This window comes from Hetaerina americana, unplaced genomic scaffold, assembly GCF_022747635.1.
Source record: "Hetaerina americana unplaced genomic scaffold, ioHetAmer1.1.p SCAF_59, whole genome shotgun sequence".
NCBI lineage: Eukaryota > Metazoa > Arthropoda > Insecta > Odonata > Calopterygidae > Hetaerina > Hetaerina americana.
Window position 1 is genome coordinate 1,418,648 of NW_027287194.1, and position 72,089 is coordinate 1,490,736.

At 38.7% G+C, this 72,089-nt stretch overlaps 2 protein-coding genes across 2 annotated transcripts; one reads left to right on the top strand and one right to left on the bottom strand.

Moving 5' to 3' along the window:
- The first annotated feature begins 15,249 nt into the window (after positions 1 to 15,249).
- Positions 15,250 to 51,664, top strand: LOC139694888 (transcription initiation factor TFIID subunit 5-like). Its single transcript, XM_071593387.1, is given in 13 exon segments — positions 15,250 to 15,432; positions 15,525 to 15,713; positions 22,118 to 22,320; positions 22,453 to 22,652; positions 23,805 to 23,887; positions 23,889 to 24,025; positions 25,143 to 25,262; positions 25,543 to 25,688; positions 27,853 to 28,036; positions 33,522 to 33,669; positions 34,823 to 34,936; positions 39,172 to 39,349; positions 49,281 to 51,664. Coding segments are annotated over 13 exon segments (2,181 nt in total). The 5' UTR covers positions 15,250 to 15,252; the 3' UTR covers positions 49,580 to 51,664.
- A 121-nt stretch (positions 51,665 to 51,785) lies between these two features.
- On the bottom strand, positions 51,786 to 53,402 carry LOC139694889 (protein C10). Its single transcript, XM_071593388.1, has 3 exons — positions 53,119 to 53,402; positions 52,869 to 53,045; positions 51,786 to 52,740 (listed from the first exon to the last, which is right to left on the bottom strand). Exons 1-3 carry the CDS (start codon positions 53,153 to 53,155, stop codon positions 52,616 to 52,618), a joined length of 339 nt encoding a protein of 112 aa, XP_071449489.1. The 5' UTR covers positions 53,156 to 53,402; the 3' UTR covers positions 51,786 to 52,615.
- Between the last annotated feature and the right edge of the window lie 18,687 nt (positions 53,403 to 72,089).

A 72,089-nucleotide genomic window follows, 5' to 3' on the forward strand; every position in this document is an offset into this window, starting at 1 on the left:
AAGGATACAGAGTAGGGCAAAATATTACTTAGGGGATAATCAGTTTGAGTTGAGGAAGGGGAGAGGTACCCGTGATGCCATTGCAATAATGGAATTATTAATCGAGAGGAATATAGAATACAACCAAGAGTTATTTGCCAGTTTCGTAGATTTCGAAAAAGCATTTGATAGAGTTAATTGGGAAAAACTAAGAGTATATTGCAAAAAATAGGAATAGATTGGAGGGAAAGGAGGCTAACCTGCAACCTGTACATGTTTCAGACTGCTCAGGAGCGAGTGCGGAACGGAGAGTCCGGCTGGGCAGTGTTAGGGAGAGGTGTAAGGCAGGGTTGCCAATTATCACCACTGCTGTTCAACCTGTATGCAGAGGAAATGATTAAAGAGGCATGGGAAGAACTGGAGGTAGAAATGAAAGTGGGCGGGGAATTCGTAAAATCAGTTAGGTTTGCTGATGACCAAGCTTTAGTTTGACAGTCAGCCAAGGGGTTGCAAGCATTACTGAGTGAATTGGAAATTCAGTGCGACAGGTATGGGATGAGAATCAATATTAATAAAACAAAGGTTATGCGATTTTCTAGAAAGAAAAAGGCCAAGCTTAACACTTAAGTAGGAGGGCAAATACTAGAGCAGGTAAAACAGTTTACGTATCTCGGTAGTGTTTTGGACCAACACGGTCAAAGTAGTAGGGACGTAAGGAGAAGAATTGCGCTAGGCAAAGAGGCTTTCACAAGGAGGAGGGAGTTGATGACAGGGACGTTGAGTAAGGATGTTAAGAAAAGACTCGTAAAAACTTTGATATGGAGCGTAGCTATGTGCGGCGCGGAAACGTGGTCATTGAAGCAGGAGGATAGACGTAGATTGGAGGCTTTTGAAATGTTGGTGTGGAGAAGAATGGAGAAGGTGAAATGGACAGAGAAAAAACAAACGAGGAAGTACTTGGTATGGTGGGCAAAGAGAGGGGTTTGTTGGGAGCAATCCTATTGAAGCAGGAAAAGTGGCTGAAGGGAGTATTGACCAGCAGCGGGATGTTGAAGGCTGTAATTGAGGGGAGAATGTTGGGCAAACGAGGAAAGGGAAGGAACAGGATAAGGATGTTTGACGGGATGAAGGGAGGAAGAAAGTACTCAGAGATGAAGAGGGACCTGATATAGAGTAGGATGATGGATTTTGTGTTTTGTTAGGAGTAATAAAATATTTGTTTTGTAGTTGTGTCCATCCAAAAACCTACCTTATCCGGTAGATTACCTTAAACAAATATTTTATTGGTATATATATTATATATGGTAATCACCGGTGGTTAAGGTAGGTTTTAGGATGGACACAGCTACTAAATAAATATTTTGTGATTCCAAGCAAAACACAAAATCCAGCATCCTACTGTACATCAGGTCCCTTTTCAGCTCTGAGTACTACCTTCCTCCCTTCATCCCGTCCAACATCCGTATCCTGTTCCTGCCCTTTCCTCGGTTGCCTAAGATTGTCCCATCTATTACAGTCTTCAACATTCCACTGCCGGTAAATACCCCCTTCATCCACTTTTCCTGCCTCCATAGGATTGCTCCCAACAAACCCCTCTCTTCGCCCACCATAACAAGTATTACTTGATTTGTTTTTTCTCTGTCCATTTCACCTTCTCCATTCTTCTCCACACCCAAATTTCAAAAGCCTCCAATCTACGTCTATCCTCCTGCTTCAATGACCACGTTTCCGCGCCGCACATAGCTACGCTCCATATCAAAGTTTTTACGAGACTTTTCTTAATATCCTTACTCAACGTCACTGTCATCAACTCCTTCATCCTTGTGAAAGCCACTTTGCCCAATTCAATTCTTCTCCTTACATCCCTATTTCTTTGACCGTGTTGATCCAAAACACTACCGAGATACGTAAACTGTTTTACCTGCTCTAGTATTTGCCCTCCTACTTAAGTGTTAAGCTTGGCCTTTTTCTTTCTAGAAAATCGCATAACCTTTGTTTTATTAATATTGATTCTCATCCCATACCTGTCTCACTGAATTTCCAATTCAATCAGCAATGCTTGCCACCCTTGGCTGACTGACAAACTAAAGCTTGGTCATCAATACACCCAACTGATTTTACGAATTCTCCACCCACTTTCATTCCTACCTCCAGCTCTTCCCATGCCTCTTTAATCATTTCCTCTGCATGCAGGTTGAACAGCAGTGGTGATAATTGGCAACCCTGTCTTACGCCTCATCCTAACACTGCCCAGCCGGACTCTCCGTTCCCCACTCGCTCCTGAGCAGTCTGAAAAATGTACAGGTTGCAGGTTAGCCTCCTTTCCCTCCAATCTATTCCTATTTCCTGCAATATACTCATTAGTTTTTCCCAATTAACTCTATCAAATGCTTTTTTGAAATCTACAAAACAGGCAAATACCTCCTGGTTGTACTCTATATTCCTCTCGATTAATAATTCCATTATTGCAATGGCATCACGGGTACCTCTCCCCTTCCTCAACCCAAACTGATTATCCCCCAAGTAATATTTTGCCCTATTCTCTAACCTTTTGTTTATGATCCTGAGAACAACTTTAGCTGCGTGGGATATCAAACTAATTGACCTGTAGTCCTCACAACATCTAGCCATTACCTTTTTCGGAACAGGAACTAAAACTGATCCCACAAAGTCTTCGGGCCAGATTTCTTGCTCATATATACTACGAATCAGCCCATATTCCTCCCACATTTTCCTAAACATTTCAATGGTTCCCCGGGAATGTTATCCACCCCAAAGGCCTTATTTAGTTTCATCTCCCTTAATACCCTTTCTATCTCATTGTCAAGTATGCCTGGACCTAAGCTATCTTCCTCAACGTCATGTTCCTTTTCCATGTCTAACTTTGTTGGTCGAGGTTCTTTACTATACAGTTCTTTTATATACTCCTTCCATCTCTCTTGGATCTTACCTGTGTCAACTATTATATTACCTACCTTATCACTAACTGTTAGCATAGGTCTCCCTTTCTTACTTCCTGATAAAGATTTAACTTTGCTATACAGCGCACCAATTTCACCCTTCCTCTGCAGACTTTCCATATCCTCGCACTGCATCTTCCACCATGCTTCTTTTGCTTTATTTGTTGGCCGCCTCAATTTATTGTTTAATTTTTTGTACTTCATTTTGCCTAACTCTGTATTTACATTCTTCCATTTTCTCCTCACATCCATCTTTGTAATCATCTCATCTGTGATCCATGGTTTCCTAGTCCTTTTAGCGTTAACGGTTCCAATATTGTCTTTTGAGGCTTACGATAACCCTTTCTTGATCCTTACCCATTTTTCTTCGATAGTACTTAGCTCTTTATTATCCTCCATCATGATTCCCTCTACCGCCTGTTAGTACTCCTTCCTTATCAAACCATTTAATGCTTCTACATTCCATTTCCTAACCCGCCGCCCGTGCCTTATCTTTTTAAACGGATCTACATTTCATAACAACTAAATTGTGGTCAGATTTCGCATCCGCTCCCGGGAAGCTGTGCAAATTTATCGCGTCATTCCTAAACCTGTGTCTAACCAGGATATAATCTAGCTGATACCTTTCTGGGTCACCTGGGATTTTCCATGAATACCTGCGTCTTTTGTGGTGTCTAAGCCAATTTTTGGTGATGGCTAACCCCTGTGTCCTGCAGAACTCAATTGCTTTCTCCTCATGGTCATTCCTCATGCCTATGCTGTAATCCCCAAGCTCAATACCATCTCTTTCTTCCCCTACCATCACATTCCAATCCCACATCACTATCAAATGTTTTCCTGCGGGAATACACGCGATTATGTCCTCTAACTGATCATATATCCTATTGACCTCTTCCTTTTGGTTGTTCGGTGGCATGTATACCTGAATAATAACCAAGTTCGTCGGTTTTGCTTTTATCTCTAGTATTGATAATCTATCCATCACCTACTCTATATTTACTACGCTTCTTCCTACCTTGTTATTTAATACTATGGCAATCCCTCGTTGGCTCTCGTCCCCGCCGCAGTATATTATTCTACGCTATCACATCAGTAATCCCCGCTATCCTTCCATTTCACCTTGCATAGACCTAAAATATCTATTTTTGCCCTTTCCATTTCTCGCTTTATATTCTCCAATTTCCCTGTCCTTATCACTATCCTAACATTTTACGTTCTTATTCTAACTAATTTAGTCTTCTTCTCCTGGGTCTTCTGTCCTGCTGCTACTGGTTTTCCCTTGCAAGGGTTTTGTGGGATGACAACCGTGAGAGCCTTGCCTCCCCCACTCCCAGGCACGACACACGGCCGATTGTGCCTAGCCCCATAGTTGCCAGGACTCAAAATCTCCGTAGTTTCCATCATTTAAATCTTGGGAATGACAATTGAGGTGGTTTCTCATTTCCTTCCTCAATAGTGTTTTTAACGTGACACCATCACTTACCGGCCACCCCACTGGGGTCAGATGCCATTGCAGCCGCCTCACTGAGGAACAGACACTGCGTGGACTACCTTTTTTCTGGCTCCTAACCTTTGACCTATTTGGCATGGGTGACCCTACCAGGAGCAATTATTATTGCTCCCGCTAGCACAGCTCTAGGGGTCATCGGAACGCACAAGCCCTTCCACTACGTCAAGGTTGTAATCCGGTGAGGGATATATATATATATATATATATATATATATATATATATATATATATATATATATATATATATATATATATATATACATTTTAATCAAATCTGTATATGAATGATCTGATTATCTATTCTTTTATGATGTGTCCTATATTGTTGTTGTACACCAATCCTTGGGCAAACACAATTATTATTATTATTACCTTCCTACCCCTACACGAATTGCTCACCGATTGCAAAGGGTACAAATTACCTCAGCTTTAACTTGCTTCCCTTAATAACTAGTACTATGACTCATATTTCAAATAAGATGTTCTTGACAAAGCTCATTGTATTCAACAACACTCAACCCCAACAACACTTTAAGTCTGTAAAACTAGATTACAGCATTTAGATAAAATTTAAGCTTATCTTGGCCAAGCTATTGCTTGAAGATTCAGCCATGAATACCGGCCTATGAGATCACCTTCAATATTCCCACCATGATATACAAGAGGGGGTCAATGAAGGGTCTTGAATAATTATCACATGGAGAGATGAGAGATGGAAATAGAATGCAATTACAAAATAAAATTGAATTTTAAATTTTGGTGAATAATATGCTCACTTTAAAATGATAAACACATCTACCTCAGGTTTCCAGTATCAGTACCCTGAACTCCTCAACAGCTGGAAACATGTAAGTAACATTAAAAGAAACTCAATTTAAGAATTATGACAGGGGAATACGGGAAAGCGATTGACAATTCAGCCATGACCTTCAATTAATTGCAATGAAAAGTGTTTTCAATTCAACTCAAAGCTTACGGGAATTAAAATAATGCCAGGTTTGATTTTGACAAGGATGCACACATTTTTCATGGAGTAAATTTAGAAGGCCTGTGCAGCAATAACTCTGCTGTGCCAATTCATGCACAGAATATTCAACCATTTGATGAATGAAAAATAGATTAAATCTATCCTGAAAAGTGAGCTAAAAAAATTAATTATTTGCAATTCTGAGTTATAGGACAATTCGCTGAGTTATTGCTTGCTGACATATTGGGGTCAAATTCATACATAACACATCAAACAAGGTTAATCACCTCACAGCAGAAATAACTGCGCTGTTCACCCATTTGCTATCCTTCATGTTACTCAATATACAGATTATCCAAAACTCCTCCCAATGGGCTATTCTGTCTGGTTGCCAACCATTCCCTACATTCATTGTGGTGTTTCACCTGCCAATAGGAAATAAAAATCAGGCACTTTCGTGGCCTATGCAAACATTTTGGGGATGATCCTAGGGAAAGTCTATTTAGAACATCTGTTACGATGTACTAAAGAAACAAGGGTTCAGGTTATAAATACAGGGAAGATACTCGGGAATGTATCTTTTGACATATTAAGACCTCATTTTGAATATTCCCTGAGGGTTGAAGACCATGTAGCAGAAGGACCTGATTCCAGAAATGAACTGGAGAAGGAAGAATATATTTAAGAAAGTGAGATGGAGGTAACCACCTCACAATGTTGCCTACAAACTGCATCACAAATGAATCATTCAAAGGTTCTCACAAGTATTAAAGAGTAAGTAGCACTGCCATATTAGGGTTTTCTTCTCGTATTCAAATGGACATCACTTGGAAAATGAAGGTTGAAATTAACAGAGGAGGAACAGAATGGAAAATCCTTCCACCTAAGAGGGATCCAAGTGGATAGAGGTATTATTTCTGTGGGTACGTGGGACATCAATGACCAAAGTATCAGTTCTGGTTATATAGGGGTGACATGAACCAAAGAGAGGTGGCCAATTAAGGTAGGGAGAGGAAAGGCATAATTATGTCCTGAAGGAAACTATGTCATGTCTGAAGTGAGGCAAAGTAGAATAATTTGAAAATGTGACTGAATTCATTACTAGGAGTCATTCACAGGAGAATGAGTGCCCATCACTTTTAACCATAAACCATGCTGATCAAGAGATGAAGGACTCTGGCTGTCCAGAATTAGGTGTCCCGTAGTAGCAGGAGTAATTCCAATGGACAAAAAAAATCAGGTTTTCTCAGGGTCTGCAAGGAGTTTTTCAATTCCCGGACAACATTATCATCACCATTACAAGGAATGAGGAGGACCATGCTGCAAATGCAAAAAAACAGTAATAAGAAGGATTGCATAGGTTGTGGTTTAACCCTTAAGTTGCAGGAAACGTACTGGTATATATGATAGGGTTAAGGTGGGAGAAGCATTTCTGTACATACCTCTGTCTTTTGGTCCAAGGACCCAGTGCCCCTTATTATCTTTATGACCTTAACTCTTTCTCATCAAGATGAGGTCAAACTCCCTCCTCTCCCCAAATTTGTTCTTCCCTCACTCATTAAGGGCTTGCATTCCCTCATTGTGAGCTGTGACCACTCTTTTCAACTGCTTACTACTTTAAGTAATAAAATGTTGCATGGCTGAAAACCAAAGGATTTACAAGCATTAAGGTGTAAGATCAATCAGACTATCAAAAGGTAGATATAAAAATCTTATTCAATTTCTAGAAATTCTAAAAATTAAAAACAAAATAAATGTTTGGAATTTTAAGCTCCACCAATGAACTGTGCTCTTCAGAGGCTATCCATAAGGATGCAAGGAAAGAGAGGGTACTCATGGGATTATAAAGGCTCTCTACTTACTCTTCTTTCTCATATTGGCTGCATGCATCCAGGGGAAGTGTGGGAGGTATGGTGGGATCCTCCTCCATCCACCTTGTGTGTTTGCCATGACTTACACCAGATTTAACTCCATAATATGAACTACTCAGGAAAGATGATAATGTTCAGAGGGAAAGTGACTCAGGCTTTCAAGACTTTAAAAGAGTCCAATAATAGTTATTATTTTAACCAATTACATTTACCCATGGACCATTGTCAACTGCATGTTGCATTCATAAAGAAAAATAGATATTACGGCAAAAGAGTAATATGCAGTCATATTGAAGATGAATCATACTAAGAATTGCATTTACATATTCACTTAATTAATTCCCTGTACAGCCATCAAAGAGTCACAAAAAAGGTCAGGGAAGAAAAATAAATCACACCACTTACCTGATTTGCCTTGTCTGTTTGACTTAAGTGATCACCAACCAACCATCATCTCCTCCTGTGCTGAATTAATTTCTGCATTGCCATTAAAACAATGGGGAGATAAGTACAGCATAAAATTAAAACTTAGAGGCTTTAAAACAGTTTTTGGGATATGCTCTTATTCAAAATAAAGCCACTAAGCCAAGATACACAACTAAAAACCCCTCTGTTATCAAAAAGGACTTGAATAAATGGAAACGTGTATGTTAAGTAGGTATTTATCATCCATTTCATTATAAAAATTCATAAAACAAAAAGCTCTAGTTGCAATGAGGTAATACCATCAGAATGGCAATATTTCTTCAAAATCAAAAAATATAAAATCTATCATTGAATCACATGGGTGTACATAAGAGTAAAATACTGAGAGGCATGCCCCTCTATGCATTTCTATATCATCAAGGACTGCATCAATTTCAAACATTACACTTACGCGATGGAAGAAAGAGAGATATACTCCATAATGTTATAAGTGGATGCCTAAGTGGTACTTGATTTTTCTATCCATCTCATGACTTGCAATTGACAGTAAGTACACCATTGGTCATCATTATTTTCAGGTAATTCTATTTGGCAATTTGGGTTGTCAACCTTCTCAAACTTAAAAAAACTTCATGCATTAAAAAATGAAAAATATTTGTTAAAAAAATATTAGAGCAACTTAGGTCAATTGGCAGGGCATTTCCTCATGGAAAATGAATGAATGGAACAATTTCAGAGTGTAAAAATCATTCGCCTTGACTGGGATCCCAGTCAAGGCGAATGATTTTTACACTCTGAAATTGTTGCATTGAAATGCACATTAGCGGATGACTTCGTTAAAAGTTACTGTTGCGGCATCTCCCGCAGTTTCTTTGGAATTTGGAAATGAATGAATGGGTTAAACATTTAATTTCAAGGTAATGCAAAGCAAATCCCAATGAAACAAGCTAATGAATTTTGCACTGTCGGTTTTATAACTAATCTCTCAACAACTACAGAGTCCTCTCAAAACTGCAAAACACTGTTTGCTCCAAGACTCTTTTTCACCCACCCTTCTGGTATAAAGTGTGTACTTATCATCCTTTAGGTAACTATTTCTAAGGTATATCAGCACTTTCTCTTGAAACATATAGAAGAAGTGTATTCTGAAAAATCAAGGGTAACATCGGGAGTCCGACAAGGAAGCGTACTTGGCCCGCTCTTGTTTTTAATCTATATAAATGATCTCCCAGTAAATATTAATTCTCAGATAAGACTTTTTGCAGACGACTGTATTATCAACAGGAAAGTCGCAAATGACAGAGACCGCGACATACTTCAAAGGGACATTAATAAAATGGCGGATTGGGTGACAAAAAATGGGATGGAAATTAATGTTAGCAAATCCATCACTTTTAGTAACAAGGTAAATGGGAACAATAGGGAATATAAATTCTCAAAAAATGTAATTCCTAGATGTGATACTTGCAAATACTTAGGTGTATATTTAACTAAGGACTTAGGGTGGGGGCTAAATGTGGAGTACATCTATAAGAAAGCTTTCAAAACTCTTCATTGGGTAATGAGAAACCTCAAAGGGAGCGCTAGAGCAACCAAGGAGTAGGCTTATCAGACCCTGGTAAGACCAATTTTAGAGTACGCTTCTCTTGTATGGGACCCTCATGAAGAAGGACAAATCAAAAAACTGGAAAAGATGCAAAGAAAGGCTGCCCGATATGTACTGGGGAAGCATAGGAGGATGGAGAGTGTGTCTGACATGCTAGAAACGCTGGGCTGGGAACCTCTACAAACTAGAAGGAAAGTAAGTAGACTTTGTGGAATGTTCCGCATTCTGAAGGGGGAGAAAGCTTGGGCAGATCTTGGGAAAGAGGCGGGGAATCCAAATTTTATCGGGAGAAATGATCACAAATTTAAGGTAAAATGCCGGGCACAGAGAACAAATAAAAAAAAATTTTCTTTTCTAAATAGAACAATTTTTGAGTGGAACACCTTACCTGCAAAAATATTCGAGCCCTTTCCTATCAGAGTGTATACTTTTAAGAATAGATACAAGGTATATATGTAATAATTTGATTGATGTGTGGTGTATGGTATTATATGTAATAGCTTAACTTTTTTAATTTATCTTTTTTTCTTGCTGATTAATGGTTGTAAATGGGATGGGGATTCGCTTGTTTTGTTAAAGAGATTTGTGTTTTGAAGTCTGGTTTTATGTATTATCTTTTGCGATTATTTGGGACTTGTGTGCCACCTGACACTGTCTATCAGCACATCTATATATTTTTAATAATAATAATATAATATTGTTATGTACTTACTATCATCTGTCTTAGCTTCCATGACTTATTCAACTTACGATCAAAGTTGAGAAATTCTGTAAATATCTCAAAATGGTGGTATAATAATAACAATATACTTTATTCCTCTCATGATCATATTCACATAAGGTAGATGTTGTCATTTTTCACATTTGTACAGTTTGTTACATATATTGTGACTTTTTATATGAACATACAGTTGTTCATAGATAATATACTATACAGCACAATATACAATCACATAAAATATTTGTATTAAAAATATTTGTATACATAGACCTAATATTCTACTCATGCTAGACCTTGTAGTTTTAGGCTAGTAAAGTCGAGCTCATAATACTCCTCTATTGAGTATAAAGGATTGGAGGTAAGCCAATCAGGCAGCACCCTGCGGAACACCACATTGAGGGCTGACTTTACAGATTTAGGAAGCATGTTAAACAATTTGATAGGTAGGCCTTCAACTTTGTAAGTCCTGTCTAGCCTACAGTATGGAAAATCCATATTAGACTTTGCTCTGGTGTTATGGCTGTGAACGTCAGCCCTAGTGGAGTACATACTCATATTTTCTTTTACATGAACTAATGAATAGAATATATATAAATTGTAGGCAATCATAATTTTTAAATTTAAAAAGAGAGGTCTACAGTGTTTAAGTGGACACGAATTAGATAAGGTACCGACTGCCTTTTTCTACATCACAAAGTTTAGCTTAATATCAATGCATGCCCCCAAAGTCTAATGCCATAAGTGATATGTGAGTGAAAGAATTCATAGTAGGCATTAATTAAGTATATATATATATACAATTTTTATTGCTCTGGGAGCAAAGTCCCTTGGAGCAGAATACAGGTTACATTAGGTTTCGAAACCTATGGAGTGAAAATGGTTCTAAACTAGTGAAACAAGACATAATTTAACATCAGTTGAATGAAACATATAGTACAATACATGCATACAAATACAAAGAACAATAGTTAAATATTTAGCCTGATAGAACAGTAATAAGGTCATTTTGGTAGTGTGGTAGACAGATATTCAAACATTTTCCTGTTGAATTGGGATGTGTTCCTGGATAATTTTACATTATTAGGCAAAGAGTTCCATAGTTTACTGGATGAAATACTGAATGACTTTTCATATATAGCCGTGCGGTATTTGGGAAGATGGAATGTTTTTGTGATGCGGGTTGATCTCTTTGTCGTAAGTGAATTGAATATAAAATTTTCATATAAATAAGAAGGGGTTTTTGAATTCAGAACTTTAAATAATTGTGAGGCCTTTTGAAGCATTCTCTTCTGATCGAGTTTTAGCCAATTCAACATTTTATAGTAAGGAGTTACACGTTCATTAAAACGCATATTAAAGATGAATCGTAGACAAGAATTTTGGAGCCTTTGTAATTTGGTACTTAGCTCCTTATTCATATCAGCGTAGACAACTGAGCAATAGTCGAGATGTGGTAATACTAACGTTTGAATAAGCTTCTGGCGTAACGTTATAGGGATTAGGTGTCTGAAATGCTTCATTGTGTAAAGAGTTTTGTGACCTTTATTAGAAATGGCATTTACTTGCTCGCGCCAGGTTAAGGTGCTGCTTAGATAAACTCCTAAGCTTTTCACTGTATTTGAGTAGTCAATTTGAATATTTAAAACACTTATTTTAGGGAGATCACTTGCGAGCAGCATATGTACATTGGCGGTGCTTCCAAAGATTATCGACTTGGTCTTTTTGGGATTTAGATTTAGCCGATTTTCAGTCAGCCATTCACAGATGAGTTGGATATCCTTGTTGACCAAGTCAATGGTATGGTTAAATTCAGAGGGGTAGGACTCAAGATATATCTGTAGATCGTCAGCATTAGAGTGATGTTTACAATGAGTTATTATGGTAGCTAGTTCTTTTATAAAAATAGTAAATAATAAAGGTCCGAGAATTGACCCCTGTGGAACTCCACATAGGACAGGTTGGAAAACAGATACATTCCCGTCTTCATCTTTAACACCTTGCTGATGATTAGAGCGATAGGAGCGAAACCAGCAAAGGACAGAGTAAGAGAACTTGAGTTTGCTCATACGTTCCAGTAGTATGCCGTGGTCTACTGAATCAAAAGCCTTGCTCAAATCGAATTGGACTAAAACTGTTACCTTTTTTGCGTCTATGGATCTGCGTATATCATCAGTTACCTTTATCAAAGCCGACTGAGTGCTATAGAGCTTACGAAAGCCCGACTGATACTCATCAAAGAAATTGTGCCGCATAAGATGCTCCACTGTAACCGTATGAACGATTCGCTCGAGAGGTTTGGAAATAGAGCAAAGAAGTGCAATAGGTCGGTAGTCAGACATTTCTTTCGGAGTTGTTATTTTCATTATTGGCTGAACTAGGACAGATTTCCACAGGGTAGGGAATATAGAGTAATTGAGTGAACAGTTATAGATGTTTAGTATCATTGGCATTACTACTGGGAGAATAGCGTTTAGCATTCTTGCACTGATTCCATCGACACCTGTTGAATTTGATTTTAAACTTTTCACTTGTATTATCAGCATTTCAGGTGTATAGTGGGGGAAATAAAGCCTTCCATCGTCAAAGTCAGAGAATAATGCATGATCTAATGAAGTGAGATTATTTTGGGTTTGAGTAGAATGGTTACCATCCTCGACATCATTTTCATCCTTGAAAGCAGACGTGAGAAAGTAGCTATTTAAATCATCCAAGGGGAAGTTCATTTTGAATGGGGGACGTCTAGGCTTTCCAAGTCCGAGGCGCCTCAGCTCCTGCCAAGTGGACTTTATGTCCCATTTATCGGAAAAGCACGAAACATAGTATTTTTGCTTAGCGGTACGGATTCGGTGCTGCACTTGATTGCGAGCTACTTTGTATTGTTCGTGAAGGTTCGGGAGTTGAGTTCTTCTGAAATTACGGCGAAGACGATCCCTAACGGCCATGAGGTTCCTAATTTCGGAGGTTAACCATGGAGCTGGATGATGTTTTGGCTGAATAACTTTTTTTGGCGCATGTGTATCAAAGAGTTGCATGAGTATTGTATTGAAGATATTAATTTTTTTATCCACCAGGTGGGTGTTGAAAAGTTCACTTAGGTTAGTTTCAAGTGAGTCTGCTGCAAATTTGTACAAATCAAAATTCTTGAAATCACGAAAACACATATAATTAGGTTTATAAGTTGGCAGTTAAAATCTATATTTAATGAAAACTAGGTCGTGTTCAGACAAAAAAGAGACAGGGAGCTGTCCATACTCTTCAACCTTGGACATGTCGTCGACAATAAAGAGGTCTAGGAGGGTACTGCTATTCACAAGATTATGGGTGGGCTGGTAGGGAATGAGGAATAGGTTACAACTAAATAATAGGTCACTGAGATAGGTGCTATTGTGCGTTTTCTTCATGATGTCAATGTTAAAGTCACCACACAGTAAAGTACCACAGTCACCACAAAGTAGTCCTTACTCACATATAATTTCAATTTCCTGAGCAGAAATAAGGCTCCTGCAAGTTTCTTCCTAATATGTAGAATATGAGCACTCCATGATCAGAAAGTCCTATCTCTTAGTCATCTCTATGCTGGTGATTGTATTTTGAGAAAGGTAAATCCATTTTTATATTCACTTCCAACTCATCAATAGTTCTCTGCTGGTACTTAATTGATTTTAATATTTTCGCAAGCAAATGATCAGCTGAAAAATCGATGTGGTATCAAGCTACTTTAAAATGGAACAAGACCATTTAGAAAGAAATACAAAGAATTTTCAAGAATGAGTGTGATATAACTTAAAGTGAAGTGGCCTTTCCAGTAAAGATAAAGACATGCTAGAAATTAAATCATTAACTGCAGGGATAGAGCTCCATCAACAGATTGGATGGGATTCATCATATGATCTTCATAAGTTTGGTGCCCAGAGTAGCAGGATACACATGACAGGTGCTGCAATTATCATTAAAAGAATACAAAACTAAATTAAGGTATACAGGCCACTATGATGGCCACTATTTGCGACGTTAAAATGTATGCAGGTATATACAATGGCTATCTTAGTCAATGCTATGCATTTAGAGGACAATACTTTAAATTGTCATTTCATCATTTTAATTGAACAAAATATTCGTATGAGCGGGTAATTTGTTACAATGACCACTTACTTAAAGGAAACGCATTTGAATCAGATGGTGAATGGTAAAATGCTGAATTGGCAGGCAACTATAAGGTTGAAGTTTGGATAAATATGCGAGCGTGGCACTTCAAAGTACTAAGATATCAAATGATAACTTTCGATTGCATCTGCATGTCTCCAGCAGACATCTTTGTTGTTATAATACACAATTCTGTTATTGAGGCTTGTACAATTGTCTATTATGTGTCCATTCAAAATCTACCTTAATCAGTAGAATACTAGTAATTTTGTTGTACGTATATCATAAAAAGTTTGTAAAATTGTTTCAATTTAATGTATTAGTCAGAAAAAGGCACTATTTAAACAACATGAAAAGGAGTCAGCCTTCAATTTTATTGAAAAACTGGTATTACCATCTTAGAAATCGAGAACTTTGATTTAATGTATTATGTGCGTCAACCAAGGCAAACAAAGGTTGTGGAATTAACGGTGACAAAAATACGCCAAAATATTTTTAATATGGCAGTCAGAAATTCATCTTAGTTGCAAATTGGTTGGGTATAAATCAATGGTTGTTAAAGTTTCAAAGCACACGTTACTCTTTGCTAGCCACAATTCGGATTGCTTGTAAAATGGTTAACGTATTACATTATAAATGGTTTAACTATTGGCAATGCCATTTTCTTATAAAATTAAATGAAGTACATTAAGGATATAAACTCTTAAAAAATAAACATTTAAAGTTAAATTGCTCAGTATTATTCAGTAACTTCACTACGATAGAGATGAGTATGTTTAAGTACCTAATGTTTTATTCTTTTACAACGGTACAGTTTGTCTTATTCCGTTAATCTTCCTCGGAGTGACTACTTAAATTCAGCCGATAGTAAAATCGAATATGAATTGGGCCATTAGATATTTTTTCAATAATGAATCACAATTTAAATGATAAAATCGAGAAAATTTCAAACAACTGCATCCGCACATACGCGCGTTTGTTTTAATTCAGACGAAATTCTCGTAAATTGAAAAATAAAGAAAACAGCTGAGAGCGATTATCCGTAATGTTTGGTAAACAAAAGTAAAACATGGCGGAAAGGCAAGTAAACGCTCCGGCTACCACTGTGACAAATAATGCTACTCCTGTTCCCTCTACGTTACCTTTACAAAATAATACTTCGCTAACAGATAAAGTTGTTCCTAAAGACATTTCTGATAAAAGTACCCTCGTGGCAGTCCTTCAACTCTTACGAAAATATAACCTCAAAGTAAGGCTATTTGCGGTAGTTCAGGAATTTATTAAGTTCATCCGTGAAAGGGTCATTCTTTCTAAAACTTGTTACCTCTACCTTTTTTATAGACCACAGAGGAAATTCTAAAGAAAGAGGCAAACCTAAGTGATATTCCTGACTCGGCTGATGGTGTCCAAACCGATTCCGAAGTTAGCAGTGTTCTTTCTGCCTACAAAAGTGAAGGAGATCCGGAAATATATGAAGCTGCGTACATGGATTTGAAGAAATTTGTTGAAGGTGCCCTTGATATGTATAAAGTAAGTGAATGACTAATTTTTCTGGTTTGAAGTAATTATAATTCATCATTTCACCACACTTAAGTGACCAGGTAAATCATTTAAAAATAATCAATATGGTCTTAATATTTTCCAAAAATAATACAATAATATAATTACATTGAAATTTATATGCGTTTCTATTGCTGTTTGCAGAATTTAAGAGGCAAATTACCGGCGGATAGATAAGTTGTTCTCAGAGTTATGCTCTTATCTCATATGGTTTGAGGACCATTATTTATTCTGTCCAGAGGGTATATTCGTTTGTAGTTATACATTGGGATAATAAAAGTAAGAATGTCAAATCTTAAAACAATGTATTGAGTGTAAAGGCAGTGATTCGTTCGCAAGCGCGGGTTTGTTTACTAATTGTTTATTTGTTTCAAAGTTTTCCTCAAAGTCAGAGGAAAACCTTTAGCAATTGAGAAAATACATATGATAGCTAATAAAATTATAAAGCAAAAGAAGAAAACCATCATTCAAAATACAAGTATCCAAAGTTTCAATTAAAATAAAGATTAAAATATTAAGCAAACAAATATTTAATATTTTCATGACTAAAAGCTGCGATTTGACTAAACGTTTTTGATATCCCTAATTGTAAAGCACAAGTTTTTTTTATTTTGATTTGGTTATATAATGAGTACCCATTTTGAAACTCTAGTAATCATCAATCAAATGTTAGCCACAGAACTTGGTATTTTAGTAGTGAACCATTGAAGCTGAAGCTCCAAATATGTAACCTTTTGATGCTGGAGTTTGACTTGTGACAATGCTCTTCAATGTTTAAAACAATAAAATAATTTAGCCACTCAACTAAAATATATTTTCAAAGATCTTAGAGAATATGACACTTGGAACTGATATGGTTCTGTAATTAGAAACATTACTTTTGCCACCACATATAAAGTTTAGACATACTTAAGACGTCTAAGTAGAAGTTCAGGTTTTCATTGATTGATTAAAAATCAAGTGCAGTGGCTCAAGTTGTATGCCACGACATGCCTTAACAGTATATTGTGGAATATTTTTGGGTCCCATCTCTCATCTCGGTCGTGAGTTTCTGGACTTCCAAGGAAATATATTATAATATTAATTACTTAAGTTTTCGTTATTAGTTGCAATAGTTTCATCCCATGAAATGATATCCCTTCTTGGAGAAAAGCTTATTGAAAATAATTATGAAATTCAGAAGCAATACTTTTGGTGGGTTGTTGAAGTTAAATCCGTTGAAGTTGACTGATTTGGGTCGTAATAATGATAGCACATTATATTTGTCCAGTGATCAAGTTGTTACAACTGTTACACTTGATATAAGATACGTCAGGGGAAAGGAACAAAATACATACAATGGATACAAGACACATTATTACACCAGGCATTATTAAGAAATTCAGCAATTGAATAAAACATTTTCAATTTCAAGAACCTAAGTAGATTAACTTTAAATGCAGCCACACTTTTTCGGGCCTTAATCTCAGCTGGGATTTTATTATAAAGTCGAAGGCCCTTCAAACTTGGATCAGTACCTGCATTTTTGTACGCACATATAAAACGTGCAGCTGCTCATTCTGCCTTGTAGAATACTTATGGATATTGCAATTTTTCACATACTCAGATTTCTTTTTGTATGTACTACTACATGAAAAATATAAATGCATGGCACTGGCAAAATTTTTAAACAGGGGACGGCAAGGGGCATTGTGTTTTGCAAAACTCATTAGCCGAATGGCTCTCTTTTGGACCCTGAAAATAGCCAAGGCCTTAGATGATGAACCCACCAGTAAAGGATACTATAGGCTATGTGAGAATAAAATTCACCATAGTATAGTGCACAGAGAATAGCCACTGAAACTGTGGGTCTAATGGACCTTATTAAAAGGCAGGCCGAGCTTAACTTACTGGTTAAAGTGCTTATGTGTTCATCCGAAGAGATTTGAGAAATGATTTGGAAACCCAAAAATTTGGTATTTTGTGCCTGTGGGATCACCTTCCCATCGACTTCAATAGAAAGTACTTCACCTGCTTTATTTTAATTTGCAAAATACATTAGGTGAGACTTTTCTGTATTCAAATCTAGGAAATTATTATGACACCAAGAAAGTAAGGTGTGACTAACCTGTTTGCACTTAACTATCAATTTATCAAAAGTAGGCAATACGAGAATAATGTTGCTCTCATCAGCATGTAACAAGGGGGTAGCACTGTTTATATGTTGAAAACTATCAACAAGGTCATTTATGTAAGAAAGAAACAAGACAGGCCCAAGAACAGAGCCTTGAGGAACACCTTGATTAAGGACCTTACTTGGAGAAACAAAAGATGTACCGTTTTTAGAAACAACCATGTGTTGTATTCTATCAAATAGGTAGGATTTAATGTAAGCATTAGGTATGCCACAAATACCCATCCTTTGGAGTTTCTTGAGAAGTAATTGGTGGTCAACACAATGGAATGCTTTCGAGAAATCGAAAAACATTGCAGCAAATTCCATTTTTTTATCTAGAGCATTTAAAGTCTGGGTTATTAACTGATAGTTAGCAGAAAATGTAGATTTATGTTCCCTAAAACCATGCTGAGATGGTGAAAGTAGATTGGGAACCTCTAGGCAAAAAATTAACCTAACATAAAATGCCTTCTGAAATATTTTCCTCAATTGGTTCAGCAAAGAAACTGGATGGTAGGAGTTGATGCCATGTCTATCTCCCTTGTTTTTATAAAGTGGAATGACTTTTGACACCTTCAGAGGACACAGAAACACTCCTAATCGGAAAGATTTCTTTAAGAGAAAATGAAGAGGCAAATAGAATAATTTCAATATTGATATCATATATAATGGAAGCCCTCCTCGGACTACAACCTTGACGTGGTGGAAGGGCTTGTGCGTTCCGATGACCCCTGGAGCTGTGCTGGCGGGAGTAAAAATTATTGCTCCTGGTAGGGTCACCCATGCCAGATAGGTCGAAGGTTAGGAGCCAGACGAAAGGTAGTCCATGCAGCATCTGTTCCTCAGTGAGGCGGCTGCAATGGCATCTGACCCCAGTGGGGCGGCCAGTAAGTGATGGTGTCACATTAAAAACACTATTGAGGAAGGCAACGGGAAACCACCTCAATTATCATTCCCAAGACAAATATGATGGACAATACAGAGATTTTGAGTCCTGGCAACCACGGGGCTCGGCCCAATCGGCCGTGTGTCGTGCCCGGCTGCTGGGGAAGCCAGGCTTCCGCGGTCGTCATCCCACGAAACCCTTGCAAGGGAAAACCAGCAGCAGCAGGACATAAGACGCAGGAGAAGAAGACCAAAGTAATTAGAATAGGAATGTGGAATGTTAGGACAATGATGAGGACAGAGAAATTGGAGAATGTTAAGCGAGAGATGGGAAGGGGAAATATCGATATTTTAGGTCTATGCGAGGTGAGATGGAAGGATAGCGGGGATTATTGGAGTGATAAAAATAGAATAATATACAGCGGCGGGGACGAGAGCCAACGAGGGATTGCCATAGTATTAAATAAAGAGGTAGGGAAAAGCGTAGTCAACATAAGGCAGGTAACGGATAGAATACTACTAGTAGAGATAAAAGCAGAACCGACGAACTTGGTTATTATTCAGGTATACATGCCACCGAGCAACCATAAAGAAGAATAGGTTGATAGGATATATGATCAGTTAGAGGACATAATCGCGTGTGTTCCTGCAGGGAAACATTTGATAGTGATGGGGGATTGGAATGCGACGGTAGGCGAAGGAAGAGATGGTGATGAGGTGGGGGACTATGGCTTAGGCATGAGGAATGACCGTGGGGAGAAAGCAGTTGAGTTCTGCAGGAGACAGGGGCTAGTCATCACCAACACTTGGTTTAGACACCACAAAAGACGCAGGTATACATGGAAAATGCCAGGTGACTCAGAAAGGTATCAGCTAGATTATATCCTTGTTAGACACAGGTTTAAGAACAGTGTGATAAATTCCCACAGCTTCCCGGGAGCGGATGCAGACTCTGACCACAATTTAGTTGTTATGAAATGTAGCGTACGCTTCAAAAAGATAAGGCAGGGGCAGCGAGTTAGAAGATGGAATGTAGAAGCATTAAATGGTTTGAAAAGGAAGGATTACAAACAGGCGATGGAGAAAATCATGGAGGATGGTAAAGAGCTTAGTAATATCGAAGAAAAATGGGAAAGTATCAAGAAAGGGTTGTCTAAAGCCGCAAAAGACACTATTGGAACCGTTAACACTAAAAGGACTAGGAAACCATGGATCACGGGTGAGATGATTACAAAGATGGATGAGCGGCGAAAATGGAAGAATGTAAATACAGAGTTAGGCAAAATGAAGTACAAAGAATTAAAAAAATGAATTGAGGTGGGAAACAAATTAAGCAAAAGAAGCATGGTGGAAGACGCAGTGCGAGGATATGGAAAGTCTGCAGAGGAAGGGTGAAATCGGTGCGCTGTACAGCAAAGTTAAATCGTTATCGGGAAGTAAGAAAGGAAGAGCTATGCTAACAGTTAGAGATAAGGCGGGTAAGGTAATAGTTGACGCAGGGAAGATCCAAGAGAGATGGAAGGAATATATAGAAAAACTGTATGGTAAAGAGCTTAGACCAACAAAGTTACACATAGAAAAGGAACATGACGTAGAGGAAGATAGCTTAGGTCCAGGCATACTAGACAATGAGATAGAAAGGGCATTAAGGGAGATGAAACTAAATAAGGCCGTGGGGGTGGATAACATTCCCGTGGAACTTTTAAAATGCTTAGGGAAAGGTGGGAGGAAGAGGCTAAATGGGCTTATTCGTAGTATTTATGAGGAAGGAATCTGGCCGGAAGACTTTGTGGGATCTGTTTTAGTTCCTGTTCCGAAAAAGGTAAAGGCCACGTCATGTGAGGACTATAGGACAATTAGTTTGATATCCCACGCAGCTAAAGTTGTTCTCAGGATCATAAACAAAAGGATAGAGAGTAGGGCAAAATATTACTTGGGGGATAATCAGTTTGGGTTGAGGAAGGGGAGAGGTGCCTGTGATACCATTGCAATAATGGAATTATTAATCGAGAGGAATATAGAGTACAACCAGGAGGTATTTGCCTGTTTTGTAGATTTCGAAAAAGCGTTTGATAGAGTGATTTGGGAAAATATAACGAGTATATTGCAGAAAATATGAATAGATTAGAGGGAAAGGAGGCTGATCCGCAACCTGTACATGTCTCAGACTGCTCAGGTGCGAGTGGGGAACGGGGAGTCCGGTTGGGCATTGTTAGGAAGAGGTGTAAGGCAGGGTTGCCCATTATCACCGTTGTTGTTCAACCTGTATGCAGAGGAAATTATTAAAGAGGCATGGGAAGAACTGGAGGTAGGAATGAAGGTGGGCGGGGAATTCGTAAAATCAGTTAGGTTTGCTGATGAACAAGCTTTAGTTTGTCAGTCAGCCAAGGGGTTGCAAGCATTGCTGAGTGAATTGGAAATTTAGTGCGACAGGTATGGGATGAGAATCAATATTAATAAAACAAAGGTTATGCGATTTTCTAGAAAGAAAAAGGCTAAGCTCAACTTTAAAGTAGGAGGGCAAAAACTAGAGCAGGTAGAACGGTTTACGTATCTCGGTAGTGCTTTTGACCAACACGGTCAAAGTAGTAGGTAGGTAGGGCGAAGAATATCACTAGGCAAAGAGGCTTTCACATGGAGGAGGGAGTTGATGACAGGGACTTTGAGTAAGGATGTTAAGAAAAGACTCGTAAAAACTGTGATATGGAGCTTAGCTATGTACGGAGCAGAAACGTGGTCATTGAAGTAGGAGGATAGACGTAGATTGGAGGCTTTTGAAATGTGGGTGTGGAGAAGAATGGAGAAGGTGAAATGGATGGAGAAGAAAACAAATGAGGAAGTACTTGGTATGGTTGGTGGTATGGTATGTTGGGAGCAATCATATGGTGGCAGGAAAAGTTGATGAAGGGGGCGTTGACCGGCAGTGGGATGTTGAAGACTGTGATAGAGGGGAAAATGTAGGGCAAACGAGGAAAGGGAAGGAACAGGATAGGGATGTTGGACGGGATGAAGGGAGGAAGAAAGTACTCAGAGATGAAGAGGGACTTGATGTAGAGTAGGATGATGGATTTTTTGTTTTGTTAGGAATAATAAAATGTTTGTTTGATAGTTGTGTCCATCCAAAAACCTACCTTAACCGGTAGATTACCTTAAAAAATATAATGGAAGCAATGCTAGGTTCCATTTTGATTAATGAATTAAAAGTTAAAAATTGATGCAGGTGATATAGGCAACCAGTATGTTTGGATAATTTGAGCGGTCTGTTTGGCTTTTTTAGAATTTTCAGAATATCATGCTGCCAGGAAATCTTAATATTCCTTTTATTATTTTCTAGCATGAACTTGGTCTTATTTTATACCCAGTGTTTGTACATATGTACCTAGAATTGGTTTATAATGGTCATGAAACCAGAGCGATTGAGTTCATGAACAAATTTGGTGAGGAGCAAGAGGAATGGTATGAAGAGGACCTCAAAAGCCTGGCCAGAGTCACAAAAAAAGAACACATGAAAGGAAATGAACTTACAGATACCTTCAAGTGAGTGGTTGATGGATTAGCTTTTTGAAGTAATTTAAGAAATAAAAAAAGTAATGACTTTTTTAAGCTTTTTTAGAGTTCTGCCATTTTATATCCCAGCTTTAATTTTTGGGTTTGTGAATTCCCATCTAGATCAAGCGAATTCATCATACGTATGTCTCGAGATACATTGTCATTGCTTAAAAGGCACCTTCAGCAGGAACGAAAGCACAGTATTCTTTTGAACATTGTTCAGGAGCATCTTTACTTTGACATGTATGAAGGAGTGGCGAGGAACCGTCAACAAATCCAGGCCACAGCTGGAGGAATGACTGGAGAAGCTTCTCGACAGGGTAAATATGGAACATCATTTACCGCCTTCATTTGGTAAAATTAGGGTACTTCCATTTTTTGGTGCAAAATTATTTTATGCCGCAGGATGGAAAAATTGAAAAGTGTTTGGTAAAATCTGCATGGTTTCGCCAAGTTGTTTGAGATTAAGTCAAGTAATATTTCATGGAAAATTTACAGATGGTGGAATTGAGTATTTTTGTGCATAGTTCAGCCTAATGCAGTTTTAAGTATGTACAAATATTTCTTATTTCTTATTACAATGCAATTTGGCAATCAGTGAGGTGGAAAGGCACAGTTAAACCAGTCAATAATTAGAAACAGGTCAGGTACATGTACGAATGATCACGTAATGTTATCCATGAAATGTCCTGGTAAATGAATTTGATATAAACTGGATAAAGGCAGGAAAATAACAGCCATAGTTCTCCTGTGGTCATTTTAATGCTTTCCATCAGGAAAATGCCAAAATTACTTAAAATGACCTGCAATATTAGTGTCTGATATAAAAGCCGCATGGCAATGTAATTGGTTGCAAAAATTCCAGGGGGTTAGACGTGGCCACAACCCAAAAATTAGAGTATACTCTGCAGTTTCATGCTTCATGGAAAAGTACAAAAATTTTTAATAACAAAATATTAGAAACCATGCTGATTTGAAATTGTGAATCAAATTACTGTCATCATGATTCCCATCACATATTATGTTATCAAGATCAATTTTTCACTGTTATTGTGTTAGCAAACTCTCTTTCCTGTTTAATTAATTATATGGTATTCCTTGAGCTATTTTTTGGTCTTTGTTTCTTGTGGTTACTAAATATTAATTATGTAGATTTAGTAGAAGTTTATATTTGAGAGCACATTTGATTTGGCTGAGAAGTTATGAATGATGTATTCATGTTAGAAAAGTGGTTGTTTTGAAAATTATTTCAGGAGGCTCAAATAAATTAATTTTAAACTTTTGCCTTCTCAGAAATATGTTTTAATTTGAATTGCATTAGCTGTTTTAATGAAATCAAACAGTTCTGAGAATACATTTGTGAAATTTATCAAATTGTGCAATCCACGATTTCATTTTCATTTTTGCCCTATCATCTCTTTCAATGGGAAGTGTCGTTTTCACTCAAGTCGCATTTATTTCCTCCTTTGAAGACAACAAGGCAAAGGTGTACTATGGGCTTCTTAAGGAGCCGGACATACAATACGTGCCGGTGGAGGAGGAAGAAGAGGGAGAGGGGGGGGACGGGAGGGGGAACGGAAGGTGGGGGGGATCGGCCAAAGAAGAAGAAAGCCAAGAAAGATCCACTCTTCTCAAAGAAGACAAAGTCGGACCCAAATGCACCCTCCAATGACAGGATGCCACTCCCCGATCTGTGAGTTTCCAGTCTTTGAGCAAAATTCCTTTTCAAATGGTAGGATTTGGTACTTGATGGCACATTATGCAAAAGTGAAGTCTTCCCAAATGTGCCACTAGGCCAGGTATTTAGTTGCCAATGTTTTGATGGCTTTCGCTGATGAATGTCCTCATGAAATTCTATCTCCGATCAAATTCTTGTCAAGCCTTATACCCTTCAGTTGGAGTCAGGAATTTTTGAAGTGGCCGATGCCAGTTCTTCCCCTTTTTCTTCGGCTTTTTATTTTGCAGCACATGGGATTCCATGATTGGTTGAGCCCTAACAGCATGCCATTGTTCAAGTTCCTTATTTTTGATTGGATCTTTATAGCCTCCTTTCTCCTTCAGTCCCAATGTCCCCTGGGATCTTCTCAGTGGCTTAGTCGTCAAAAGAAATGAGTTGATCCAAATTGAGACAACATTCTGTGACTGATGATTTCTCAGGGTAGCCCAGCTCAATATTTCTACTATACTTTCTATTCATGTTAATATGGCACATGTGAGCCGTACACTGTAAGCTTACCAAGCTGGCAATGGATGCAATAAACACCGAGAACCCTGAGTCTCAAAGAGTCTCACCGCTGTAGAATGAGTTGACTTTTTATTGTGACTTGTGATTTATTCTAATGCTGTGTCATGAGCATTCTGGAGATGTTCAGGCTAAAGATTCAGGGATTTAATTTGCATAACCCAGTCAGAGAAGACATGACTCAAGTTACAGGGTATTCAAATACGACAGAATTTGATCTGCTACAAAGGCTATGTCATGGTCGGCCAAATGTTGACAACATGATGATCGATCTGGTGGGAGGGTTAAGGAGAAATCTTTTGAACTGTCTTAAAATCAATTTAGCATGTGGATATATTTTGGGGTGAAAGTGGTTGAGCTTCAGAGAGTGTGTGTGGATGACCAGAATGGTGTTAGCCATCAATCCACTTCTATAATAGCTGTCTGTGAATTGATTTGGGACTTATGGATCCTGATGCATTCCTTATCTTGCCTTTTTCATTGCCCTGCTCACTCAATAGTCATTGGTTGATCTGCTTCCAAATGTGCCTCTCGAATGATGTGTGATTTTTTTGCTGATTCATTCCAGGAAAGATGCTGATAAACTGGAAAGAATAAAAGCATTGCGTGAAGCATCCAAAAGAGTCGCCCTTGGGCCAGAAAACCTCCCGTCAATATGCTTCTACACCCTTTTGAACACTATTCAGACGTAAGTGCCTTTTAGGTTTTATTTCCTTGTGATCTCACTGACTCATTTTCACATTATGTGGTATTTAATCGTTAATCACTGAATAGTAAAATTCATTTAGTTATTTTGTGTGATAATCATACGTGATGGATCACTTGCTGCTCGGCAGGAATAACCCTGACCTGTGTTAACCCTACTTTTCTATGGTTACCACTGGTAGTTCAAATCAGTTTATTTTGAGCATTAAGATGCTTGAGCTGCATATTTATTCTTAAGATTTTAATGTCTGTGTTCTCTTCAGTGTCACCTGTGCTGAGATAGCTGAGGATACCAGTTTATTAGCTGTTGGTTTCTCGGATTCGGTTCTTAAGGTTTGGAGCCTTCTACCTCAAAAACTAAGGGCCATGAAGAGTGCTGACCAGCTTGCTGATATTGACAGGGAAGCTGGTAAGTGGATGAAAACTGAAATGGTTTCAGTTTGGTCAGGTATAACTTTCTCATTTTATCTTCTGAACATATTCCTTCAAATGTAAATCCCTCGGCTTTTTATCCAGATGATTTAGTAAGGAATCGCAAATTCCAAATGTCAATTCAATGGGAAAATGTAACTACCAATGACACAACCAAAATTATTGTTAAATTTAAAGGATCTGATAGCAGGGACGTGTTGTGGATGGCTCTCAAAGAGTTGATAGCATTTGTTGCTCCACCTTTGAGAACAATTATTGGTGATTGTTTGATGGAGTTTTCCCGTGCTTTTTAAAGTACAGCAGAGTAATGTCAGTTTTATGATTATAGTTTAAACTGTAGCTTTATTTGTATTAGCAACTTTATCATTGAAGTCATGTCTGGAGGGAATGGCAAAGTTGTGAGGAATTGAATTCTTAAGAATGTGTATTTTTCATGAAGGTGGTGTGGTAACTTGGATGGTGCACACATTTTCAACTCTGTAGTAATACAGGTATTTCGTTAAAAGTATTCATATGTAATTACATTTAGATTTTGAAGAGAATTATTCATTATCATAGCTCTGATTATCTTATCATTACATTTCTTTTGCTATAGTGTAACAGGTGGATCAAGTACTCACCTTTGATATGTTTGATATGAAGTCAGTTGTCGGCTCTGGGGAAGGTTGGATTTGCGCAAATTTTCGCTGAATTTTTCAATTATTTTGTCATTTTACTATCAAAATTAATGTCGATCCTTTACATGAGAGGTATATTCTTAGTACAAGTCTTTCTTTTTAGTATGGATATGAAAAAAAATGTTATTTGAGATGTGAGTTAACCCTAGAATGGCATCGGGGGTGATAAAACACCCGAGAGTGGGTTGAAATCTGGAACCAAATGAAAGTGGCTTATGTTTGTGACCCGGGACCTTTACCATAATTCACGTCAATCAATGTGTCATGTGATTCTACATTAAAAAATGAAGAAAATGAGACCCCCCATTGGACTCTCATAGTCATAATGGGGGGAGATATGAATTTTTGAAAATTGTCACCCCCCATTACCAGAGTAGGGTGAAAAAAATAGCATTACTGTTCTAGGGTTAAACATCATTAAGATCAAATTCTGAAATTTACTGCCATGTAATCATAATGTCACAGTTTTGACTTTTCTTACTGCAGAAATTACTGTCATTACAACTGATTTCTTGTGGCAGTACAGTGGTGCAAGTAAACAATTGTGAGCGGTACCGTTTGGACATTACTCACAGTACTGATGGTGAACACACACAAAATCACACTTTTTATGATAATCATCAATGCTGTCGATTCATTGAAATAATCTAAATTTCACTTGTTTACATTCAGATAACTACCATTAAAAGTTGTAAATTGTATTTATTTTGGCCATTACTACTTGAGAATATGCATTTAACAAAAGTTAAAAGGTAATAATTCAAATTGATTCCCGGGAATGGACACAGTAGAGTTTCTAAAATATGGAAAAAATTAGGGTCGACCTATGTATGAGATATGTAAAAAGATGGAAATTTAAAGCAAAAATTAGGGGGTTGATGTAAACATGATTATGTACAGTAAATTAGAAACCCTCATTAGTATGTGGACTTATATACGTATATACCTATTTGAATATACACCTATTTATATAAATATATAAGACAGTTTGTCGAAACATTCGTGTGAAGCATGGCACTCTACGGATTGGAGACATGGAATATTGGAAAAGTGGACCAAAGAAGAATAGAAGCATTTGAAACATGGTGCTGGAGGAGGATGCTGAAGATGACATGGACAGACAAAGTGAGGAACAAGGAAGTATATAGAAGAGGGAAGGACCATATGGAGAGCTCTACGGCAGTGAAGAACAAGATAGATTGGACATGCCTTTAGGCTCAATGGATTAGTTAGAAACATAATAGAAGGAAAAATTGAAGGAAAGATCCTGCAAGGAAGGCCAAGAGGCTAGTGCATAAGGCAAATTAAGAATGACGAAAAAGAGGGAATCTATCAGAGGGTGAGGGAATTAACCCTGGATAGGGAAGAATGAAGGGCTGCAGTAAACGAACCTTAGGATTGAAATACTGATGATGGTACCTATTAAGTGCTGCATGTGCTCATTTTCCTCTTCCTGTGTTTCAGATGATGTTCTTGTTCGTATGATGGATGACCGCACTGCTGAGACTGTACGTGTTCTCCTTGGCCACCGTGGGCCCATTTACAGGGCATCCTTCAGTCCTGACCGCACCCTTATGCTTTCCTGCTCTGAAGACTCCAGCATTAGACTATGGTCGCTGCAAACGTGGACATGTCTTGTTTCTTATAAGTAACTATCTCTGGCTTCCTCTGGCAATTACAATCAAAACCCCATAGTTGCATTATCATAATTTATGTTTTCTTGCCATTTACAACATTTTCATCGTTCCCTATTCAATGTTATATTTTTCCAAAATGTGTAGAACCCCATACTTACGTTCATTTTCAGTTTTCCTGTTATTTGCATCTCTGTATGCTAGATTAAAAAATTTTAACACTCTAAAACAGGTTCTGTAGCACGTCAGACTGCATACATTTTTGTTTTTCATTTTGTTTCATTCATATGCACTTAAAAAACATGAGGGACAGAGCAGTAATATGAACGGTTGAACAAAGAATTGGAATATGGCAGGCAGTGTAAAGGGGCACGACTTATGGAAATGTGAACTACTCAAACTCTTAATCTCAGCCTGCAAGGAAAAGATTCACACTATGAAATGAATGCATTGCATGACTAGGTGTTAGTAACCTAATTTATACATTGCAAGAACACCTGCTGGAGACTATTCATTTCACACATTAATTGGAGTTATAAGGAATGAAAATGGCTTCTGACCCACACATAATGAAGTGTGAAAAGCGTAAGAACGTGAATGACAACTGGGAAAATTTGTACTACATCAATGTGACAGATACAACAGTGATGGGCTCCTGAATAATAACAAAGTATTGAAACTTACTTTATGGCATCAAAGCCTCACTGATTCAAAAATAATTTTATTTTATTAAAAAAATTTGGAATAGGGTAACTATTTGTACTTGTCAAACAGCAGGGTAGCTCATATGCTCAGGTGCTAAGTTTTCCTCAATCACTTGGGATTGTAACTATAAACCTGCTTGAAAATGAGAAGCCAAGACAAAAAAATATTTTCAGTAGTGGAAGTTCTCCTTTTTCCACCATTTGTATTTTCTCTGGAGTTTCTTAGAAATGTAGTTGAGTTATGAGCAGTTATCCTTAAGTCATTACAACCTCATATGCTGCCTATGTACATCAGGATTTGTTATCAAATTGAACGAACCTTTGTTTTACTGAGCAACAGTAATAGTATGGAATATATGCATTAAAGGAATAGTGAAAATTTGGTCCGCAATTACTTGCTCCCCTCCCGAGACTAACCCCTTGACTTGGTGGAAGGGCTTGTGCATTACAATGACCACTAGTGCTGTGCTGGCAGGAGTAATAATAATTGCTCCTGGTAGGGTCACCCATGCCAGATAGGTCAAAGGTTAGGAGCCAGACGAAAGGTAGTCCACGCAGTGTCTGTTCCTCAGGGAGGCAGCTGCAATGGTGTCTGACGCTAGTGGGGTGGCCAGTAAGTGATGGTGTCACGTTAAAAACACTATTTAGGGAGGCAATGGGGAAACACCTCAATTATCATTCCCAAGATTTAAATGATGGACAAAACAGAGATTTTGAGTCCTGGCAACTACGGGGCTCGGCCCAATTGGCCGTGTGTCATGCCCGGCAGCGGGGGAGGCTAGGCTTCCGCGGTTGTCATCCCATAATACCCATGCAAGGGAAAACCAAAAGCAGCAGGACAGAAGACGCAGGAGAAGAAGACCAAATTAGATAGAATAGGAACATGGAATGTTAGGTCAATGATTAGGACAGGGAAATTGGAGAATATTAAGTGAGAGATGGGAAGGGGAAAAATAGATATTTTAAGTCTATGTGAGGTGAGATGAAAGTATAGCGGGGATTGCTGGAGTGATAATTATCGAATAAAATACAGCAGCGGGGACGAGAGCCAACGAGGGGTTGCCATAGTATTAAATGAAGAGGTAGGAGGAAGCCTAGTCAACATAGAGCAGGTAATGGATTGGTTATTACTGCTAGAGGTAAAAGCAGAACTGACGAACTTGGTTATTATTCAGGTATACACGACCCCGAGCAACCATAAGGAAGAAGAGTTTGAGAGGATATACGATCAGTTAGAGGACATAATCGCGTTTGTTCCTGCAAGGAAACATTTGATAGTGATGGGGGATTGAAATGTGACGGTAGGCAAAGGAAGAGATGGTAATGAGGTTGGGGACTGTGGTTTAAGCATGAGGAATGACCTTGAGGAGAAAGCGGTTAAGTTCTACAGGAGATAGAGGTTAGTCATCACCAACACCTGGTTTAGACACAACAAAAGACGCAGGTATACATGGAAAATTCCAGGTGACTCAGAAAGGTATCAGCTAGATTATATCCTGGTTAGACACAGGTTTAGGAACAGTGTGATAAAGTCCCACAGCTTCCCGGGAGCGGATGCGGACTCTGACCACAATTTAGTTGTTATGAAATGTAGCGTACGCTTCAAAAAGATAAGGCAGAGCCGGCAAGTTAGAAGATGGAATGTAGAAGCATGAAATGGTTTGAAAACTAAGGAATACAAACAGGTGGTAGAGGAAATCATGGAGGATGGCAAAGAGCTAAGTACTATGGAGGAAAATGGGAAAGTATCAAGAAAGGGTTATCAAAAAGCCGCAAAAGACACTATTGGAACCGTTAACGTGAAAAGGACTAGGAAACCATGGATCACGGATGAGATGATTACAAAGATGGATGTGAGGAGAAAATGGAAGAATGTAAATACAGAGTTAGGCAAAATGAAGTACAAAGAATTAAAAAAATGAATTGAGGTGGGAAACAAATTAAGCAAAAGAAGCATGGTGGAAGACGCAGTGCGAGGATATGGAAAGTCTGCAGAGGAAGGGTGAAATTGGTGCTGTGTATAGCAAAGTTAAATCTTTATCAGGAAGTAAGAAAGGGAGACCTATGCTAGCAGTTAGAGATAAGGCAGGTAATTTAATAGTTGACACAGATAAGATCCAAGAGAGATAGAAGGAGTACATAAAAGAACTGTATAGTAAAGAACCTCGACCAACAAAGTTAGATATGGAAAAGGAACATGACGTTGAGGAAGATAGCTTAGGTCCAGGCATACTTGACAATGAGATAGAAAGGGTATTAAGGGAGATGAAACTAAATAAGGCCTTTGGGGTGGATAACATTTCTGCGGAACTACTGAATTGTTTAGGAAAATGTGGGAGGAAGAGGCTATATGGGCTGATTCGTAGTATTTATGAGTAAGGAATCTGGCTGGAAGACTTTGTGAGATCAGTTTAAGTTCCTATTCCGAAAAAGGTAAAGGCCACATGTTGTGAGGACTAGGGGACAATAAGTTTGATATCCCATGCAGCTAAAGTTGTTCTCAGGATCATAAACAAAGGGATAGAGAGTAGGGCAAATGATTACTTAGGGGTAACCAGTATGGGTTTAGGAAGGGAAGAGGTACGCGTGATGCCATTATTAATCGAGAGGAATATAGAACACAACCAGGAAGTATTAGCCTGTTTCGTAGATTTCGAAAAAGCGTTTGATAGAGTGAATTGGGAAAAACTAATGAGTATATTGCAGAAAATAGGAATAGATTGGAGGGACAGGAGGCTAATCCGCAACCTGTACATGTCTCAGACTGCTCAGGTGTGAGTGGGGAACGGGGAGTGAGGTTGGGCAGTGTTAGGAAGAGGTGTAAGGCAGGGTTGACCATTATCACTGTTGATGTTCAACCTGTATTCAGAGGAAATGATTAAAGAGGCATGGGAAGAACTCGAGGTAGGAATGAAAGTTGGCGGGGAATTCGTAAAATCAGTTAGGTTTGCTGATGACCAAGCTTTAGTTTGTCACTCAGCCAAGGGGCTGCAAGCATTGCTGATTGAATTGGAAATTCAGTGCGACAGGTATGGGATGAGAATCAATATTAATTAAACAAAGGTTATGTGAATTTCTAGAAAGAAAAAGGCTAAGCTAAACATTAAAATAGGAGGGCAAAAACTAGAGCAGGTAGAACAGTTCACGTATCTCGGTAGTGTTTTGGACCAACACGGTCAAAGTAGTAGGGACGTAAGGAGAAGAATTGCGCTAGGCAAAGAGGCTTTCACAAGGAGGAGGGAGTTGATGACAGGGACTTTGAGTAAGGATGTTAAGAAAAGACTCGTAAAAACTTTGATATGGAGCGTGGCTATGTACGTTGCGGAAACGTGGTCATTGAAGCAGGAGGATAGAGGTGGACTGGAGGCTTTTGAAATGTGGGTGTGGAGAAGAATGGAGAAGGTGAAATGGACCGAGAAGAAAACAAATGAGGAAGTACTTGGTATGGTGGGCGAAGAGAGGGGTTTGTTGGGATAAATCCTGTGGAGGCAGGAAAAGTGGATGAAGGGGGTATTGATCTGCAGCGGGATGTTGAAGACTGTAATTGAGGGGAGAATGTCAGGCAAACAAGGGAAGGGAAGGATCAGGATAGGGATTTTGGATGGGATGAAGGGAGGAAGGAAGTGCTCAGAGGTGAAGAGGGACCTGATGTAGAGTAGGATGTTGTGTTTTGCTAGGGGTCACAAATTATTTAATTGGTATTAATGTCCATCCAAAAACCTACCTTAACCGGTAGATTACCTTAAAATAATTACTTGCTCTGTGGGCTCTACCTAGGATTCCCACTGACCATTTTTATGGGTTATAGAGGCACATGGAATGAATTGAGTGCCCCCACACAGAATTTCTGTCAACCATGAATCACTGCATGATAAACTGAGAGAGCCATTACATTGTTAGCCCTATGCAGCGTGACACTGATCAAACCTGCGATTAAAAGTAGCCTGCTGTTGCCATAAGGTACCCTTCAACAGAATTCCAAACTTTTCAAAAATACCACTGTCTCATAGTTAAATGTAACTAGTATGATTGATTGACCAGGGTCTCTCGTCTGCTGCATTTGAGCTTAAAGAGGCCGTTGCAGAATTTCTACCCATTGCTAATTAATTCTCAATTCTACATGAACTGAATGGATTTTTTTTTCTCTATTCAGATTGAAATTTGTGTGACGATGTCATCAACAAATAATATCAGTTGCATTGAATCATATTTGGGCAAAAATATTGAAAATAATAATGAGTAAAATAATGAAAATTTTAAACAAATCATGGGCAAAACATGACCAGGCGTTTGGTTCTCTGCTTCTTAGACTAAATTGGTTAAATCTAATTTGCAGAATATCTTAGGAAATGGATTTAACTGAATATAAGTAAAATCAATTAGCTAATTCCCGGCTATTCTTCTTGACATTCATTTTGGATTGTTTGAAAGACATACTATTGTATTATTGGATGGAATCTTTCAAAACTTGTATAATCAATCATATTTACCTCTTTTGGTCATTTTTCCTTATATTTTGTCTATTGGGTGGAGCCAGTCCAGTGTTAATGGACGTATGGAAATTTATTTTTAGATGGTCAACTCCATCGAAGGAAGAGAAAATTGATGGTAGACAACTATTAACTCTCCCCGCCTGGGAGTCAATGAAGGGGCATGACGAAAGGGGCTTAAGGGATCATAACAGTCTATGGGCCAGGCTCAATGTGTGGGTCATGTGGTGGCAGTGACTTGGAAGGTCACTTGACCGTGACCTTGGAAAATCACAGTCTCTCATATCCCACTCTTCTCCTTTCAGGGGTCACATTTTCCCAATCTGGGACGTTAAGTTTTCGCCACATGGCCACTACTTTGCATCGGCAGCTCATGACCGCACTGCTCGACTTTGGAGCACTGACCACCACCAGCCGTTGCGGATATTTGCCGGCCATTACTCAGATGTCGATGTAAGTAGTGCTTAGAAAAAATTGACATCACTTGGTTGCTTGCATTTGCATGTGGTAAGTCTCACATTCTATTGCAGTGTGGAATCTTCTCTTGTCAAATGTTTGTGATCGGTTGGGTTTATTGCTGTGACTTGTTGACTTAATTTGGGAGAATGTGCATCAAAAAGTGACCATTCTGAGCAAGACCATGTAAAAGTAGCTGGGGAGGGATAGTTTAAACCAGGTAGGAAGGGAGGGGATGTATTAAAAGGAACAAAGGAAATGGATCAAGGCCCATGATTTGTGTGTTAAGTTTCCCGGAAGGCTTGCTGTGGCACATAAAACCTGACGGTCTGCATGACGTGGTCTTTAGTACATCTTAGTGTGCTCAGGTGATGAAACCTTCAATCAAACTGAATCCTTAGGTAAGATCAGTAAAGAATGTTGTTACTCTCTGTTTGATGGCTATGTTTTGAGTATTAGTCATTTAAGGTGTGTTGGAAAAATTGGCACCAGTACCTAGGGATCAGGATACCATTGAGATTGTAAAATATCTGTACATTTATGTTAAATGTGTAGGATTAATGACAGCTCCAGGACAAATTTATGAGGATATTTAATCAATGCTTTGATTTTTAGTTTTATTTATGCCTTGTTAGATTGCCCTGCAATTAATCCCATTACAAAAGACCAATTATGAAACAGCAACGACATTGACTAACCCTTTTTAGAATAGTCTATCCATAGTGACACATAAAATGCCAGGAAAATGACAAATGTCTATTTAATGAAATTGAATAAATATTTCATTCATGTGCAATGTTTACAATCATAGTGTCCGGTGATCATGGCCATGTGTTGACTGTGAATTCCAATCAGCACTTAAGTATTATACATGTAAATAATTTTTTGGTTTTTTTGATTTTGTTTACCTCTGGATATTTCAAAGTTTACTCGGCACAGAATTGGATGAGATTGCCTTGTACACAGTAATTCTCAAGACAAGCATAACGTAGTACAAACTGTTTTCAACCAAATCCTAAGGGAGTGAAGACTGTTTGATTGGAGTCAACTGAGATATTTTTTTCAGGGAATAATATTTATTCAGAGTTTAAGCACCATCTTCAGTGTGTGAGTAAAAGAAATTTTCTTTTTAATGTCTGTTGGCTTGCAGGTTGTTCAGTTTCATCCAAATTCAAACTACATTGCCACTGGGTCAAGTGATAGAACTGTGAGGCTTTGGGACTGTGTTACAGGAAATCCTGTGAGGTTGATGACTGGACACAAGGTATATGTTATTTTTCAAATATTTTAATGGTTTCATTAGTTCTCTTTTTTTTTTGTTGCCCGGGAAATTTTTTGGGAATCATTTTTGGAGTTTTAATTTATGGGTTATGATGAATTACGTTGTCATTAATAGCAGACTTATTACAATTACTCTATGTACTGTTTTAGTTTGGAAATGTTGATGTTTTTGTTGCAATTCATCATGAATTAAATGGCATATTTGGTTAAGTTCGAGCCCTGGGAAAAATTTTTTTAATTTCTCAATTCTATGCACTATATCATAAATAATTCAGGTTGAAGATCTTATTTATTTTAATTTCAAAGCATTTCATATTAATTGAATTTGATATTTATTGTTTAATCCAAGAAACCAACTCCCAGGTTCTGTTTTCACTTTCTTTGTTCATTAAACTGATGTTTATTAATGCTTTAATGGTGGAATTCAATGCCCAACTGTTTTCGTAATATAACCATGTCTGGGATGTAATTTTAAATATATTTGATTTCGCCCAAAGATTTAAATTTGTGAATTGAACAAAATACAAAGGAAATACTCAAAAGTTCACAAAAAATATTACAAATGAACAGAATGAGCTTAACTTGGTCATTGAAAAAGCTAGATGGCAGCTGGTTGTTACACAGATATTGCATTCCGTACTTATTCTTTCAGAGTATTCAGGACAATTTTTAACCCCACATTCATTGTTATATTTAAAAGACCACCAAGGTGAGTAGGATAGAGAAATAGAATGTTGAAATGGTACTAGGGATCCATTTTCCCCGAACACAATTCTACACACCAAAATATTAAAAATGCTAAACTAGACTAATGCTAAAGTGGTTCTAATGAAGACACTTTTCATAAAGTATGTAAATAACCTGTGAACCCAATTTTCTTTGAAACTGCTGCCTCAGATACTAACATGTGTTTTGGGCTTTGGCTTTAGCCACATGGGTTAAATTTGTGTGCTTTATTTGCTATTTATATTTCAATGCCACCAAGTGCTGTGTAAAACTCATTCACCTTGATTGGGATTCAAACCCGGATCCTTCTATTTTGGACAAGGTGTTTTAGCCAGTTATTCTACCAAGGCATCCTCTTATTAATTATTTTTCCTTCAAATTTTAGTTTGTTAACCAATTTTTCACGGAAGAATAAATTATTGAGCCTGTAGAATCATATTAGTATTTGGGCAGCTAAGTACCTTGGAATGGAAGCTGTAGGGAGGGAATAAGAAAGAGGATATCTATGGCTAAGAAAGATTTTTAAAAGGTGAAAAAACTTTTGATCGCAAGTAGAATTCCTATAGAACTGAGAAAGTGATATGCTGAAAGTTTGGTTTGGAGTGTGGTGTCCTACAGCAGCAAAAAATGGACGTGTTAAAAGAAATACAAAAAAATGATTTAAAAGTTTTGAAATATGGTTTATGGAGAATAATGCATCACTTAAAGTAGAATTATAGACTGAAAAATGAGGAAGTGAGAGATGAAAATTAGAGACTGCTGGTGGAAATCAAAGTAAAAAAAAGTCGTGGTATATTTGGCCAAAATTGCTTGCAGAGGAGAGTAGCTATCTATGGAAAAGTTGAAGGAAAGAAATGAAGATGGAAAAGGATTGGAATGCTTAATGGGATAAGAAACGGAAGAAGTTATGAGCGCATGAAGTAAGATGCTCGGATCTGAGTGAGATGGAGGACATCCAATTTAAAACCTGCGTGAAAGCAGATTTAAATTTTCATGTACAAAAATCTTTTAATGTATTACCACCAAAGATTAAATTTAAGAAAAAGGTCACATTTCATGTTGTATCTAGCTTGGTATACCTAGTAGTTACCATGCCTGAAATCCAAGTATATTATATAGCGGGCCTCTAACTCAGTCATATACATTTTATTACACCCTGTCATGCATGTTTAGTATTTATTCTCGCCGGGACATTGACAGCACCACAGCCTTCCACTCTTGGTGTCAGCTGCTGAAGATGTGAAAGGTTATGGAGAAGTTTCTGCCTTACATGAATGATACATGATCACATTGTTATGTATACCTTTTTTACTAGGCTTTGTCTCAATGGTCGTATTACTGGCAAATATTCCCCCAAAGGATCTTATTTTCTTACCAAGTGGAACCATGTTCTTTCTCCAATTATTAATACAAGATTTCTTGCATCAATTATGACTGTGCAAAGTCTTTTTATGCTGGTGTTTGGAAACTGTTCGAGTAATATGGCATTGTCTTTGACAGTGGTCACTGGCATAAATGTGAATTTAGGTAAGTGAGAGGCTTACGTAATTTAATAAAGAACGGATAGTAGCAATTTTCCACTAGATAAGTTTAATTGCGCAACCGGGTTTTGATGTATCACATCCTCTTCTGAATAGAATGGTTTGAGGCGTCACTTTGTGGAAGCGATTCATATTGGAACAGAAATACTTGCCCAGAACTAATTCGAGTTCAACGGAAAGTAGTTCTTACAAACCCATGGTCTGGTCATGGGATATCCTGTATCTTCTCTACTAGTGAACATCTCTATGGACCAGGTGGAAAGTGTTCTGTTCTTCTCTTCCAACAATGTGGTGAAAAACATAATCTGTTGGCACCGTTACGTAGACGATATCATTTTGTGTATGGGCTGGTTCTCAAAGACAACCCAATAGCTCCTTGATCAGTCTTAATTCCTTGGACAAAAACATTAGGTTCACTATGGAGAAAGAACTCAACGAGTCCATTAACTATTTAGATATAACTATAACTAAAAATAATCTGCAACTGGACTTCTCCATTTTCCGGAAAGATACTTGTACGGATCATATCATTCACTCCACGTCAAGACATCATTTCGCCCAAAAATTAGCAGCGTTCAACTCAATGGTCCACCGTTTGACTAGCATTCCTTTATCTCCACAAAATACCCAAAAATAACTCTAAATAATAAAAATGATAGCTGAAAACGAGGGCTTCTGCTCTCCCAATTAGTCAAAAAGTTGTATTGAAAAAATTAGAGAAAATAGCTGTCAAATCAATTTTCAAATCAATCCCCAAGAAAGACGTTTCGAAGTGGGAAATAATTCTCTTTCTGGGGAATTTATTCTGTAAAGTCACCAGATCCTTTGCAGAAAACAATATTAAACCAGCCTTTTATAATAGAGCCAACTTAGGGAGCCTTCTATCAAACTGCAAAGACCAGATTCCCATAATGGAAAAGAGTGGAGTTTATCAATTGTGCTGTGAGTGCTCTGCCTTCTACATTTGGCAAACCGGGAGAAATCCAGTGATCGTGTAAAGGACCATTACGCCTGTTATAAAAACAGAAATATTTCTGCCAATTTTGCCCAGCACCTTATAGAAAACAAACCCCTCCAGTGATTTGTCCCTAAAATTCTACATTTAGAGAAAAAACAGTCATCATAAGGGTATGTTAGTTAATGACCTAACTTATTCCTCCCATTCCCCCCTCCTGGACCTCAGTCTGTTCCACAGCCCTTCTCCCCCCCTGAAGCCCTACCCAACTACCCTCTCCCACCCGGACGCCATACCCAACCGCCTTCTCCCCCTCCCCCCAAACATACACCACAGTTTCCCTTCTCTTTCCCCTCTTCTCACTTTTTAGACACCTCCCCCTCCTCTTCTCCGTCTTCTACTATATAAAGCCCTGTGTCTTCTGTACTTTACCTGATGATGACTTTGTAAGTCAAAACCTAGGTCGTGTTTAATAAAATATATGTGTAATAACTAAGTATTTCCTTTCCAACATCCTCCTCCGTTAGCAAAATGAATTTAAATGCCATTTTGTATACATTTTACCTGAAGATGATGAAATACATCACACATCATAATACATAATGATGCATCATAATTTTTGTACATGATGTAATGCCTGAAGATGATGTAATACATTTAAACCTGGTCATACAATTAAACTAATCTAGCGGATAGTTGCTACAATCTGTTCTTTATCGTGTTTGAATTCTACCACATCATGCCTGAAACTACTCCATTTGCATATGTAACTTGTTGACTTCCTGAAAACATGGTGATTCTGATAAAACTATGAAGCAAATAAAGGTTAGTTCGGCTCACTTTCTTTTCTTATTGCTTTACAACTTATTTCAAAGCTTTGAGCATCACCATCAGGCACAAAGATTTTGCAAATAGAATGTATATACATGCGTACGTTATGAAATCTAATATATTGGATCTTTGATGTGGTTGCACAATCCATTTTTTCTCCCGCAGGCTCCAATATACTCTCTCTGTTTCTCCGTGGATGGTCGCTTCCTGGCCTCTGGGGGTGCTGACAAACTCATTCTCATTTGGGACCTTGCCCATGGACACCTCTTGGCCAGGTTGACTGGGCACACATCAACCGTACATGCCCTTGCTTTCACTCGTGATGGGACCCTCCTGGCATCTGGTATGGAATTTTGTCCTGTTCTCAAGTGCTAAGCTGTGTTGAATAAATGCTAAATTTTTCTAATTATATGCCATGTCCACCCAATAGAAAATTCTTGATTAGAAAAAATTGCATGCCTTCTCTAATTTTTGTGAAATATCAGTATTGCACTTTAGCTTGCTGTAGGTTTCACCATGAAAACAGTGAATTTTCCTCTCATACTTGTGTAAGTTCCTTCTTATGGACTATAACATTGACTTGGTGGTAGGGCTTGTGTGTTTTAATGACCCCTAGAGCTGTGCTGGTAAGAGCAATGATAGGGGAACCCATGCCAGATAGGTTGAAGGGTAGGAGCCAAATGAAAGATAGTCTGTGCAGTGTCTGTTCCTCAATGAGGTGTGTGCAATGGCATCGGGTATGTCACCTGATGATATTGTGCAGCATCGAAACCATGGTCGTGTGAAGAAATAAATCTTTATGTGGCAGTGCATAGTTCTTTTCTCTGCCCTCACCATGTGCAAAGGCATCGAACCCCAGTGGGATGGTCACTTCAGTGATGGTGTCATATTAAAAAATATTGAGGAAGGAAACCACCTCAACCAACTATCCCGAGATGTTTAGGATGGACACTTCAAAGTGGAATGTGTCCGTCAAAAGCCTACTTTAACCAGGACAATACCAACAATTACATCCTGTTATTCATTGAGTAATGGTGGAAATGGAGGCTCCAGACTGAATGCCATTTGGTGACATGTTGCCATTACAACAATTGAATATATTATTTTGTGCACTATAAATGGAAATAGGCATCATGCAGAAAACCTCTGCTCATCACTTAGACTATGCAAAAAGTGGTGGTTGGTGAATCAATATGGCACGTCCGGCATGGGAATAAGACTGGGTTGCCCCATTCATTGTTATGTACAGGCAAAGAAAATTATGAAGGAGGCATCAAGGCTTGAGAGTGGTCATTCTAGTGTAAAAATATAAGATTCAAACAATTTGTGGATGATACAGCATTGATTGTCAAGGCAGCCATGAAATATCTTTTTTTTATTAGTGTTATTAGGGATTATTGCAGTAAAACCTTAAAATAGTGGGTGATGGTGTGGAGATCTCAACCATCTAGTTTGGTTACATATCCTCACTGAGTTGATCTTTGCCCATCTCAGTGTCTTAATAGTCCTGATAGTATCCAGTTACCTCAGTCACGCCTAACGATTGGACAAGCCATCAATGGTTTACAAGGCCTGATTGCAATTTTTAACTGAGTAAATTTTTAATTTATTTATTGCTAAACTATGTGGTTAATATCATAAATAAATACTTGAAAAGCACAAAGGAAAGTGTAAGAATGATTGCATCAGGTGAAGTAACTGTTATAAAGGGGAGGGAGATGGTGGAAATGACTTTGGGTGTATGTGTAAGAAAAAGATAAGTGAAAAATTCAGTATGGTGCATTGCTGTTTATATTTTCAGCCTAATAATGAAAAGAGAGCAATTTATTCTTGAAAATGGCTTTATTGTTTTTTCGAAGTATTCTCCATGACAATCAATACACTTTTGCATGCGCACAAACCATTTTCGTAATACTTTTTCCACTCCGATTGAGGTACCTCCAAAATATGGTTTATGAATGTATCACAAACAACTTCAGGCATCGAAAAATACTGGCCTAGCAGTTTTGACTAGATGAACGGGAATAAAAAGAAGTCATTTGGTGCTATATCAGGGCTATATGGAAGATGACCCATTAATTCCACGTTTTGGCCAGTCAAATAGATAGTTCGTTGTTTCAGCCGATCTGTGAGAACTTGCATTGTCATGATGAAGAATGATCCTTTGTTGCCATTTCTTTTACCGTATTTTACCAATCACTTCTGGCAAACAAATGCTCGTGTACCATTTAGAGTTGACGGTTCTATGTTGCTCCAACGGCAAGGTTGACACATGTCCAGTTAATCCAAAGAAACAGGTGATCATATGCTTCAATGTGCTCCGTGCACAAATCACTTTTCTTGGATTTGGCACGTCTTGGAAGACCCATACAGTGGATCGCTTTTTTGTTTCGGGCTCATATGCATAGGTCCAAGATTCATCACCTGTGTAGATGTTGTACACAGCTTTTGAAGTACCGCGGTTGTATTTGTTGAACATTTCTTTGCACCCATTGACACGAGCATCTCTTTGAGCTTTTGTCAAATTATGCGGGATCCAATGTGAACAAAATTTTTTTTACAGCTTAATATTCATGCAATATCTTATTGATGCTCGTCATACTAATCCCCAAGGATTCTTCAATCTCACGATAAGTCACATGACGATCTTCATTTACTAGTTCTTTCACAGCATCAATGTTTTCTGGCACAACAACTGATTATAGACGACCTCCGTCACTGAGCGAATGGCGGTCATGATCCTGTCGTGATAATCCACGTCAAAAGTCATAAAAAATCATCCTACGAAAATGTTCATGAGTTATTTCCATTTTTTCCCTGACACCAAATTTTCAAGTCACGGTAAATCACACAAGTTATGAAGAAACAACAAAATGTTCTGTGGATAGTTAGCATTAAAGGGGTCAAACTTTCGGATGGAAATGTCAGTTGGTGCTCAAGGCACTTAGTGTTGTCAAGGCTCAGAATATAAATAGTAACCCTTGCTTGTTACTCAGGGTTAATGAAATACAAGTCGTTCTAACCGCACTATCCATATGACATTATATTTCTTCAAAACTTATTAGAGTAAGGAGGCTGCAAATAAAATGGAACATATTTCAAGAGTATCCTCATTCAGATGTTAGTTGATTGTGGCCCAAAATTCTTCTCATTTCTCAATTATCCTAACGCTAACCCATTTGCACGGCCATGTAGCTCTTCAGAGTCAGAAATCGCAAGTGGTCAGTTATAGTGCAGCACTTTAAAAAAATGTGACTCCTCCCTGTATGGGTAAAATGACAAGACTACAGACGTAGCCTAAGGAAACTTTACAATGACTGCAGCTACTATTATTATGGCTTTATTGCAAAAGGGGAAAATTACAAGTCTAACATCTATGTTCATACCTACTCCAAAATACCCACGCTCCATAGCAGTTATCCAAAGCGAATACAAAAGTTGGAAAATATTTGGGAAAATTGTGATGAAACTACTGTTTAGTTATGACAGGGGTTTTTCTAGACAAGGCATGAAAAACCCCTGATTTAAATGTATAACAAGAATTACACTCCCTTTTATTAAATCCTTAGCAACTCCACTTTTCTCGAATATTTCTTTCTTTTGTGTGAGTATTTATGCATTTTTTCTGAACTCATTCTTTCCCTGAGACTCTTGAAATCCCCTGTCTTGAGAATCTCTTCAACTAAACCTGGAGAAGACATTCTCGGGCCACAGCTTCCACTCAAATCACTCACTCACATCTCATAGACATGTGATTTGAATCTAATTACTACTAATAATTAATACTAATAATTCGGCAATAGGTTTTGATACTAAACTGTTTGAATTTCTGCACCTTAAAAATGGATAGGTTTATTCAAGGATTGAACCAATACTGCAAACTAATTCAACTGAAAAGAAATGCATTGTGTGCAATGTTTACCATTGATTATACGAGGCCTGCTCAAGAAGTATTGTGAATTTTGAGTTTTCACAGGTTACGTATATTTGATATTTGTTTTTTGGTTGTGTTAAGTTGGGACATATGTCTCTCACTTATGCCGAAAAGTTCGGCCATTTTGAATGTTCAGTTAATTGTTGACAGCTGTTTCGCTGGGACGTGTTTTGGTTTGTCTTTGATTTTTGCCTGTTCCGAAAAATGGATCAAAGAATCTGTGTCAAATTTTGGGTGAAAAACAAAATTAAGTGCGCAGATGCATTCCGAATGTTGACCGTGGCATATGGAGGAGCTACCTTGGAGTGAAGCAACGTTTATCGGTGGTACTAAATGTTCTTGGAGGGTCGAGAAGTGATGAACGACGAAGAGCATGCCGGACACCTGAGCAGGTCAACAACAGAAGAAAACATTGATGAAGTGAAGAAAATAGTATTGGCCAATCGTTGAATCACCATTAGAGAAGTTGCTGAGGACCTAAACATATCTATTGGCCCGTGCCATTCAATTTTTACCAATGATTTGGGCATGACACCGGTCGCTGCAAATTCGTACCAAAATTGCTCAATTTCGACCAAAAACAGCAACGCTTTGAAAGCATTGCTAATGAGGTGACTGCGACGACCCAAATTTCCTCCAGAGGGTCATAACTGGTGATGAAACATGAAGGTTTATGGTTGAGACGTGGAAACTAAAAGCTCAATCATCCCAATGGAAGCTGCAGAACAAGCCAAGACTGGAAAAAGCATGCCAAGTTTGGTTGAATGTGAAAGTTTTGTATAAGTTTTCTTCAATTGCAGGGGTGTGGTGCAGCATGAGTTCTTGCCACAGGGTAGAATGGTAAATAAGGAATATTACCTGCAAGTCATGCGCAATTTGCACTAAGTAATCCGCCTAAATGCCCGGAATTGTGGAAGAGCAAAAATAGGTTTTTGCACCATGACAACGCCCCTGCTCACACTTTGTTACTTGTGCGCAAATTTTGGGCCAAAAGCAACACACTCATGATGCCGCAGCCACTGTATTCCCCGGATCTGTCTCCCAGTGAATTTCTCTTGTTCCCAAAACTGAAGAGGCCCATGAAAGGACGACGCTACGCTACGATTGACGAGATGAAGACTGCATCGAAGGAGGAGCTGAACAAAATCACAAAAAATGATTTCATTGAAGTGCTTCGAGGATTGGAAAACCGTTGGCACCAGGGAACAAAATATATACCCATGAATAAATAAATAATGTTTGGAAAATCGTGATACTTTGGAACAGACCTCGCATGATGGGTGTTTGAAAAATTAAAAAAAAAAACTGCTTCTTATTGAGCTGAGGTCTTATAATTTAATTGTTTGCTTTAGAGAATCAATCCATAGTGTAGGATACGAAAAAGTAGAATTGCAATGATGTGGAAAGAGTATGACAAAAAGCACGGACAATCAAAATTTTACTTATTTGAGAGTCATAAGATGTGGTTATGAATAAAACCTAGTTCTACTCTGAAAATTAAGGTGGAAATGGAAAATCACGGAGTATTCACCGTACTTCTTAGATGTGAGCCCTTCTGCTTTAGAAAAAAGTGAATCTCTCTGGAGGCTGGTTGAAAGTGTTGTATTCTGTGGACTTGTCCATGGAAATATCATTGGTAATGAATTAGCTGGCATCATTTTCTGAAACCCAAGTGGTTTGTTGGGTGATGAGAGGTTAGAGAGTTCAATTAAAAAAATTACATGTACGAGATCTATCCAATAAGTATGCGAACTGGTGCAATCTGGTAGCCATGACTATAGCCCCGTCTACTAGAGGTACTAGTTGCCTTTTAACCCAATGAGGAGCCATGTCTGTGCTTGGTGGATCGAGCGTGGTCGAGCTGGGCATATGGTGTGCCAGTTATGTTAGTGTCTGTTGTCCTTGTTTTTACTGTATCTCGAAAACGGATAATTGACAAAATCTCAGAGCCACGAATTAAGGTCAAGTTTTTTGGTGAAGTGCAGTAAAAGTTATCAAGAAATTACTACTGAAATGTTGACAGCTGTTCATGGTGATAATGCTCTGAAGAAAACATCCGTTTCGAAGTGAATTAAGTGTTTTAAAGATGGCTGACAAGATGCCAGGGATGACACAAGGCCGGGACGACCTTTGACCACCTGTGTTGACGACAAGATTGATTGTGTGCGGTCCCTTGTCCTGACTTATCATCGAAAAACTGTCATAATGATAGCTAATGAAGTGAATTTAGGAAAATCAACAATGCACACTATTTTAACCCAAAATTGAGGTTTAAAAAATAAAAAGTGTGCAAATATGTTGCTCATGCTGCTGACGCCATATCAAAAGTTGAAAAGAGTTGAATATGTTACTGACTGGAAAAATTCTCTTGAAAAAGATTCTGGATTTCTCAATAAGGCCATCAATGTTGGCAAATCGTGGTTTTATGAGTATGGCATTGAACTAAAATCACAAAGCAAGGAGTGAAAAGCAAAAGATGAACCACGGGCCAAAAAATCAAGAAAAAGCCGATCGAAAATCAAAGTCATGCTCCTGGTTTTGTTTGATGTTAAAGGTGTTGTTCACAATAAATTTCTTCCCGAAGGACAAACACTAAATGTTGGGTTGTACCTTACAGTTAGTTCTCAAGCGTTTGAGAGATCGTGTGCAACCTAATTTGACTCAAGGCAATGGATGGGTCCTTCACCATGACAATGCACCTGCACATTCAGCATTGATTGTTTGCCAGTTTCGGGCAACTAATTCAATCACCTTGATCCTTGATCATCCTCCTTATTAGCCAGATCTCTCCCCCTCTGACTTTTTCCCATTCCAAAAATGGAAAAATGTAATGAGGGGACATCACTGGGAAGATGTGGACACAATAAAGCTAGAAACAACGAGAAAACGAAAAGCCTTACTGCCAAGGACTTCCAAGGGTGCTTTAAACAGTGGAAGATGGCATAAGTGCATAGCAACGAATGGAGAGTACTTTGAACAGGGGATAAAATCGATGTAGACTAAATTTTGCAAAATCAAGTTTTATGGCCTCAGTTCGCATATTTATTGGACAAGCGTCTTTTACTCCTTGGCATCACTCTTTTTCTTGTGTTAGCCCAGTAAAAATGCAATGCATTTCTATTTTTTGTGTTCTCTCCATGTGTGGATAGCATCTGCGCAAAGTCGATACAAATATTGCTCCTTCCAAAGTATGAGGCGTGAGGTGTTTACCATTTTGATGTACAGAATACAAGAGCAATTTCTTTAACACCTTTATTTTTACAAGAAACCCTGAGACTTGTCAGCATTGTTTCCATCTAAGGCATTTAATTATATTGGACCCACAGCATCTAAATCCTATCCTCATGAGATCCTGCCACATGATTATCCAACCACTCCAGCAATGCTGTTTAAACTTTGTCATCATTGTCTTAGTGCTGTCCAGCAAGGTGTTTATTGAAGTGTGAGATAATCTCATAGCACAAGGTCAGGGCTATATGGAGGTTGATCAAGTCCCTCCTTGCCATATGATGCGATGAGATCTTGGGTTTGATGGGAGGACAGGCATTGTCATAAAGGAAAATGATCCATCCCCTAAGCATGCTATGCCTTTTGTTTTGGCTTTCACGGTATAGTTCATTGAAAGTCTCTCAATACTCTGTGTTAGCATTCCCAAGGTAAGAAATTCACAAGATATGCATCCTGCCTTCAAGCTTCACTTCCTGGAATTGTGTGATGTTCATGTTATAGGAGTTTGTAATTTTGTAATGATTCTGGTGCAATGTGAGCACCCCTTGTTTCATAACCAGTGACAATTTGTCTTAAAAACCTTTTCCTCTTCGACACAGTACCTCTCAAGAAAAGTGAAAGCACTGACTAAATGATTGGTTTTGTTCAGCTCAGTCAGCATTTGTGGAGCCAAGTGTAAGCACAACTGCCATTTAATGGATTTTCACAGTTTCAATGTGGAACACTTCTTGCAATTTGAGAAAACTCATTGGATAATGATGAAATCGTAAAAAGTGTTTCGTCAAACTTTTACACCAACTTTCTGCACCTGGTCATCAATAATGATGGGCATTTGCTCGCACCCCATTACTCCACAGGTCAAGGTGTACATCAATGTTTGTGGATATATATGCAGCATTATATTTTGTAAAGGAAATCATCTGCAGCTTGCTCATTCAATAAAAACCAGTAATCACTGCAGTGAAGTGGGGGTAAAATATAAATAGGCAAGAGAATAATCAAGGTGATGTCCATACCCTGAATCAATTTCATGGTGGGCCCATGAAAAATTTGTCATTCGGTTTATTTCTTGCATTGCATCTCATTATGTTGGTATTTGGACAATTACTTATATTGTACTAAGCTCATATCGCAGAAGAAACCTATTTTTTCCAAAAAAAAATATTAAATTTTTCCTATATGAACTGAGTAAGCATCATAGGCAATAATATGTTGGGTTTCAGTCATATTATTTTAATAAGCAATTAAATGGGTAAATATAGAATGTTATCAGTGAATGATGCTAAGGATCAATTAGAACCCTCAACGACTTTAACATACCACTCAATATATACTACCTGAACAGAATCATCGAATATTTAAATTATATACATAACCGCTCGCACAGAACAAGTTCAAAGACTGGGCTAAATATCATAGATTCTCATTTAATTTAAGCGAAAAGATAATGCCTGATTGGTATCAGTGTGTTAATCTTCTTCCGTTGGGATTGTAATTGGTGTTATAAAATTCACCTTGTAATGATAAGATCCAGATGGCCTACTTCATCGACCTTCTTCCGCGAAAACAAAATCATTAGCCAAGACAAGGCGCAGTTTGGTAAGTATAAGGAAGTTAGTTCTTCTTTTTGGGGTTTCAACGGAAATTAATACTCTAGGGTTCCATGGACCCATTTCATCCATTTCTCAAATGGCGCCATACCGTATGACTATATGCATGTGATAGGTTTTTTGGGAGGTGAAGATAACTCATTAACTGTTAATTCATTAAACACGAAATCATGTGTATCTATCTTTAACATTGGCTAGGCCAGAGATGAGGAAGATACTTGGCATAGATTTGTGGAATCGTGACCATAGTACAATTGCTGCCAAATTTAAAAAACACCATTTACCACATATATATACCCATTTGTAGGTTGCCCCCAAATGTTTTATTGAAAAAAATTTTATTAAACATTTCACATTTATTAGTCCAACCTTTTTTTATAATTTTTAAATGCTGATATGGTCATTCCAGTGAATTAATTTTAATCATAACTTATGAACTCTTGTTAATTGTTCTCAAGTGATAAGGACTAAAATAGATGTTGATTTAGCACTTTAAATGGTAGTTTTCTAGGTGTAAATAATCGATATTTACTTGGATTATTTCAATATATGGACAATTGTGAGATTTGGAGTATGCTCCAAAGTTCACCATTAGTGCCATGAGTCCTGCCTAAATGGTACTGCTTAAAATGATTTGCTTTTACTGCTCTACTGCGAAAAACGGGCAGCCATAGTTTTTTAGAATAAGAAAAGCCCAAACTGTAACATTATTATTAAATGGCAGTAAATTTTGGAATGTAATCTTGTTGAAGTTTAACTCAGACCTTGAATGACATCTTTTTTAACTTACTGTTAATTCTCTCTCTCTCTCTTATGTGTACCTAGTTCGACCTTTGAATAAAAAATTCAATTAAAAAATTAAAGGTGCTTAAAAAAACATACCTCATGTGTTGGTGATATTTATGATTCTTGCACATGCATTCTTCTTCTATCAAATTACGATGCATGCGAAATTCATACTTTGCAAACAGTTAAATTGTGAACTGTACTGGACTATTTAATTAAATAACCAATTTATCTTGACAAATAATGGAAGAGTCCGGGTATGAGATTCTCGTGCTCGCAATCAGTTAAAATGGACAAAATCACAATGGACTGTGTGCAGTGAATAAAATTCCAGGAAATATAACAACTCTGGTGGAATGGAAAGTAAAACTTTATTCCCGAGATTGCTCATCAAATTGTTTTTCAATGTTAAACATCAATGCTGCTCTAATGCAGTCACATCTTATATTCCTTAAACGGCAAGCTATGTATTTGCCAAATGGGACCCAAGTATCCCCTGAAGTGGCACGGCCATGATGATTTTTGGGGGTCTGTTCACTTCAATTATGACAATGTAGAGTTGAAAAATGGTCTAATGTGTGGGTATGTAGTGGCACATTAGGCAGGGCTTAGAAATGTGGTGCTTGTTAGTTCCCATGGGTAAGTCAAGAACCTACCTTAATTGGTTGACTCCAGTTACCGTAAATAATGATATATATTTATTTTGATCGTCCAAGGTTCCCTTGACTGCTCAATCAAACTCTGGGACTTCACGCGACTCGTTGAGGATGTTTCCCTGGAGGACGTCAATGTGTCCCACAATCCCGAGGTGAGAGGGGCGAGCAGCAGTGCTGGCGGAGGGTCAGGTGGGGGTGGGAGTGGTTCAGGGACTACTGGAGGCAATGCTGGTGGTGGGGTAAACAACGGCGACCCATACCTCTTGAGGTCATACCCCACCAAGTCCACACCCGTGACGTGCTTACACCTGACGAGGAGAAACCTTCTGATGGCTGTGGGGATGTACCAGCAGTCTTGATCGAGTGGGAATCAGTGCGGTTGCATCAACTGCAGGGACTCATTATTCCACTGCCATTCGGTTGAGTGAACACCCTTGACACGCGGCCTAGAAAGGGGAATGCTCCCGACTCATCAGTGGGAACATTTGCCTGTCCTGCGTCTTCCCCAAGATTAGTGCTGATTGCCACGTGCCCGAGGTTCTTTTTAACATTTCCAAAGTTGAAGTATCCTAATGGCTTGAATCATTTGATGGCTAGTAAAGCAATGGTAGCATTCAAAGGAGGTCCTGTAACTTGGCCTTTTTTTTTAAATATTAGCATGCACTAGTGACTTTGTGTAAAATCATTGGTTTTGTCAATTTTTGTTCACTATGTACCCAGATTGCTTAGTGGTGTAAAATTTGTGTTGGTCTCTTACACAATTAAGTGCGAATGCCTGTAAGTATGCCATCATCGTCATGTGTGTTCTCATGTTATTCTTTCAATTTAAGTTTGTAATTTCTTGAAAAGTTAGTGCCATGTTATTGCTTTCTTTCACAGGTGTTGCTTATGCTCTTCTGTGTAAATATTCTGTTAGTAATGTACATATACTGCTAACAGATTTGAGTGTCTTGGGAGCGTGAGCAAAAATGTTACATAATTTTGTAGGACTTCAATGATAGGTGTGTCTTGTATGACTGTGACCATTCAATGTGTGTGTATGAATGACCCAAAATTGGAATTTTACTTTAAGAATATGTCCCACTTTTGGAAGTTTACATACATGTTTCTTATTCGCTTGACAAGATTCTCATGACTTCCTTGTTTTTCTTAATCCACTTGCATTTAAGGCACATAGAATTCATTTCGAATGTCAGAAATTTTCTTTAGACTATTTTCTGACACTTCTGTAAACCATGAAAATTATTGCTCTGCCCTATAACACATAATGTTATGGATGGGAGAAATTATTCCATCAATATTTACACTTAACTGCTGTCATCTATGGTCAAACGCAACATTTTTTGAGCATGACTTGACTATGCTGTGGTTGCAAGCTCTATGACTTAAAGAGAAATGACCCCCCATTGTGTGACGGCAGTCATTGCTGTGGCGAATACAGAAAAACCAATGAAATTTAATCCAATCTAAGAGTAGTAAGAAAAAAAGCAAAATAACTGGGAAGTCCAAAGGATTTTTGCATATAATCTCTTGGGCAGGTTTCAATTCACGTTTCTTTTGTCTCTTGTGGTATGCCAAACTGCTGTTAAGACGAACCCTGGGTCCTTTGTGAGTCAAAGTTAATGTTCAAATGGTATTTGAATGCTTGGGTGAAGAGACGGAAAACATTATGAATCCATGCGCTGCTTTTTGTGTCAATTAGCACCCCTGTGCTTATATTTAGTTGAGCCTATGTGTACCTCTTTGTAAAGTTTAATGAACTTACGATGATATTTAAGTGAGAATGGGATAGTTTGCTTCATACCTACCGGCCTTGGTAAGTGAAAATGTTGAATGTTGGCCTATTAATTTATTTAATAAGTCAATGAGTGAAAAACAATTGTTGAAAATACTTTGGTTAATTCTTCTGAATACCTCTGTGGCAGAATTAAAAAAAGGAATATTCTAAAAATATTTATATTTTTGAAACTATTTGGTGATGAAAGGTTGATGAGGAAAGTTTCAAATGGACATTGTAATTATATAAATGGAGTAATTATAAAATTAAACAAATTAAGTAATTTAAATATTTACTTTTGTGAAAAAACTAAGTAAATATATTGGTATGCCAGTTTTCTAGGTATGCATGTTCCTGAATTTAATATATTTTAAGATTAATTCAGATCGGTGGTGTATTAGATGGACATTGAGTTGTATTGGTTTTATTTTCCTCTTGTACTAGCAGTCTTGATTTTGTCTAAGAAGAGTTACATAAAAAAATACATTTCTTTTATTCCACATCAGTCATGTATTTGAACATATCAAGTATGTCTTGTGCTCAGAATCACTTAATGCTTTGAATATTTTGGACATTATTTCATGTGGAGTACCTTATAAACTCCTCTATATTTTAAGGGAGCATCCATTAACCACATATGGTTTTTTGCGCAATTTTCATTGCATCCTCCCTACAGCTGGGTTCCATTCCCAAAAGCTATAGCAAAGAAAGGTTCGTCATGCAAAATACAATTTCGAGACCATGATTCCTAAGTGAGTCAATTACCAAACATATTAAAAGTTTCACTGTGAAGGGGAATTAAATATTAATATACATGTGCTGGTGTATCAGTCTACAGGTCAAGATGTACATCAATGTTGGTGGATATATGCAGCATCATACTTTGTAAAGGAAATTCATCTGCAGATGCTCATTCAATAAACCAGTAATCACTGCAATGAAGTGGGGGTAAAATATTATATATTTTAATCATTCCTGCAGCTTTATGAAACAGTCTTCTTAAAATGGAAACCGAAAACTTTTTGGATACAATTATTAGAAGTGTCAACATTTACTTATTGAGGCCCCGTTGGAAATGTATTCAACATTAAGGCAGGAGAATACTGAAGGTGATGTTCATTCCCTGAATCAATTTCATGGTGAACCCATGGAAAATGTCATTCTGTTTATTTCTTGCATTGCATCTCATTATGTTGGTATTTGGAGTAATTACTTATATTTGTACTAAGCCCATTTCACAGAAGAAACCCATTTTTTCCAAAAAAAATGTTAAATTTTTCCTTTAAGAACTGAGTAAGCATCATAGGCAATAAAATGTTGGGTTTCAGTCATATTATTTTAATAAGCGTTAAACGCGTAAATATAGAATGTTGAGAGTCAATGATGCAAAGCATCAATTAGAACTCTCAACGACTTCAACATACCACTCAATAGACACTAATAATTAATACCAGTCAATTATGAACAAACTTAATCCAGAGGCCATACCTGAACAGAATCATCGAATTTAAATTACATACATAACCGCTCGCACAGAACGAGTTCAAAGACTGGGCTAAATATCATAAAATCTCATTTAATTTTAGCGAAAAGATAGGACCTGATTGGTATCGGTGTGTTAATCTTCTTCCGTGGGGATTGTAATTGGTGGTATAAAATAAGACCGGACCTTGGTGTGCAGCAGTGCTAATTCTTGATCATCCTTTTCGAGAGTTCGAATAATCTGGGCAAACTGCACCACACCTGGAATGACGAAATAAGAATGCGAAGCAACACCTACAATGGCAAAATACAGGCGAACCAATAAATACGGAACTAAGTAGCCAAGAACGTGGACGAACAGGGATATTATTTATGATAAACATTCTCACCTTCCCGCCCCTCAGCGAATCCATACTTTTGAATGATGTCCATTTGTATCTGGGTAATTATTGGAAATACGAATTGCATCGTTTTCAACATGTCATTTCCTGCATTTTCTTTTGCCTCCTCAACCTTGGGCAAATTCTCCTGAGAGTTTATGGCTTCGAAGACATCGTTTAACGCAGCTAAAATGAATTTAAATATTTAATACCTTTGGAGACATTCATAGCAATAAATCGTTATAATCAAACAACCCACCTTTCGCGCGTTCTACGGTGAATTCAGAGGTAGACATGAGGCCAAAAAATAATTAAATTATAATAAATTGACGATTCCACAAAAAAAAACACAATTTTCTTCTTGGACCAAAATATTATCAGCATTCATCAAGAAACGCAATACGCATCGCTAATGTTTCTTAAAAATTAAAACAAACCCGCCGACTGCATGATGCCTGAATCCATTGAATGTTATTGTTACAGCTAATAATTTATAAATTAAGACGTGCAATTAAACATTCCGTAAGTAAAAACACCTTCAACAAAACCGATATTTAATTAATTGTACTACTTCCACGGTTTACTAGTAGATGGCAGTCAACTGGATTCACGAAGTCAGTGTCCAGGGAGTTCGGGATTCAAATTCTCGTAAGAGAAACCTGCATATTTAGTATCAGTAGTAACATCTAAGTTACTGCGTTAGTTAAAGTAGCATGTTTCTTATTACGTATGAGGAATAGCTCAGTAATTCACCTTGTAATGACAAGATCCTGATGGCCTACTTCATCGACCTACTTCCGCAAAAACAAAACCATTTGCCAAGACAAGGCGCAGTTTGGTAAGTACAAGGAGGTTAGTTCTTCCTATAAACTTACACCACTAATTTGTTCTCATTGAAAATATTGTCTCAAAAAATTAACTTTTATATACTGCACTATTTGCATCAGGGATGAGTTGTTGACTGGTATATCGCTATTAATGCTGTGAAGCATGGTTAATAATTGTTAAATATCATAAGACGCTTGATCCGGCAAATCAGACGCTATTCATTTTGAGATAGGATTAGATAATGTAGGTAAGTGCGTAGAGGATGCTCACTTTTGTCCATATTTAATACCTCACTTAAAAAGAAGTAAACTGTAAATTTCAACTTCTATGCACTAAGTGATGCTGTACCAACGCTATAAATGCGTTTCTGAACGGATAAACAGTAACGCTGCTTTCTATCACCACTGGGAAGATAATATTGATTAGCTGTAATTTTACCTCAGGATCTCGTCAAAATTACCAAAATTATTATCATTAACAAAAACCTGAAATGCATAGTATTGTGTTTATACGTACATAGGCCAATAAATGGTGATGTAATTGGATATTGATATGGTCCATATTAAGTATACGCATTTGACATCTACATCTACATAATACCCCGCAAGCCGCCGCAAGGGCGAGTGGCGGGGGGTGTTAGGTAACCAACCGTAAAAAGGAAAAATACCACATGCAAAAGAAACAACACGGAAAATTACACCTACAGCAGCGCACACACTCATGCAAAAATCCCTTCATCCAATACTCATGCAAACACATATACCGCAAAACAACTAAAAAACTGCACCCCATGATGCAGCACGAAAGCAATCCTACAACACGGAATCCAGGACACAACAAGCAAGAAATTGAAACCTCACTACCACATGAAAGTGTACTACGAAACACTCTACCCCCAAAGAGTCTGTAAAAGGCAGGGAATGCGACCCAACGTTGCAGGTAGCCCCAACGTTGCAGGTAGACATATGGAAAGGACGGAAAATAAACTGGTTCAGCGTAGATTGAATGCATTTACTGCATTTTCAACAAATATAACGGCAATCTATTTAAAGCGCCAGCCATAGCCAGGGGAAGTGACCGAATTTTTTGTTGTTTTCGTTTTTTAGCAATGCGATTCATATTCATTGGCGATAATGGTCGTGCAGTTCATGAAGAGGCATTTATTTCTGATTATTATGAATTCTGCTGGTTTGACGATTGTTTTAAATAGACCGGAGGCAGGATAAATTTTCCTTGAACCCAGAAAATTCCGGGAAACATGCAATATCTTGTTAACCATGATTGAAGTCTAGACACACCATTGTCTAACCTTTCCTTCATTCATTACCGCAGGTCCATAAACTAAGCACAACTCACAATTAATTTGAGCAGCTGATGATCCTTCTGCATCTTAAATCGAATCACAGCTTGTGCTTTGCAATTAGCGGAAGCAGTGATTTTCGCGGACATTTTAATTTGCATGAAGGATCTCAGGTTTTCCCGGCGTATGGTATTCAAGAAGTTCTCTGCCATCGTCTTCAACCCTGAAGACGATGGGAGAGTCAGCCTTCGAAACGTCGGTGTACTGCAACCTGACCCGGTGGGAAACCCGAGAGAACTTCTTGAATTTTAATTTGCGTTCACCGGCTGGCAAACGACTTCTGAATCAAAACAACTTCAGTCGGTTCGGTAACAATCAATAGATGCCGATGTATGCGTACAATTTTGTTATGACCCGCCAATTTTTAAATATTAGAAAACGGCTATTACTTTGCGAATATGCCTCCAATTTACTTGGTCCCACTACTATTGTATGTTTTTAAAGGGTCAAAAAATTAAAAGAGTCAAAAGACCTTATTTCAACGGCTATTAGAACAGTCAAAATGATTATCCATGCCGAACTGTTTTCAAATGGGTGGACCTTAAAATGAACGTCCCATATGCATGAAAATGGTAGAAAGGAGACAAAATTGGAGTTCCGTCTCCCGCTGTCAAAATGGCTCCAACGGCAGCTGAGCAGTTGGCAGCAGTCGCTGGAAGCAGCGCTTTCTCTTAATGCTTGAGGCAGGACCGTAGATTGCCGCCCTCATTCATCCTCAGTAGCCACCATCCTAAGGCTCTCTCTGGTGATAAGGACCCTGCCATATGCTCGCTCACTCGTCGGAGAGATCTTTTTATCTGTAATCCCCTCGACCGGACTACGGTCACTTTTAGCGATAAGAGGGACGAGGATCGTGGGAGGGACTCAGCGAACGATCCACATGTCCCTACGAAAGAGGAGAGAAAGGTCTGACATTCCTTTCACGTCCCCAACTCACTCTCAAGCAAGGGAACTCTTGCCATGAAAAGTTGTCCTGTTATGTAAATACGAGGGGTAGCGTACGCTTATAATTTTTACTATTAAAGAGTCAAGGTATAAAGTTAATTTTAATTCGTCAATCTCAAGACTTCTCTACATACCGTAGACACCAGAGTTATACATTTTTCAAAGCGTGTCTTGACCTTTCATCTACGTCTATTTAATAATCCGAAAGCCTTCTCAAGGGCGTGATGCGGGGGGTGTTGGGACACCACCCGTAAGTAATAAAAAAAACCGCATGCAAAATCCAAAAATGGCAAAAAACAAAGCATGGCATACATGCATGCAAGAACACTTACACCCCACACACGCGGAAACACTCAAACTACCAACTTATATACACATGCACCTACAAATGTATCTGATATCTTTGCGATGTTTAATTTTGTTCCGACTTGTAAATTCAATGTTTTTAATATTTCCTAACTGACTTCGGTTTCTTACTATTATGATTTCTGATTGTTTGGGGAAAGAATGAGTATTTGAATCCATCTGCACAAGAATATATATCCCTTATTTTATCTTTGTGGTCTGATCTGCATAAGTAATGTGGGGCCATTATAATTTCTTTATTCCCATTCTTACACTCGTTTGTTCTGAGCATTTCTAAAAGTCTAAGTCTCGCTCGTTCTCTTCGTATGTCAAGCGGATCCGCATATTGTCCTGATATGTGCTCCCATGAAAGGCGTGATGTTAGAACTACCCCACACCTTTTGAATTCAGTCATTGTAGAACTCAGCAGATTGCGTCAAAAAACCATTGTTCTACCTCTCCAATAACGTCAATTGTGTTTCGCCAAATCTTCGACCCCGCAGTGGTTTTCAGAGTTCTTCTGGGAATAACGAAAAATCGCTTGGGGTGAGGTGGAGAGAAAATGGCGGATATGGCAAACTCCTCTATGTATTCGGTTGCCGGTCGTACCGTTGCTGCGATTGCCGGTCGCACCGTGTTCGCTTCTGAAAATGAGTCTGTAGTCATGGAACTCAGCGGTCTAAGACACCTTTGACAAGTGCAGTTCTTCGTGAATAGTTTTCTACACACTTCCGTAACTAAGATCAGTCTCATTCATGATCATTTCGATGGTTGCCCTTCGGTCTAAATGGACAATGTCCTCCACCATCTTCACTGCGGCAGCATCTTCCGTGAGTCTTTCACTACTTGGATCGTCATTGAAGAACATTTGGAAAACTGTTGGAAAAGTCCTTTTCCATCTCACGACTGTGTCATATGACAGGCTATTATTTCCATAAACTTCCATCACTTCATCGTGGATTTGCCGGGAACTACAGCCTCTGAAAAGAAAGAGCATAATCATACTGTGAACCTCAATCTTCTCCAAACTGTGAGTTACTTCAATCTACGGCTTCCTGAAGCAAAACAAATCAACCTCAATAGCTGTCATTAAAAAAAATTCCACATAAAAATAAAGACTAAATTTTATCCGAATGTCTCTGGTATTAATTAGTAATAATTATTTAAAAAGGATATCCACACCTAGTGGGTCGCGGTAGTCAAGGGAGTAGATCGTTGGACGACTGACCGGAGGGCCCGGGTTCGATTCCCGGGAAATCCTTTGTGGGCACATGTAGCTCTACCCAAGCCATGTGATTTTGCGGTTACATGGTCTTCCTGGGAAACCATAACTGACACAGGGGAAGGAACTGGTGTGTTTGAATTTCACACGCCGTCGGACTTAGTACTAGGTGAACTCTACTATCACCTATCAAACTGACCTTCGGGTTGATTACTGTGTTTATGTTTTTTTTATCCCCACCTATAGTACAACTCCAAAATGTGAATCACATTGAAGGTTTCAGCCTGGACGAATCAACTTTCAGGACGTCTTCACATCCTCAAAGGCTCTTTGTTGTTGATACTTACTACTGTGGGAACTATAAACTATGAATAGAAACGCGTAAAATTAATATCATTCACAAACGATTACATATATCCTGCATTGAAACTTGCTATTAACATTCAGTTCGCCGAAAGCTAAAGTAATTAACCAAGGGTGAAGATTTCGCAATGATCGATTTGCAATGCGCTTAAATTTCGCGATTATCATGGACGTACGCGTCAAATATGGTGGCGGCAACAATCGAGAAACTATTAATATATTTTGGAAAGTACTAATGTGAACAAAGTCGCAGCGATTTGGAAAGAGACAATAGAACCATCATGCATTGCCTTTCCAAATGAAAGGAGTTAGGAGGTGCAAGTTACCGAGCAAAAAATGCGCTGGACCATATGTCTACGTAGCGTTTAATCTTGTACTTCTTTGTAAATTGAATGTCTACACTATTTTTATTTTCAATGTGATTCCTTAGTATTAAGCTTTCTAATTGTCTGGGAAAAAACGAAAATTTGTACCTACCTGAATTGGAATCTACTCGTATCTACCTTATCTTATCTTTGTGGTCTGACCTACATAAGTAGTGTGGGGTCATAATAATTCCTTTAGTGTCATTGTTAAACTCGTGTGTCTTCTGAACCTTTCTAAAAGTCTAAGTCTCTCTTGTTCTCTTCGCATCTCTTCAAGTGGCTCCCAGCCTAATTCCCCCAAAAGACCTCTCACACTCGTCTTTTTCTATTCGTAACAATGTTTGACGAATTTGGCGGTTTTTTTCTTAACTGTATCTCGTTATTGTATCAACGTTTTCTCCCAAGGATCCCAAATACTTGGAGCGTATTACAAATGTGGTCTAATTAAAGCAAAATAACAACTCTCTTAAAACATTTTATTAAATTTTTCCCGCCAACCGTTCAAGGAAGTCGAGTTTCTTTCTATCGGATCCGCATTATACCTTGATGCCTATCCTCATATCTCTCAGCCCCCTTATATTGATAACCCAAACGAGAATTTCCGCTTGTCTTTCTTATATGCATCTCCTTTTCTTCATGTTCACTTCGATCATTACTTGTACCTATTTTTCCCACCGAAGCAGTTTATGACTGACTCTTCTGGCCTGCCAATTTGAAAATCCAAACGCTTATAGAAATTATGGTTACTTCTTGGTAGTCCACCGCCCCTCATACACAAGGGATATAATTAGCGAGCAGTACCCGTATTTGATATTTTCATATTTCAGTAGCCTGCAAGCCGCCGCTCGTGTGTGTGGCAGGGGGTGAATACTCACCATACTACCCTTGAACCGAATATTTGTACCCCTACCGCGGTCGGACAATGTTATTCTGATCCCTTATCGTTCGTGGAAAAATGACATCTTAAATCTATCTGTTGAGCACTTAATCTCTCTAATTTTAGTGACATGATCTCTCCTACCGTTCTGCTTATGGGCCAATAAGACATTTTCAACATCATTGCTAAAGAGACTCCTTCCAATATATGCCAGAGATTCATTCGGTAATTTAACTTTCGCTCAATTGAGTGATTCCCAGCCAAGTTCGTCCAATATTTTGGATAGGCTACTAATTTTATCATAATGACGTTTTCCAAATCCATCTCTCCTCTCCGCTGCACCCGAAAGTTTCGCCATTCGTACGATTCATCTAAGCGGCGCTCTCTGCCTTAGTCAATAAACATCCATGTGGTTCAAGTGCTTCGAAATTTTATCCTAAATGAAAAATCCACTAAAACAAACGCATTCCGCATCCACGAAATATGACTCAAACTAAGGAAACACGCGACGCGGACCGAGTTTGTGATCTTTTTTTCCTTCTTGGCTCAGTGGGACACAACGTGCAAATTTGTTTTGAGGTGAGACGCTCAAATCGATTTAATTTCTCGCTAATTGAGATAACACCTTTCGCAACTCCATCCGAGACTCGTGGAATGAGACATTTCTCCCATTGGAGCAATTATCGCGTGATTTCGATCCAAACAACCGCCTCTCGGAGAATTTTTCTCCATCACGCACGGCCCTTCCCCTCCCCCCCCCTCCTCCCTCCCCCACCCCCCTCTCCCGAACCAAAACTTTAATGGGCTCGCACCGTTCGTTTCGAAGTGGAAAAACAGGAATCTTGTGATGAGTGACGTCACTCGACGGTGGAAAATGAAGAAAGATAACATGCCCCCTTGGGACGGTGGCAAGGAATGTGACTTAAATTAGGCGATATTTATTAGGAAGCCTCTCTTCTACGTCTACATCCACGTAAATCCCCGCACGCAGCCGCGAGGGCGAGTGATAGGGTGGTATTAGGTAACCAGTGAAGCATATGCACAATTACAATTGTGGCACCTCTATCCGTTTGATCATTTTGCTGCCGAGCAAAGTTAATCACACGAAATAAGTTACTTACATGCGAGAAAATTCAATACTAGGACACGTACAAATTACGCGGGATTAGTGTTAAAAAGACGGATCCATTTAAAATTCAAGCAGGATATCGAAAAAATATATCTGTACACTATCAATACTAATATATCCCTCACATTCTCAGATCAGTAACCTGCCTCAAATGTACGCAGTAAATTCAACCTGTATTTCAACCAAAGGTCAACTTCTGGCTCCCATCCTAATTCTTCCAAATATTATTTTTTGCATTGGCAAGTTAAAGAGTATTCTTCTCTTTGTCAAACGATGCTACGAAACGGCAATTATTCTTTATTTTTCAATTAATTTGTTTGTTTATACAATTTCTTCGGGAGAAAAACGTTTTTAACGAATAATAATATTAATAACTTGTGACCAATTCTAGCAGCTTTGTTTTTTTCCATGAGTTTACGAATGCGCCCCGGGTTAATCAGTTGCGACGAATTCAAAGGACTTTCTATAGATTTCACTTAATGAGGTGTATGTTTGAATATATGGATATTTATGGCCATAAAAGGGGTTGGCATAATTACAGTCGTGTTCACATATTCTTGAAAATTCAGAAGTCAACAAATGAATGCTATCGTCAGCGTGAATGCGTCACCATTGCATCGGAATTAATACAGCCTCTTAGATCGTTAAAACAAAGGATAAAAAATCATTATCAAAAATACATTCATCCAAAATGTTCCGTTCCCTATTAAGATACGTTCAATCTAATACAGATCTCAATAAAATTATTAGTACTTAGACCAATAAAAAATTCAAGGGTGTAGGAGCATTTTCGCTATGCGCGCCGTAGTTTTGGGTGTTTCTCGACTGTTTAGAGCGAGCTTTCGCGACGGGCGAGCAAGCGATGTGGATCACATTACTTCCGATTATAACGCTGTAGCGAGCTTAGTTTTCAAATGGTTATGCATGGACGATGCATTTGGTGGAGAAACATATCCGACTTTCGGTCGAGACGCGAAATAATGAATGTGATATTTACAGTCATAAGTGCATATTCTTCAATGGTCATATCACTATAATCGAATAGATAAGTGAATTAAAACAACTACATATGAAAAAGATGCCATAGATTCATATCATGATTATAGATTATTATTATTAGGTAACCTACCGGTTAAAGTAGGTTTTTGGATGGACATAATTACTAATTAAATAATTTGTGGCCCCTAGCAAAACAAAACATCCTACTCTACATCAAGTCCCTCTTCAGCTCTGAGTACTTTCTTCCTCCCTTTCCCGTCCAACATCCCTCGTCACGGAAAGCTCACAGCTGCAGGAAAGAAGCTTCGATTTCAAGATCCGCTGCATTGCGACGAGGAGACCTCGTTTGAGCACGGCTTCATCTCACACATCGAGTTGGCCCCAGCTTTGGAACCCATAATGGAGGGGGCCACGGGGCTTTGCGCATTTAGCGAGGCAGAGTGCAAATTTCTCTCAGATCTCACGGGGCGCACGTTCATTTACATGGAAAAGGAGCTGACCTGCCCCCCTCTCGAGAAATGCACCTTCCCCTCATTTTCCTGCCTGAATCCCTGTCATAAATTGCGCAGTAGCGTTTGTGCCCTCGGAAACGCACGATCGCTGGCGCAGTGGTTCCAATACAACAACTTCAAGGCTGAGGTTGAGCCCTGCCCAGATGACTGTTCCCCATCCCCTCTTCCATCACCGAACTTCTTAAGCTATTTTAATACACGCTCGACTTCAGTCGTGATGCAGCCGTCAGTGGATGCGGTTCTCCAGTCACCACCGGTGAAGAGAAAGAGACCTGCTGGACATTCGACTAGCTCTCCGCCTCAACTTTTGAACAATTTACTTCTTCAAACAGTGTATTATTTTAACGATGCAAAGACGAAGAGCGTGTGAATTGGTTACGGAAGTGTACTTTGAATCAGTGGTTAAATTTAACGGTTAAAAAAGTGTAACATTTTCACAAAGTGAATGGGAAAACATCTTGAATTCGGTAGAGACTGTAAATGTATTCTTTTATATGGGAGAAAAAGGTGTGTTAACGTCACCCTGCTTGGCATATGCAAATTACTTTGGGAAGAGACATTTGGTTGTGAAAAGCAATTTAACGAAAACCACCTTCAACTTGAATGGTGATGAGTTGGGGGCTCTAACAAAACTCTCCAAACTGATAAATCTATTTCTCCAGAGGCTTTTGGATGGTCGTGAAAAAATAAAACATTTAGTCGCAAATAAATTAGCAAATAATATCGCAAATTGTGATATACAGAGGCTTGAATTGGAGATGGTACTCATAGCGTATGATTCGGCTGATGACTAAAAAAAAATTGTCAGTCTGTGTGTAAATGTAAGGCTTTTTAACCTCTGGCACGAATGAAACTTCTGTAAGTTAAAAGGTGTTGATGTAAGTTCAACCCCTGGCATTGGGCGTAAAAACCTTGTAAGTTGGACATACATCACGATGAGTGCCATTATCGAATTTCAAGGATTTATAGCCAGCGATGGAAAATTTATTGTCAAGGAAAAAGGCAATTATCGCTGTCCGGAACAAATGTTGCAATACGTGTTTATTTAAATCACCGCCGAGAATTTTTTATACTAAAGAGTCGACTTGGTTGCGAAACAATTATCACGGCTTGACAGAATATTCTTGAGACGTGCATTATTCTGAATTGGAGTGTATTATCCAATTATACGAGGCAATATAAATATTTATTTACTAAGGGTTTACAAAAGGCATCTTTCTTAACCGGTCTTCTTCCCGAGGGAATTTGTGTTGCTAATCTCGAACTGTACGGCTGTCCCTCGCTCAAGAAATTAACTACGCATGAGGGATGCTTGTTACCTGCACACCAGAATACCACACAATGTGCAAGAAAAAACTGTTTCAAGTTGGCTGAATGGTGTATTCAAAATAAAATTTGTAATTAAAAAAATGTAAATTATTATTATTATTGTAATCAAAACCAGTAAAAATGTATTTATGCTTTAATAAATTGTAAAAGCCGTATCTGTGTTTTATTTCTAACCTTATATCCCATAAAATGAGAAATAAAAAACACAATGATCAATAATAAACTTATATACTTTAATATACAAACATTTCATCTTCAAATTTAAGTACAAATTTGATCACTCTCAGGCGGGTGCCTCTGATATGGTCCGTGGTAAAGTAACGCACTTTCGATTCTTTATGGTCCGTGTAGCAAACTGGCTTCACTCCGTCAACTTCCACGCACTCTCTTTTACTAACAAAGTGCGATCGACCGTCAAACTCAGTTCTTCCTCGACGCTCTGGAACATATCCTTCATTTACTCTCGATTGCGGGCGGTGTGCTTCGTACACTTCCAGCCAAATTAAGGGAAGCTGCTCCTCGGCCTTTTGACGCTTCTCGGGATCGGAGATGTCAGATGCCTGGGTGATGTTGAATCTCACGACTCTCCCACTTCCATCTTGAAAGCCGGAAAATTTCACTCTTTGACCGACGACATCAAACTCACGGTTCTGGTGTCGGAACACACAGTAGTACGTAGTTAGGAAAGAAACTGATAGTATAAAATCGGTATTTGCGATACTTTTTCTCGGGATATTTATTGAGTACGTATCCTCATCATCTATTCGCTCCACGCGCAGATATGCTTCTACCAAGTGAGCACATAAAAGGCCAATTTTCACGCTCATGTTGACGGAGAATGATTATCCATTCGGGCGAGGTCATTTATATACGGAAGTTGGAGTCACATTGTAACCTCACGTGTTTAGATCCTGGTAACTGCCAATGGGATATTGCATCGCTAGGGTTGTAGATAGGAAGCGCCGTTCCTGAAACACGCCATCTTGGATTTTCTAGAAGCCGGTTCCCATGCCGGACTGCTAGGTTTTCCTATGATTGGCCGGTTATCTTTCTTTTCAGTCGATCAACGGACAAAGACCATCCGCATTACACGCATGCGCACTTCATCAATCAAGTAGAGATATTTCTAATGATTCACTCTTACTTTGGAAAACAGTCTCACTCCAATCGTTGGTATGAACGCAACGGAGAACTTGTTTCGTCCTCGGCACCATTAGTTGGTCTGCTCTCGACCAAGAACCAGGATGGACTAGTCTATGCGAGGTTAAAAACAATAAAAGCTGGGGGTGAGGAATGGGCGGGTACTATCCATCCCACTAGGTAACGCTTAGCGAGACCTTTCCCCTGTCCTCAACCTCATCCCACTAAAAATGTGTAACTTTTGAGGTGGGTTCTTATACGGGCCTTTTGCAGCTATGGTTGTGGAATTTCGGTAACGCCAAATTGATGTGGATTTAAATTGATGATGATACGAATTTGAATGGTAGTTTTATCGCCAAAATTAACAAATTTTCTAAAATAACTTATCGTAATTTTCAAAAGCATAGACATCATCGAAACTATACGTCCTGTCAAAAAAAACATAACCTTTTTTACGTAAAATTACGTTGTCTTTCGATTATTGCCATTAATTTGTTATTATCGTTATTATTTACCGAGATAGTTGATGAAATATATAAATTGGCTCATTAAAGGGGACACTGTAAGGCATTTATCTGAGGTATACAGGGTCGCACCCAAAAGTGATAGGACTGATTTTTTTACAAGAATTTTATTGACGATATACTTACATCGACTTAATAATCTTCAAAGTATGCTCCTTGAGCTGCTACACACTTAGTTGCTCCCATTCCCCGTACGCCCGCTGGAAATTTTCTTTGGGGATGCCGTTGATAACCCTCGTCGAAGCCTCTTTAACGGCCTTTATCGAGTCAAAATGTCGTCCCTTGAGCTGTCTTTTCATCAGGGGGAAGAAGAAGAAGTCCGGTGGTGCCAGATCGGGAGAATAGGGCGGGTGCGGCAACGTGGCAACGCCGTATTTGGCCAGGAGCTGTCTGACGACGAGCGCGCCATGGCAGAATTTTCGGCACCATCTTGGCGCACACCTTGCGCATGGCCAAATCCTGTGAAATAATGCGTTGGACGTTGGATGCATACAGATCCAACTGGTCTGCCATTTCTTCACTGGTTAAGCGTCGGTCTATGTTCAGCAGTGTCCTCACTCTGTCCATATTCGTGTCGGTTCTTGCCGTCGACGGCCGTCCGGAGCGATGGTCGTCTTCAACGAGCTCCCTACCCTCTTTAAACAACTTGTGCCACTCAAATACTGTGGAACGGCTTAAGGCAGTGTCCCCCTAAGCCTGCTTGATCATATCGAGGACGACGATCAGCTGCCGTCTTCCCGAGTTTCGCAAAACACTTCACGGAATACATCTACATCTACAAAATACCCCGCAAGCCGCCGCAAGGGCGTGTAGCGAATAACGTTTCTCTAAATTCAGATTCATTTTGTTTTTCGACGCGGACAAAAAACTTACTTCACTAAAAACGGTGTCCTTACTCAACGACAGCCCGCAGGCGACTGAGGTTGGTGTCTTCAAATAATCTTCAAAATGTATTCCTCCTGCATCAAAACACTTTGTTCAGCGCGTCTGCCACTCGTCAAAAGCCCTCTAGAAGGGGGTTTCCGGAATACTGTTGATAGCCTTTGTCGTCGTCGCGTCAACCGCCTCAATGGAGTCGAACCGATATCCTTTGAGCTCCATTTTTATTCGCGGAAACAAGAAATAGTCAGGTGTAGCTAGGTCGGGGCATTAGTGGGGGGTTGGGCAACGTTGCCACGCCGAATATCGTCGGCTGCTGCCTCAAAATAATCGCACCGTGGCGCGGCACGTTGTCATGGTGAAGTTTCCAATACTTCTTAATGGCTAGTCACACGCGCGTTACGCGATTTCCTAGGCGTGTCAGTATTTGCACGTAAAATGTAGCATTTACGGTCGTTCCAGTGGGCACAATTTCCTTGCGAACAATGTCGAGTCCATCGAAAAAAACAATCAGCATGATTTTGATTTTGGATTTTGACATCCGAGCTTTTTTCGGACGCGAGAACCCCTGCGTGTGCCTTCTGAACTTCAAGGTTTTGTTTCCGGGTCGTACTGGAACACCCACGTTACATCGCTGGTAATTACAATTTCGAGAAAATCTTAATCTTCCTCGGCGCAATCTAAAATATCCTGCAAAATGTCCACCCACGAAAGTTTTTGTTCCTCGCTCGAGACTTTCGGCACCAACTTCGCCAACCGTTTCCTCATCACAAGATCTTCTGTTACAATGGTGTGGACGGTTCAAACTGAAAGGTCGGTCTCCTCACTGACTAAGGCGATGTTTAACACCTGTCAAAGTCCAAAACTTTTTCCACTTTGGCCACCTGGGCATCGGTTCGAGAGGTCGTTGGGCGTCTTCGACGAGCTCCCGGCCTTCCTTAAACATTTTGTGCCACTCAAAAACCCTTCTGCGGCTCAAGGTAAGCGACAGAAGCCTGTTAAATGAGTTCCAGTGTCCGACCGACGCGGATTTCCCGAGTTTAACGCAATACTTCACAGCGTAGCGTTGCTCGACGGTGCGCTCCAAGCTTGCAAGACGACATCACAAACAATCACACGTCACAAAAATCCATCTCCTGTCTCAACGCATGCCCGGAGGTGGCTGAACTTCAGTCCGCCTGAGTAGTGGGGGACCCTTCCACGAAGCCGACCGGTCGAAACCTCATCCACCGATCCGTTGGGGCTACAGCGAACCAGTCACGAGACTATTTTACGGACTCTGTGTATATATATATATATATATATATATATATATATATATATATATATATATATATATATAATTAAATGAAGTACAAAGAATTGAACAATAAATTGAGGCGGGCAACAAATAAAGCAGAAAAAGCATAGTGGAAGACGCAGTGCGATGATATGGAAAGTTTGCAGAGGAAGGGTGAAATCGGTGCGCTGTACAGCAAAGTTAAATCTTTGTCGGGAAGTAAGGAAGTGAGAGCAACGATAGCAGCTAAAGATAAGGCGGGTAAGGTAATAGTTGACGCAGGGAAGATCCAAGGGAGATGGAAGGAATATATAGAAGAACTGTATAGTAAGGAGCTTAGACCAACAAAGTTAGATATAGAAAAGGAACACGACGTAGAGGAAGATAGCTTAGGTCCAGGCATACTAGACAATGAGATAGAAAGGGCATTAAGGGAGATGAAACTAAATAAGGACGTGGGGGTGGATGACATTCCCGCGGAACTTTTAAAAGGCTTAGGAAAATGTGGGAGGAAGAGGCTACATGGGCTGATCCGTAGTATTTATGAGGAAGGAATCTGGCCGGCAGACTTTGTGAGATCAGTCTTAGTTCCTATTCCGAAAAAGGTAAAGGCTATATCATGTGAGGACTACAGGACGATAAGTTTGATATCCCACGCAGCTAAAGTTGTTCTCAGGATCATAAACAAAAGGATAGAGAGTACGGCAAATGATTACTTAGGGGATAATCAGTTTGGGTTTAGGAAGGGGAGAGAGGTAATGAGATTATTAATCAAGAGAAATATAGAACACACCCAGGAGGTATTTTCCTGTTTCGTAGATTTCGAAAAAGCGTTTGATAGAGTGAATTGGGAAAAACTAATGAGTATATTGCAGAAAATAGGAATAGATTGGAGGGACAGGAGGCTAATCCGCAACCTGTACATGTCTCAGACTGCTCAGGTGTGAGTGGGGAACGGGGAGTGAGGTTGGGCAGTGTTAGGAAGAGGTGTAAGGCAGGGTTGCCCAATATCACCGTTGCTGTTCAACCTGTACGTAAAGGAAATGATTAAAGAGGCATGGGAAGGACGAGGTAGGAATGAATATGGGCGGGGAATTCGTAAAATCAGTTAGGTTTGCTGATGAACAAGCTATAGTTGGTCAGTCAGCCAATGGGCTGCAAGTATTGCTGAGTGAATTGGAAATTCAGTGCGGCAGGTATGGGATGAGAATGAATATTAATAAAACAAAGATTATCAGATTTCCTAGAAAGAAAAATGCTAAGCTAAACATTAAAATAGAAGGGCAAAAACTAGAGCAGGTAGAACAGTTTACGTATATCGGTAGTGTTTTGGACCAATAGCTCAAAGTAGTAGGGACGTAAGGAGAAGAATTGCGCTAGGCAAAGAGGCTTTCACAAGGAGGAGGGAGTTGATGACAGGAACGTTGCGTAAGGATGTTAAGAAAAGACTCGTAAAAACTTTGATATGGAGCGTAGCTATGTGTGGCGCGGAAACGTGGTTATTGAAGCAGGAGGATAGACGTAGACTGGAGGCTTTTGAAATGTGGGTGTGGAGAAGAATGGAGAAGGGGAAATGGACAGAGAAGAAAACAAACGAGAAAGTACTTGGTATGGTGGGCGAAGAGACGGGTTTGTTGGGAGAAATCCTATGGAGGCAGGAAAAGTGGCGGAAGGAGGTATTGACCGGCAGCGGGATGTATAAGACTGTGATTTAGGGGAGAATGTTGGGCAAACGAGGAAAGGGAAGGAACAGGATAGGGATGTTGGACGCGTTGAAGGGAGGAAGAAAGTACTCAGAGCTGAAGAGGGACCTGATGTAGAGTAGGATATTGTGTTTTGCTAGGGGCCACAAATTATTTAATTAGTAATTACGTCCATCCAAAAAAACCTACCTTAACTGGTAGTTTACTTATTAATAATAAATAATAATAATAGAATTGTGTCATCATGTCATCACATTGGTCACATTCAATTTTTTAACTGTTTTCCTACACTGCCATCTTGGCCATTTTAATGGACCATGGTCCTGAATACATTTTAATAGAATATGACATGCATAGATTCAGTAGCTCATCTAATTGTAATATATAAATAATCATTTTATAGCCCACGATTGTCATCGTGGGGGATGTTACTTAACTAGAGATCAAAGGAGGGAAAATCAGGCATCGATGATAGCATGTGGTTTGAAGGCATAGTGTCATAGGCAAGGGGGTTCCCTTTCCGGCCATCAACAAAAAATGCGAATGTGTTCGTCAATTTTTTCAGGATGGCATTAGCTTCTTTACCGAATTTTCCTCTTCTCTTGAACAACTTTGTTGGTTTTGCAGTCATCCCTCCCCTACCACATTCTATTGTGTATGCCAGTTTGATGCTAGTTTGATTAGGTCCATTAAAATACTTGACCTCTTTGCCAGGGGAACGGAGGAGCTTTAGGACTATGACAATCTGAGGAAAGGATGGAAGGGGCTCCAATCGGGGTTTTTAATATTTTAAAGCTTATACTCTAGGACATGGTAGTTAGGCCTAAAAGTTTAAGGTACTTTATTAAAATAGTTGAAAATAATTTGAAGGATATTTTTTCGTATTCTGAGGGATTTGTGCTAGTTATTTTGTCTTTGTAAGGATGGGCTATTAAACCATACGATTACAAATTCCAAAGAAACTGCGGGAGATGCCGCAACAGTGACTTTTAACGGAGTCATCCGTTAATGTGCATTTCAATGCAACAATTTCAGAGTGTAAAAATTATTCGCCTTGACTGGGATTCGAACCCAGATCCCTCAATATCCGATCGAGTGCTTTAGCCACTTAAGCTACAGAGGCGTCCTCTTAAATACTGAATTTTTAGGGCTTTTAAAGGAACTAGTTTTATTCTATGACCCTCACATAGATTACGCACATCACGCCAGTATCAACATAGGAAAAATGGATTTAATTTTCCGCAATTGCCAAGCCAAAAAGTTTAAATCAGAACCTCCCGGTCATTGCTGCAATAATGGTAAATTAAAACTTAACCAACTGGACCCATTACCACAAGAACTCTAAAAATATACAACTGGTGATACACCACAGTCAAGACATTTTCTGAGTAATATCCGAAAATACAACTCATGTTTTCAAATGACCTCATTTGGAGCCACATCTGTTATTAATCAGCCTGGATTTCAATCCACTTTCACAGTACAAGGGCAGATATACCATAAAGCAGGATCGTTGTTGCCGTTGCCTAATCAGCAACCAAAATTTGGAACGACCAAGTTGAGACCGACCAAAGATGCGCCAACAATTCAGGAACAAGACGTGAGATTGTATCTGATTTACAACAAATGTTCCATGCACACAATATTTACATTAAAACGTTTGAAACTTCAATTGATCATATGCCCACAGATGCATATACAATTATTATAAAAGCAGATCGAAAACCAGCAGGAGAGCATGAACGGCGCTTCAACGCTCCTGTAGTGGATGAAGTTGCAGTTGTGATATCGGGTAATGAATTTGAAAAGCGAGATATCGTGCTTCAATTACGTAGTGGATCATTGCAGCGAATTTGCGAAACTCACAGGTTGTATGATGCTCTACAATATCCTATTTTATTTCCCTATGGTGAAGATGGGTATCATTTCAATCTGAGGCAAGTTAATCCAACAACAGGTATTCCAACAAGTGCAAAGTTATCTGCTATGGATTATGATGCTTACCGTCTAATGATACGAGGCACTAAACAGAACCACGTGATAAATTGCAGACAATTATTCCATCAATTTATCGTGGATATATATGTAAAGATTGAAAGTGAAAGTCTTCAGTTTATTCGTTCGAACCAAAAAAAAATTAAGAGTGGACCAATATATTCACCTAAGAGATGCGGTAGCAAATGACGGAAATATTGAGAATCTGGGCACTTTGGTTATTTTGCCAGCGTCGTTTACAGGTAGTCCTAGACACATGCATGAGTACACACAAGATGCAATGACCTATGTAAGGACATACGGGAGACCAGATTTGTTTAATACGTTTACCTGCAACCCGATTTGGTCAGAGATTAAAGAAATGCTAATCAACGGTCAATCATCCAGTGATCGCCACGATTTAATTGCGAGAGTTTTTAAACAAAAGCAACAAAAACTCATTAATATTATAACAAAAGGTCACATCTTTGGATAGGTGGGATGCTGGATGTACACCACTGAATGGCAGAAACGAGGTTTACCACATTCACATAATTTATTTTGGTTGAAAAGGAAGATTCAACCAACAGAAATCGACGCTATTATATCAGCTGAACTTCCTAACCAAGAAGAAGATCCTGATTTATACGCTGTGGTAACTAAAAATATGATCCATGGACCATGTGGAAATATAAATCGGAACTCGCCATGCATGAAAGATGGAAAATGCACCAAAAACTATCCTAGAAAATTAATTAAAGATACACAAACAGGAAACGACGGCTATCCTTTATATAGACGGCGAGCTCCAGAAAATGGAGGTTTTACGGCAATACTGAAGACTCGAAGCAACGTGGAAATAGACGTGGATAACAGTTGGATTGTACCATATTCTCCATTATTATCAAAAATGTTTAACGCACATATTAACGTAGAATACTGCAATAGTGTCAAATCTATTAAGTATATCTGCAAATATGTTAATAAAGGTTCTGATATGGCAGTTTTTGGTGTAGGCAATGAAGACACCAACAATGAAGTAAAGCGTTATCAGTTGGGAAGATACGTCAGTAGCAACGAAGCTGTTTGGCGAATCTTCGGATTTTCCATTCATGAACGGTATCCTACTGTGGTTCACCTTAGAATTCATTTAGAAAACGGTCAACGAGTATGCTTCTCAACTGATAGTGCCGCAAGAGTGATTGATCAGCCGCCAAACACAACTTTAACAGCATTTTTCCAACTATGCCAGTAAGATACTTTTGCAAGAACACTATTGTATTCAGAATTGCCGAGATATTATACGTGGAATACATCAAGGAAAGTCTTTTGCAGAAGAAAAATGGGCAACTTTGATCCTGAGAATAATATTTATTCATCTGACGCATTGGGCCGAGTCTACACAGTCCATCCTAACAACGCCGAATGATTTTTTTTAAGAATGCTTCTACATACCA

What these genes read in the sequence shown, in the direction of transcription:
- LOC139694889 (XM_071593388.1), bottom strand. Translation starts at nt 53,155, where the DNA reads ATGTCTACCTCTGAATTCACCGTAGAACGCGCGAAAG. An exon ending in CACCGTAGAACGCGCGAAAG is followed by an intron (nt 53,046 to 53,118) that starts GTGGGTTGTTTG and finishes AATTCATTTTAG; the next exon opens with CTGCGTTAAACGATGTCTTC. An exon ending in ATTCGCTGAGGGGCGGGAAG is followed by an intron (nt 52,741 to 52,868) that starts GTGAGAATGTTT and finishes TCGTCATTCCAG; the next exon opens with GTGTGGTGCAGTTTGCCCAG.